General features: G+C 34.8%; 1 long non-coding RNA gene across 1 annotated transcript; it reads left to right on the top strand.

The window, feature by feature from the left end:
- Positions 1-59,786: 59,786 nt before the first annotated feature.
- On the top strand, positions 59,787-69,478 carry LOC118239665. The gene is made up of 2 exons (XR_004772419.1): positions 59,787-66,742; positions 68,113-69,478. It is a non-coding gene; the product is annotated as an uncharacterized LOC118239665 (long non-coding RNA).
- The last annotated feature ends 2,611 nt before the right edge of the window (positions 69,479-72,089 follow it).

Here is a 72,089-nt window from a genome sequence, read left to right as displayed (position 1 = left end):
TATTTCACTGTCTCTTGTTATGTCTCAGTTTTAATTACTGATTTTGTTAGTTTGTTTATTTCCTCTTTGCCTTTTAGTTTGGAAAATAGTTTGTCAATCTTGTTGACTTCTCAAGGAACCAATTCTTCATTCCATTTTTGTTGTTGTTGTTGTTATAATTCTCATTTATCCCATCCAAGTACTGGCCAGGCACAACCCTGCTTAGCTTCCAAGATCAGATGAGAATGGGCACATTCAGTGTGTTATGATCATAGACATCATTTTCATTTCTATTTTACTGATTTAACCTCTCAGTTTGATAATTTCCTGGCATCTACTCCTCTTGGGTGTGTTTGCTTCTTTTTGTTCTATAGCTCTCAGTTGTTTTGTTAAGTCACTAGTATCAGTGTACCTGGTTTATGTTGAGGTCTTTGATAATCTTGTACTTGAGTTTTGTGCAGGGTGACAGATATAGAGCTATTTTCATTTTATATGCCATCATCAAGTTAGACCAGCATCAGTACTTGAAGAGGCTTCTTTTTATTTATCGTATAATTTTGGCTTCATAGTTACAAAACAAATGTCCACAGGATTGTGGATTTGCTTCTGTGTCTTCAATTAAATGTTATTGGTCAACCTGTCTTTTTTTTTTTGACAGTACCATTCAGTTTTTATTTATGTAGATATTCTAATAGAGCTTGAAATCAGGGACAATGAAACCTCCAGAAGTTATTTTCTTATTCAGGATTGTTTTAGCTATCCTGGGTTTTCTGTTTTTCCAAGGACTTGAGTACTGTCCTTTCAAGGACTATAAAAAATTATGATTGCACTGAAAGATGCAAGATGTAAGATGTTTATTTTTCTCAACATAAAAATGGTTAAAGAAAATGTGATATTTTTGGATTTTCCTTAGGAAGAATTATATTATTTTCCCCCATGTCTTAGTGGTGAGGATATTATATTACAAGCTCAATATCCATGATAGCTATGGAAGGAATAGGTTATATTCTCCATTCTTGCCTGATCATGTACTTAACATGCAATTCTGAATTTAGATGCTATGAAAATATCTAGCAAAAACCTTAGTCAAGATGAGTATTTCAGTTTTAAAGGCAAAACATCAAGGATAAGTGTTCTACCTGAAAACAAGCCATTTGCTTGTGGGAGTTCTCTCTATACTAAATTTAGATCCCTGTTTTCGAAAACTGTTATTAGGCATATCTGAGAATCTCTCTTCCAACTTCCATGGATTGTAAATGTCTTTAAAATCATGTATGTTAGAATTGAGTTGCATTTTACATTGATTAGGAATGTCTCATAACCACCAGATGTGACTACCAATATTTTCTTATTCTCATTTGATACTTCCTTAGACAATGACCATAAATGTGAAATTCCTCACAACATAGTGTGTTTCATAATGCTACTGTGATTGAAAGTCTGGATTCCCTAACCCAGAGGCAAAATAGGTGAAATCTTCTGAACACTAAAGTTGACAGTATGTGCAATAGTGGGCCTAGATTTCCATCACTAATACATGACACTTAGCTATTCGCAAGTACACATTGAGTTTATGGTAAGTTTGATAAGAGACTGCTATATTTTATATCCTATAAAATTTATTTAACTGTTTTATAACTTAACTGTAAGGATGAAAGAAAACAGTTGAAATTATTTTCCCTCTAGAAAAACCACAGAGGAAAAAGCACATTCTTTATTTGCTGTGACTTTATCAGGAAAGCTCCAAGTATGCACATAAAATAAAATGTGCATTCCTATGCTATTAATTATGTTAAACAGTGTAAAATGAATGTTAAAGTTGAGGCTAAATCACTGCAAATACACTTTCTTAGTAAGCACACATCACACCTTTTCATTAATGCTGAGGTGCACAGTTATCAATCTATAAGAACAATGTGAGACATTGTAATGGAACAGACAGATTTATGGGATGAGCTCACTCTAAAAGGAACCATGTTTATGACTTTTCTTGAAAGATGGAGTGCTTCCCTTATTTACTCAGAGGGACCAAAACAATCGTTAAATGTTGCAAGACCAATATCACCAATGGGAAAAGAGGAGCTGTAGTAAAAATGCACTTTGCTGCATCAGGAGAAAGCCTTGTTTATACTGAAAAGATAGTACAAAAAGATAGTACAGAAAATGAAAACATAAGACTCAGGAGACTGAGGAATAGTACATCAGAAACCAAAACTATGTGACAAAGTGACATATACCTTTAATTATTCTTTGTTCACTAATAAATGTCTTGCATTTATTAAAACCAATTTAAATAAAATTGTTTTCAAGGTGGAATATGATAATAAATCACAGACATAAATATATGGTTACACATTTATGTCAAAATCTCAAATTTTAACAAGTGTACATCAAAATTACCCAAGACTAATTTAAGAATTTTTTTTTACTTTTGTATAGAATAAAACATTTGCATTCTTGAATAACATGCAATAATAACCCATGGAGATAAAGTTATAATTTCATAGATACTTCCAGTATGTGATGCAAGCAAGCTCTGACAGGATTTGGAGATAAACACGGCCAGCAGTACCCTACCTACAGAGCAGATAATTTATAAGGGGTAGAGGAGATAATTTAAATACATTTATAGCTGAATGTTTCTCAGATTTCCCTTTAATTAACATTCTGGGGAACATGTTCTTTAATTTAACCTTAAGTATGACTGTTTTCTATACCTACTAAAAATATCACCTCATAACAGCTGGCTTAGTTGAATATATATTTTGTGAGGACCTAGAAATAGAGAAGTTCGAATATGTTGCCTCTATTAGCAAAAATACTGAATTTTCTCATGTATATCTGCTACTATTAATTAGTTTAATTCCTGACCTAACCTTTTCTGTGCAACACAGATAATGAAATTGTGTTTCCTGGGAATGTGTTTTATGCAGTGTTTCACCATTTATCATAGGCCTGAAAAACAAAGTTGAAGCCAGCAGTTGGTTTATTAGTACTGAAAACAACCTTTTATTTTTTTAAAAAAAAAACTATGATATAAGTATTGCATTCAAACCAGAAATCATCTATTTATTATCACCAAAGACTGTATCTGTTTGTGTTCTTATAAGGGAATACTCATTGAAGTAAAATGGCTTTCAAAATTATAGCTTTTGTATGTCTTTATTTTATATACACATTAGGAGCATTTTGCCTCAATTATTGAAGTATCTCTTGACTCTAATTGCCAGCATGGCCCTTTCTCTAAATTCAAAGTCATGTAGTTATTGCTGTTTAGAAAAAATATTTTACGTGAACAATGCAGTGGTTTTATAACTGGGTATTCACACTGGCCATTTAAAATTTTTGGTAGGGGTGGTCATTTAATAACTGCAGTTACCTCCAGCAACTGGTGGAAGTAGAATCAGACACCCACAACTAATCACTGAACTGAACTGGAATCCAGTTGCAGAGAACAACTAGTGAAGAGCAAAGGGGTCCAGACTAGTCTGGGGAAACCCACAGAAACAGCTGACCTAAACATCGGGGAGCACTTGGTTCCCAGACTGATAGCTGGAATACCAGCATGGGACTGATCCAGAACCCAGGAACATAGCTTTCTGTGAGGAAACCTCAGAAATCTACGGGACCTCCTGTAGTAGTTCAGTACTTATCCCTAGCATAGGTGTGGAGTTTGGGAGCCCATTCCACATAGAGGAATATTCCCTGAGCCAAGACACAAAGGGGTGGGCCTGGGCCCTATCCCAAAGGATATGATAGACACTGATGACACCCTATGGAAGGCATCACCATCCAGGTGGAGCAGAAAGGATATGTGATAGGTAGGGTTTTAGTTGGGGGTGGGTGATAGGGGAGGAGGGGAGGGAGAGAGAACTGGGATTGTCATGTAAAACAATCTTGTTTCTAATTCAAATAAAAAAATCTGCAAAAAAATGCAGTTACCACAATAAATGAACAAATCATAAATAATGAAATTTACTCAAACAGAATATTAATATTTTTCTCTATTCTTATGCTTTTAGAACAGTCTCTATATCCATGTTCCCAAGAAATTGTGGTTTTTGAATATAAAATGTGAAAAGGCCCAAGAATTACTTAAAGTTTTTGATAGGAAAACTATTGCAGGAAAAGAGTTGAAAGAGAGTTGAGTCTAATGGGGTGAGTAAGGAAATTAAGATTGTATGTGCTTTTCTTCCTAGCTTTTGGCCCAAAGAGTTGTAAAAACTATGAATCCTTGACTTTTATGTTCACAATAATATGCATCAGGTGTCTGAAACTCCAAAAAATGTTTTATGTGTGTTCTGCTGTGTGAAGAGTATAATTTGTAATGTTTATGTTATTCATCTGTTTTTCTTTGTGGAGGGTTCTTCCTACTGACTCATCTTGAGCATGCCATGTAAATGTCATTCCACTGACTAACACACAATCATGGTATCTAATTTCTGATGGCAAAGAGTGAAGCCAAAACACATGACGTGGACATGTGACAAAATAGAGATGCAGTATCATGTTTGAAACAAAAATGTTTAGCCAGCTATGTTGTTCATTAAACATTAGAAGTATTTTCTCTGTGGCCTCTGTCTTTCCTGGTTCAAATGTCTGGAAAATATATATTAATGCCTTGAACATCTGGGCTGAAATCTTAAAAGTTTTTAGAGATCCTATTTTTTGTAACTTAGAAATCAATTCAACTGATCTTCAGTGCTATTATAAAGATTAAATAAGAAGATGTATGCAATGCTGACAAAGGGGCTAACTTATAAGGAGCCCAGGGAAATATTTATTTTTTGTCTTATTCATATTATTGAAGAGAGTTATTCCTTTTTCCCAGTCTCAGAATACACAATAAAATCAGAAAATTGTTTACAGATAGTTAAACATGAGTATCTTTGCTTTCACAGCATAATTTAAATCAATTTAATTATATTTTTACCTAAAAAAATGATAAATACTCTCCATGAAAAAAATATTGTGAAGATGCCAAACAAGCTAAGGGTTAATACCAATTACAATTAAACAAAAGACTAACTTGAATACCCTTATTTTTAAGTTGGCATCATGAGTGGACATTAATTATGTATTTGAATTATAAAAACATTTGTGTATGCTTTTTCTATAATTCTCAATTACAAAAAATCACAGGATGTTGTATAAATAGAACTGATTCACATAGGTATCCAGAATACAAAATTTAAAAAAACAGGCACGATCTTACTATGAAGAAAAAACATACTATAATATAAAGGTTAATCAGATTGCTTAGATTCTTAAAAGAAAACGCAACATGGAAATGAGTAAATGAACCTCACTTATCTTTCTTTCAACAGACAAAAGCTCTTCTTATTTCAATAATCACAAACAAGAAACTCATATTTAGTAATTTCTGTGATGTTCATTGTATGCATGTCTTATTTAATAAGGCATTTTTCTAGTGATTAGACTAAACAACTTGTTTAGTCTTATATCAGCATTGTTAATGAACTATTACTTTAGTCTAAATTGTTAGTATTACTATTTCTGTCCAAATTTGAAAGTAAAGTTTTAAATCACAAACACTCTCTGTCTTGTGTATATATTTGTGTGGGGGAGTATATTTTTCCAAATATATATGTGTGCAGCCATGAGGAAACCAGATCTCCTGTAATTAGAGTTACATGTTGTGATTCACCATATTGGTGCTGGGAAGCAAATATTTTCCTCTGTAAGAACAGCAAGTATACTCAACTTCTCAGCCATCTCTCTAACTCTAGGCAATTTCAACTATTATAAATTTTGGTTGTCAATTTTTAACACCTCATTATGTTTTAATATGAATATCCAATCTCCCACCAAATTTTTCTTAAACTATTTTTTCTAATTATTCCTTTTACTTTTTGAGATTGTAATGTTTGTACTGGTGGAAAAAATATATATGTAAGAATGTTCTGTACTTGTATGTGATACTAGAAAATTAGAGACATGTATAATAAAGTAACATTATAGGGCCAGCTCGTGACACTGGTGGTAGCTAATGAGTGTCAATGGTTGGCTTTGTTGCAGAAGATAATATTGCCAATAGGTCCTGGGTTCAGTTCCCAACATCCATACTGATAATCATCCCTTTTAAAGTCTCTCTCTCTCTCTCTCTCTCTCTCTGTGTGTGTGTGTGTGTGTGTGTGTGTGTGTGCACGCGTGTGTGTGTGTGTGTGTGTGTGTGTGTGTGTGTGTGTGTGTGTGTGTGCTGAATTTGTATTTTGGAACACTCATCTGTAAAATATTGACTCTTACAAATTTGTGGGGTTAAAAACTTTGATTTTTAGTTTTTTAATGATTGTTTCATAGTTGTGTATTTTAAAGATGTAAAAGTTACTAATTTTTGTGTCATATCAACAGATATCTTTATATCAAACAAGGTAGAAAGTCAAGTTTGAAAAGTAAAAATTAACACATGAAGGAATCAATACTTGAAACCAGTTACAAATGATAAGAGACCAAAATGTTGTGTTGATATTTTAGAGCCTTTAATTTGCTCAGAAAGATTCCTGGTTGTTGAAGGACACAGATCTTATCTTGTAAATATATATAAAGGGAGATTGTAGGCGCTAGCCTGACAGGTGTATGACTCCAATCCCTTGCCAGTTGCTCTCACATGCTGACACTAAGGACAGACAAGAAGAATCACACCCCTTTTCCCTCTGCAGGACTTTCTGAAGTCAGAGTAGGAGAGCTGCTAGCCTCAGGTAGGAAAACTCAGCCTTGGTTTCACTTCTGAGCCACCAAAATGACCCCGGCACACCTCCATACTTTCCTGGCTTCTCACCACATCCCTGTCTGACACGTTGATTTCCACAGACTGTTGTGTGTAGGTTACTTGCATGCTATTCATTGTCACAAGTGAGAGCATTTTAAAGTCTGTCTCAGGATTCAAATGCTGTCCTAGGTGGGGAATCTTGTGTCAGCTGGCAGAGGAGTGAAATAATTGACGATAGCATAGGGTAAACCACTGCTGTATGGCCTTGCTAAACCTTCCCTCTGTGTTATCTCTCATGATGAATTCCACTAGCAGACCTGGCCTGATCATTAAACCATGATCTGTGATGGTTTTTCTTTCTCTGATCTCCTGGTTACATGCTTCTGGCACACAACAAGGACACACCCACAGTGACAGAATTATTTTGCTTTATGAGGTACAGCCCACATCCTGCCCTACCTGTTGGACATGATAAAATTTACAATCCAAACTTTTGTAGCTTATCTCTTGTGGCAGATGGCAGTATGCAAACTAGTATATTGTCTATTCTTCTTAGTTAAGTGAATTATAATAACTGAGTTAAGACAAATATATTGCTTCTGGAGAATATTGCTGAGGACTTTCCAACATTATTTTAACAAAAGATCATCTCAGTCCCAGTGAAGAATGGTATAAAATAAAACACTACCAAAAATACAATAAGATTAGTTATAAAATGATGTTGTCTTTCATAAATGCATTAACATATTTAACCAAATTTACTTGTGTTACATTCATAAACTAATAAAATTGGTATGTCATTAAATTGTTACTATTCAAATATATTCTTAGTCTCATGTATCATCAACTGTCATTATAGTAAAAAAAAAATGTGACTTTTTTCCACTTTCTGGACATCACATTATTAAAAAGATTAGAAAGAGAGATACTTTTTCAAGGAAGATGAAAATCTTTTATATTGAAAACATTAACTTCCCATCACTGTAAATGCATTTAGAAATCAAAATATTCTTTGCAAAACATATCCATGACTGTCCCGACCTGCAGGATGTCAACCTGGGACAAGAGAGTCAGGAATAGGAAATGGGGACAAGAGATGCTGAAAGAATCACCACAAGACAGGATTCTGATCAAGTGGCAAACTTTAATTTTTTCTCAGGCTAGTTAATATAGTCAGCAGAGCAGGATATGGGGAGGGGTAGAATAGGTTGTTTGTGAGCCAGGTGTTAGTGTAGGCAGGATATTAGGAGGCCACAAAGAGGATATTTGGCAGGATAAAAGAGTTTATGAGTAAGAGGTCCAGGAAGGGGTTGCCTAGGTGACTGAGCCTGTGGGTGGAGGACTGGGTCAAGTTGTTTCTTTTCTTGAGCTTTGGTTCTAAGGAGCTGCTATGTAAAGATTAACTATGTGGCCTGCCAAGCATGGACTAGGATCTCATGCCAAGTCCTGAGATTTGGCTCCCAACACATGACTGATATTCTTGTCAACCTGTGTCACTTTCAGTTTCTTGTGTAAACAATTTATATTTCAATTATTATAGTTTTAACATATCTTTTAACCAAAATTCAGGAGATTTTCTTTTTAATTGATTTGAAGAGCTCCCTTGGAGATAAGCTAACATAAGTTCATATACTTTCGTGTTTGTTCATTGTTGAAACTTAAGTATTGCTCTTTTAAGTGGGAGATAATTTGTTAGAGGTTTATAGCAAACAATTTCTTGGTTATATTTCACTGACTGAGGTAACTCTATACTTTAAAAAGAGGAAATTTTAAAAGGTTATTCAAGTTACGAACTGTAGTGGAAACATTTGAAAGGGCCCCAAGTGCAATAGGGTGTGGCTGCACACACCAAAATCTTGTTCTTCTGTAACCTAACCTCCCTCTTCCATGCAGCAGCCTCCAAATAAATTCATAAATCATTTTAAATGTTCGTGTCTTTAATTGTCATGTGTGCACATGTGCACACATGAATGTCTGGACCTGTGTGTGTGTGTGTGTGTGTGTGTGTGTGTGTGTGTGTGTGTGTGTGAAGAGACAGCCATGGTGGTGAAGGGGTAATTTTTGAGAACCATTCTATCTTGTCACCATTTTCACCTCAGGGGAATCAGAACAAAACAAAACAAACAGACATGTTATCAGGCTCGGTGTAAATTCTTAACCTACTGAGCCACTTAATCAGATACTTAAATGACTTTAAAAAATCACAATAAATGAATATATGTGCAACAAATAATTAGAGGAACTGACAATTTTAAGAATTAGCTTTATTTATGCAAAGGTAAATATTTTCAAAGGCTAGTGGAAGAAGTATAATATACACCAAGAAGCATAAAATTTAAGACACAATATGAAAGGAAATTAGAAAGCAGGCATTTAAGATAAGCATTTCTGAATTTTAAATCTATGACTGACAGTGTATGTGTAGGTGAGTGAGGTTTCAACACTGTTTTACGATGTTATCTGCTGAAAGAGTCCAGGGCACACTGGCAGGTCTCAGTAGTAGGTCTGATGTACATTTAATTCTCAACAGTTAAATTTTTAAATTTTGCCAAAGTCAACAAAAGCAGAGGAATTACTCTGATGCAAAGCATTTTGCAATTGTTTAAAAGATCATTTGTGCAAAAATAAAAACTTGTAAAAATTTAAAATAGTAAAATTCTGAGATGTAAAACATGAAAGCATACTAAAATGAGAGAAAATGTAGTAAACACATTCTGACCCATCCTGTGTCTGATGCCAATTTCTAATCCAAAGGTCTTTGCTTACTTTTCTCAATGTTAACATTAATATACACGGAAAATGTGAAGACCTTGATATTTCACAGATTTTGACCTTTTTGAATATGCATCATGAATTTATTTCCACATATTGCCATTTACCTTCACTTGCCCACATGGTAAAACCTCTGTATTTACAGACCATTAAAAGTGCCCACCAGCGCTTCTTTTAAGTTGCATTTCCATCTTAATGTTTATGTATAAATGATGTCCCAACTCTAGCATACATTTTCTTTAGGGATCATATGGTAAAGTAGTTGTTAGTAACTATAGCTTGCAGCAGAAAGTAGACATTCATATTCATATTCACCAATATTCTGTCAAGAATGTGAACATTTGTTTTTTTGGTGGCTTTGATATTTAAGGAAGCAATGATATATATATATATATATATATATATATATATATATATATCTGTCATATATTGTATTAAATGAGAAAGTAGAAAGTGTTTGAAAAGGTCACAAAAGTTTCCTTATTTCTTAGCATAGCAAGTGAATAAATGTTATATGTAAAGTACAGTAAACTTAGGATACAAAATAAAGTTGTTTTTATTTATTATTATTATTATCATCATCATTTTTATCAATGTTATGATGACCCAGAAAGTTTTCCATTAAATTTATCTGTTGATCTAAGTAAAAAATTTAGCATAGGGCAAAATTTACAAAACAGGAAATTAATCTCTGGGTTATGAATGGATTTGGTTGGAGCAAGCAACTGAATAGTCTACAGACATCAACCTGAGAGATTCACAAATACTAGTGTATCCTGCACTAGCACATTTTTATAGTCCTATAAAATTTACCCTGCTGTCATTTTCATTTCTGCTAGCTGTTTGGTAAAATTGGAGCCGGTAAGTATAAAATCATACTTGCAATTTAATGTATATCTCAAATAATATTGATCATATGATTTGACCAAATGGCCTCCAAAGATACATGTTTGATGGAGACATTCCCAGATTAGCACTGTTTAAAGTTAGTGGAAATTTAATAGGTGGGACATAATGTGTGTCCTTCGGATTAATGGAAAAAGTACCTGCAAAGTGCATTGTGGGATCCAAGTCTATTTAGGAATCTCTCTCACGTTCTAGAAATAAAGTAAGCAGGTTTTTCACTGCTTTTGGGTCTTATGTTGATGCACTGCAATGTTACATGAACAAAAGACACTTAGCCAGTCACCCATCACCTGACACCTTTGAAATTACCAATCCAAATAAAGACTTTTCTTGATGAGCTTATCATCTTGTGAGCATTATGACAGAATGTTAACACAAAGCCACTATTAGTTTCACTCCATTTTTAATTAGGCAAATATGAAGTGGTTAAGTTACTGCAAAAGATATTGTCTTGATTTTTTGGCATCAAATATAATTTCATCACTCAACTGAAAGGAAGGAGAGAGGTGAATTAACAAAAGGAAGTAGTTTGTTCTATTAGATACTTTATTTCATTCTCTTAACAAAGCTATTTCCCATGATGGTTTTAGATACTTGGTTCACAATAAACCTGTGTCATTCTGTAATAACTTTCCAGAGTGTTAAATCACAAAGGTGTCTTGCCTCATAAAGTTGGTTTGTAAGGTGCCAAGTTCCTATAACTGCAAAGTCAATTGTTTCCACTATACTATAACATGAATTGCATTGAAGGTCAGCTACTCTGTCAGTTTTTTAATTTCAATGGAAATAATGTAGAAGGAATTTTTCTAATAATGTGCAGTATTTATTACTGTATTTATAATGCTTCTGTATAGTATTATGAAGTAGAGGTATTTTAAAATGTGAATTTGTGTCTGGAGAAATTTCTTAGCAGTTAAGGGTTTTCTGCTCTTCCAGAATACCGAAGTTCAGGTTCTAGCACCAACCTGATTTCTGACAACAGCTTGTAACTCTAGCCTGGTGGATCTCACACCCTCTTCTGGTCTATAAGAGAATTTGTGTGAAAAAAAAAAATATATATATATATATATATATATATATATATATATAGAGAGAGAGAGAGAGAGAGAGAGAGAGAGAGAGATGCACATACACAATAATATAGAAAAACCTTTAGAAATAATATTTTAATTCACTGAATACAAATAAAAGTGGTGACAATGATTCCAACAAATGAAATTTATATAACAATAAAATTTTCATACAGGTTGTAAAGTTAGTTCACTGCTATAATAAAACATTTATGGTGTTAGAAATCTTAATAAGAATCATTAATTTTCCATAGTTTTAAATAAGAATACTAGTTGATGGAATTAGTACTAAATTATCTGCCAAGTTACTGGAACTCAATAATTTGAAGAATCTAGAAAATAGAAATTATCCAGAAAGGACATTACTGTTGTTTTTAAATATCAGAGCAGTATATCTTTTATACAGGGAATGTTTCAACACAGCTTTTTTTTACTAGCCCTGACTCTTCAAGATTTATATTAATCACTACTACTATATTTATGCTGGTAATTTTCCCTTATTCTAACTTACATTAAACTTTTGTTTTATTAATTTTCCTCAATAATGTATAAAGATGTCTAGGGAGACACCCTAGCCCCGCCCAATAGTCCTGGGACAGGTACCAGGTGGACCTGGGACTCACCCATAAGGGTGTGGTGAAGGAAAGCCGGGGTGATGTAAGGGAGCTTCTTAAGGGCTGCACGTGGAGACCCTAGCCTTTCTTTTCTGGCCATGCTTGCTGGGTTCCTGTAACCTCGCTCTGGCCTGCGTTTTGCCCTGGTGCTTTCTTGAATAAAGAGACTTTACTATCACGGATTACAGTTCATCTTTTGGTGCACGCTCCAACCTTTATTCATCAAAGATGTATAGATTTAAATTAAAAAATCTAAATTCATATCATTAAATTTTAAGTACTTTACAATGAAAGGGTCTGCCTAAATGAGATTTGACTTTATATGTAAATGTATAAAGAAACAGATATATAAATGTATAACTGACAGAATGAGAGTGATAGGAATAAATTTAACCTAGCAATGTTTATTCTATGCCAACTTTGGTTTAGTGACAGAGCTAGTGGGTTAAATCTAGTCCTCACTATTCTGAAGCTAAAACTCTAAGCCAGAGGCAATTTTGAAATAAAACTTGTACCATTGCATGTTCATGTTCATACTATGAAGAAAATGCAATGAAAGTTCCTTCTTAAAAGATCTAATTGTTTCTTTTGTCCAGATATTTGTCACAATTAATAAAAAAAAAAAAACAATGTCTGCATACTGTAAATGGCTTCTTTTGAACAAAATGCATAAAACCTCTGGCCATTAAATTGGTAAATTGAGCCTTTTCTAAAAATGAATCTCCTTTTTTTCAAGACTGTATCTTTGTAGCTTTGGAGCCTATCCTGGAATTAGTTTTGTAGACCAGGCTTGCCTTGAACTCACAGAGAGCCACCTGCCTCCACCTCCTGAGTGTAGGGATTAAAGGCATCCACAACTGCCAGACTTCCAAAAATGAATGGTAATGATGCATGTTGTTAATCTTACACTGCCTTTTAGTGACTAGATTTGTGTTTATATTTTTTAAACACTTAACTTACAGAGCTGAAAGGAAGACTTGGAATATTTTGCAAGTGTTCAGGTTTTACCAGAGTTAGTAATAACATTCAGCTTACCTTTTCTCTATTTTCAGTACATTTACTCTATTACTTACATTTAAACTTAATATTTGACATATAAAGTCATTTTAAGGGAATTTCTGATTCAGTGGCAGTCCATTAAATTCACACTTTGATTATCTCCACTGTGGTACATATGCCAATGATATCTCCTTAGAGAGAAATTTCTTCAATAAAGTATATGTAAATGTGTAGATTTCCCTAAGAGTTTTAAGATTTCTCTTCTAAACATTATTCTTATTTTGCAGTTCTCATATTACTTATTTGTGTTTTTTTCTTAATTAGGTTAGCTAGTGAGATGTAGTTTGTTATTTTTGTGGATGCTGTCTTTTCTACTAGTAAATCAACATGTTTTATATTAAGTAACAATTATTGCTTTCTTTTTCTTTTGCTCTCTACTAGTAAATTAAAGTTTGGAAATGAATCATGTTTAATAATTTCTTACTTCTTATTCTTCTTCCTTTACAGCCTTATATATGCCGGTTTAGCCGATTTTATTTTAGCACTGTTGTGTAAATGTGTATTTGCTTATAAATGTGAATACCTTCTAAGTCTGTATGAGATAGGTAGTTCATGTGTTTCTTCTGCAAAGTGAAACCTGTGCTCTCTGCTATTTCACAGTTGACTTGTCCCTCTAATGCCTGGAAAAGAAAAAAAAAGATTTTATTGCAGTGAAATTAGACACTAAAAAAAATCTAGAAGGTAATTCAGTCAGAAGTAAAATTTTCTGTAAAAAAATTTAGGCCTCATGTGAATCTGAAAACTCTTGTGAAATGTTGCCATTTAGTACAACATAGTTTTTTGTTTTGTTTTGTTTGTAAACATACTTTATATCTCTGTAGTCTTGTTATAGTATGTGTAAAGAGTCACAGCCCAAATGTTAAAACCTTTTGGTGACGTGTTTTCCTTAAACTCCTATATGAACCACAGATTTTAACTTTGTTCTATTACAAAATTGATACCTAATGCTACTTCCATTGTCATCAAGTTATTATAAAATGACCAATTTGGAACACGGAAATTAAAATAGACTTTGAATGTTTTTCCTGACTTCACATTGCTAGTACTTAAATCATATTTGTGTTGTAAAGTAGCCAGAATGAAATTTACAAATACTAATCTGAGGATGTCCTAATGCTGGGTGATGTTTTGATTGTGTACTGACAAGTAAAGCTTTCTTGGAGTCAGAGTGTGAGTTAGCCACTAGCTGACCAAAATTAACCACTGAGGTTTGAAGGAGTGTAGACAGAGAGGAGACAGGAAGAAATAAGGCAGGGTGGGGGGAAGATCTCAGCCTGTTTTGGACAGGAGGAAAGGGAGATAAAGGAGGTGGCTGGTTGCTGCTCCTGGCTTCTTTGAGCTTTCTTGCCTCAATATCTGATTTCCAGTTTTTGATAAGGATTAATTAAATTAATGCTTCTTCATTCCAAAGCAATACGTCTTGGTGACTTATATGCATATCTTGGTAAGTCAGATGACTTGAAGATATGTCTTAAATTCTTTTATTAATTTTAATTTATTTTACATACCAACCACAGTTTCCCCTCTCTCCTCCCCTCCCTTTCTCTTACTCCGTCTCCTTTCTATTCTCCTGACATTCACTGCTCAGAAAAGTTAAGGCCTCCCATGAGAGTCAACAAAGCATGCATGGGTACAGGCCAAGAGTGCATCCTTTCATGTGGAATGGGCTCTTAAAGTCCCTTCTTACACCAGGGAAGAATTCTAATCCACTACCAGGGGCCCCCTAGAATGTGGAGGCCACCTAATTGACATCCATGTTCAGGGGTCTGGATCAGTCCTGTGCTGGTCTCCAAGACAGCAGTCTGGGGTCCATGTGTTTCCCCTTGTTCAGGCCAGCTGTTTCTGTGGGTTTCACCAACCTGGTACTGACCCCTTTAATCTTCATTCCTCCTTCTCTGCATCTAGGTTCCAAAGTTCAGTTCAGTGTATTGCTGTGGGTGTCTTCCTCTGCTTCCATCAGCCACTGGATGAGGGCTCTAGGATGGCATAAAAAATAGTCATCAGTCTCATTATAGGGGAAGGGCATTTAGATTATCCTCTCCATCATTTTCTAGATTTTCAGTTCATGTCATCCTTGTAGATTTCTGGAAATCTCCCTAGTGCCAGATCTCTCCTCAGACCTATAATGGCTCCCTCTGATATGGTATCTCTCATCCTGCTCTCCTCTGTTCTTCCCCCAACTCAACATTTCTGCTCCTCCTTTTCCTCCTCTCCCCTCCTCTTCTCCTCCTCTCATTCTGACAGCCCCCTCTCCCCTACCCTCATGCTCCCAATTAGCTCAGAAGTTCCTGCCCCTTCCCATTCTTTGGGGTCCATGCATTTTTCTCTTACAGTCTTTCTTGTTTCCTAGTTTCTTTGGTGCAGAGGAGTGTAGGCTGGTAATATTTTCTCTATGTCTAAAATCCATATATGAGTGAGTACATACCATGTTTGTCTTTTTGTGACTTGGTTACCTCACTCAGGATGGTTTCTTCTAGTTCCATCCATTTGCCTGTGAATTTCAAGATTCCATTGTTTTTTTCTGCTGAGTAGTCCTCCATTGTACAAATGTACCACATTTTCTCTATCCATTCTTCAGTTGAGGGGCATCTAGGTTGCTTCCAGGTTCTAACTATTACAAACAATGCTGCTATGAATGGTCCAGGATCATGTGGTGGACTTTGGGGAGCCACCATCAAGGGCCCTACCCTGCCTGGGGAGTGGAGGGTGGATGGAGTGGAGGGCAGGTGAGGGGTTGGGAGAAGATTGAGGGGAGGGGAGGGAGAGGTTGAAGTGATTTTCATGTGAAACAAGCTTGTTCCTAATTTGAACTAATAAAAATTATAAAAAAAGAAAGGTTGGGTTGGGGGAAGAATAGAGGAGAGCAGGATGAGAGATACCGTAATAGAGGGAGCCATTATAGGTCAGAGAACAGAACTGGCACTAGGGAGATTTCCAGAGATCTACAAGGATGACACCAACTGACAATCTAGGCAATAGTGGAGAGCACATGGACCCCAGACTGATGTCTGGGAGACCAGCACAGGACTGACCCAGACCCCTGAGCATGGATGTCAATGAGGAAGCCTCTGCATTCCATGGGGTCCCTGGTAGTGGATCAGTCTTCATCCATGGAGTAAGAAGGGACTTTGATAGCCATTCCCACATGGAGAGATGCTCTCTCAGCCTGGACACATGGGGGAGGGCCTATGACAGACTTTGAGAAGCCCTCATGGAAGACCTTACCCTCCTTAGGCAGGAGAGGGGTGAAGAGATAGAGGGCTGGTGGGGAGGGGAGGGAGAGGGAAAAGGGATTGACATGTGAAGCAAGCTTGTTTCTAATTTGAACTAATAAGAATAATAAAGGAAAAAAAAACAAAGCATGCATGCCACATCAAATTGAGGCAGGGCCAAGCATCCCATGCCCCACCCCCAGCATCAAGGCTGAACAATGCATATCACTCTAGAAAATAGGTTTCAAAACTGCAGCTCATGCACCAGGGACAGAACTTGGTCCCATTTCTAGGGGCCCCACAAAATAAAAAGCTACATAATTGTCACCCACATGCAGAAGGCTAGGTCAGTCCCATCCTGGCTCCCTTGCTATCTGTCCAGGTCCATAGTCCGTGAACTCCCATAAATTCAGGTCAGTTATCTCTGTGGCTTTCTCCATGGTGATCTTGATCCTCCTTGCTCATATAATCTGTCCTACCTGTCTTCAACCGGACTCCTTTCAACTATGTAAGTTAAAAAATTATAAACACAATTTTAGTCACTAAAAGACAGTGTAAGATTAACAACATACATCATTACTATTCAAGATTCATTTTTGGAAGTCAGGCAGTAGTGGATGCTTTTAAGTCCAGAGCTTGGCTGTGGATCTCTGCATCTACTTCCATCAGTTACTAAATGAATCTTGTATGATGACAATTAAGGTAGTCACCAACCTGATTATAGAAGACCATTTCACTCACACTCTCCATTATTATCAGAAATCTTAGCTGGGGTAATTCTTGTGGAATCTTAGAAGTTTCCTTGGTACCAGGTTTCTTCCTAACCCCACAATGGCTATACTAAGATATCGTTTTCATTACTCTCCTTCTTCAGGTAACATGAGGGATCAAAATGGTAAGTTGGGGATGTATCTTTAATTTATACCCCAAATATAAAGAGTTATGATATTACATTCCCTACCTCTCTCTCTTTTTTTTGAGACAGGGTTTCTTTGTGGCTTGGGAGGCTGTCCAGGAACTAGCTCTTGTAGATAAGGCTGCCTCTGCCTCCAGAGTGCCAGGATTAAAGGCATGTGCCACCAATGCCCTGCTCACTATCTATCTCTATTTTAAACTCATGCCACTTTATGCTTTCATTAATTTGGTGATTTTGTGAATTCCTTGCTTTCCGTGGATCTTGCATTTTGTATTCCTCTTAGTAACTAACATCAGCAGCTATTTCTTCTTTCTATAAATCAATAATTATTCTTGTTATTTTTGTTTTCTGGGAGAGGTATATTTTAGCTGTTCATCATGTAACAACTCTTTCAATAGTTAGATACATCCAAATTTATAATTAAATATTTAGAGATATTGCTAGACATCATTTAATATCCACATAGGCCCAGTGAAGGAATTAATCCTATTTGTTCGACAATGTGTATTGAGTATCCTTAGTGTAATTACCAATGATATTGTCATTCAAATTCAGACTGCTTAGAAATACTCTATCGTCATTTCTTATTTTATTTAGTTTACAGCGTCATACTAATCTGTCCTTCATAAACTATTGCTGGCAGCAATTACTATTAATGTGTTATTACTATGAAAGATGACTTAAAAAAATTTGTTTAAAGAATATGCTAAATTTGAGTATAATATAAACATAGAAGCAAAAATCATGTGACTCTCATTTTCTATTATATCTAGTGGTTTCTGTCTCTATTCTTGTAGTAAGTCATTTAATGGAACACAATTAGAAGTCCATTATATCTCATGACTATTCTTTTTGTGAATATTGTTATATTTGTAAAACTAGCAAGTCTGATGTTAGGGAGATGGCTCAGCGGGTAAGGTACTTCCCGCAACGTCTGATTGCCTGAGACCTCAGTGCAGCATCCAGGGCCACATGGTGCAAAATGATAATTGATTGTTTTTGTTAGTTTTATTTGTGAGATTGGATTTTAATACAGTATTTCATCCTTCCTTTTTGTCTATCTAAGCATTCCCATAGAATCCTCCCAACTTTTCTTCTAATTCATGGTTTCTTTTTTGTCAAGTTTTCTTGTACTCTTACAAATTGTCATCTAATTTCCACTTGGATGACTTGGTATATGCCACTTTCCTCTACTAAATAAATATCACTATTAATTTTTTTCTTGGTTTTTGGAGACAGAATTTCTCTGTGGCTTGGTAGGCTGTCCTGGAACTAGCGCTTGTTGACCAGACTGGTCTCAAACTCCTAGAGATCTGCCTGCCTCTGCCTCCCAAGTACTGGGGTGCTGGGATTAAAGCATGTGTCACCACCACCCGGCTTCACTATCAAATATTTAAAAAAAATAATATGTCTGAATTTCATCTTGTATTTCATGAAAAGTAAACTTAGAAAGCCATTATTTTAAAATAAATTTCTTAATTTTGTGTATTTGTGTGTGAATGCAATGTGAAAATTTCAGTGTCACTCTGTGTTTGCTCATATATCTATATATATCTATCTCTCTCTCTATATATGTATATCTTAAAAAGAAAAAATATACAAGAAATGTATATATTTATTTTTATTTTTACTGTTTTAACATACGTGTAGGCTGTACATGCAGACATGTCCATGTCCCATGTGCTTACCTGGTGCCTATGAAGACCAGAATGAGTCACCATGAATGTAATTGGAATTGAACATAGATCCTGTGGGAAAACAACCAATGTCCTTAAACACTAAGCCATCTCTTCAGGATCATTGTAGATTGTTGTATAAAAACACAAATATAAGTATATAGGGTAACATTGAATATTAAGATTATATATGAAATAAGTGGTAGAAGCTGTAACAAATTAGTTTTCAAGAGAAATACATTAACTCTGTTCTTGAGAGAATTAGCTTTCTTTGGTTATGCTAAAGAAGACTGTGCCCATTAATGAACAATATTCTCACCAACAATTCTATAGCAAATACCACAATGAGTTTCCTAGTGATGTACTCCCTAACCTTCTATACAGTCAGATGAAATAAAAAAGGATTAAAGATTAAGCATACTGTTGAACTAAGTGGTTGATGTAGTCACAGGTTACTGATACAAAACCACCACACAATTGAAACATCTTCTTTGAGAAATATAAAATATAAAATGAAGCCAAATTAGTTAATTTTATTCAAAATATGTCAGCACTACCAACATATACCTCCTATTATCAAAAGGAGTCTTAAGTATCAACTTTTATTAGTTATTTCTGTTTTTCAATTTTAATAGCTTCAATTTCCTTTATATACTATACTGGGTTGGATGTGGGGCATGCATTGACAAGTATTATCCTCAAGAGGTAAATATGGCAAATAAAAGATCATTATTATTACTATTATAGTTTTTCCTTAAGTAGTAGTAGTTGAAAATATTCCTTCATTACTATTTTAATATTATGTGTGCCCTACCATATGTCAATTATTCTCTGATAAACTGAAATTTAAAAATCTATTTCCTATGTGTTAAGCAAATACATATGCAAGGCCATTTAGAAGCCTACTATCTCCATACCCAAATAAAATGTGTAATTGGAGTGATAATTGACCATATGTACTCTAAAATAAGAATGAAATGTATTGTTAAAAGATTTCAGAAGAATTAAGAAGGGTGATGGGGTGAAGAGAGGGTTTTGAGTATGGTAACCCAAACTAAAATTCTACAAAAAGATGTTAAAACACACATAAGTTAATCACCTAAATAAACTTATAAGAATTGTTTGCACAATCTCTGCATGGATGTACCATATGATTCACAAAGAATGTTATTAAATGAACATCTTGGTGCAAGGTAAGTGATACTCATTACAATTTGTTGGTCAAGCAGATTTCAGAGGTCTCAAAATTTACATAGGCCATAGCTTCTGTAAATGGTTATCCTGTACAACAGAATGGTGAAACCCTGTAGCTGAAGACAGAACATACTTGGCTGCAGGCTATATGTTGCAGTTATTTTCTTGTCCCACAAAGTCCCACTATTTCAGCCCCAAATGAACACACAGAGGTTCTATATTAATTATAAATCTGTTGCATGATGACTAGGGTTTCTTATTGGCTAGCTGTTTCTTAATTATTAACCCATAACTGCTAATGAATATATTTTCACATGGCCTTATTTTACCAGAGAACACCTGGCACATCCTATCTTCTTTGTCTCCACATGGTGACTCTCTGTCTGCCTTTCCCAGGATTCTCCTCATCTCCTAGTCACACCTATCTTCCTGCCTCTATTAACTATAGACTAAATAGTGTTTTATTCATCAACCAATAAGAGAAACATATATATAGAAGGATATCCCCCATTAGTTATAGAGCAATGCAGTTCACTCTCACCGGGGATATTCTTCCTGCTCTGCAGCTTTCATTGTGCCCAACAGCACTGTGCAGGCCATTTTGGAAGAAAAGACATTAAGAGTTTTAAATAATACTGCTTTTGATGCTAGAATGTTAACCTGACAGGCAAGATGTGCCCACTTGGTCTATTATATAGTAACATAAGCTTTGTGACTGGATTTGTGAAGCCTTCTCCCAAGGAGGGAATCTCATTTATGATATTTCAGTACTAGAAAAAATACCATGGCTGTAGAAGTCATATGTCTCAGGATAGAACATACTATTGATATATTACTAAATTGTCATGCTGTCAAATTTCTTTGTCAGTATTAATGTTTATTCCCATATCCCTTTAATGCATTCAGCCTTTGCCAGGGAACTTTTTTTTTTTTCACTGTATATCTGTGAGTGCCAAGATGAACAAAAAGTCAAAGATCTCAGAATGAGATACTCAGTACTTAGATCTAAATGGGCCCTGTCACACCCATGAAATATCCCTAAAGAAGACTAGGAAAGAATGTAAGTTCTGCAGGATGGGGAATAGTGCTGAGAATGTTGACTTGTGAACCTAACCGTGATTGTCACATTTATTAACTCATTTCTCATTTGACTGTGGTTACCTACAGATATATATATATATATATATATATATATAGATAGATAGATATAGATATAGATATAGATATAGATATAGATATAGATATAGATATAGATATAGATATGAGACAGAGAGAGACTTCTATCTAGGAAAATGCTAGTATAGGTAGGGAAGGTGCTCTCCAGGCTCTATCATTTACTGTGGAGCTATTGGCAGTTGATAGTTGATAGCAGAGGAAGAATCAGACTTGAGAGTGGGGTCACTGTCAGGTTTCCTTTCCCACACTCCTGTAGCTGACCATACACCATGCACATATGGACAGCACCACCTAGACCTACAGATCATAAAAGTAAATGTAAATGTTGTTGGAGGACATATGTTGTTGGTAGAAAAGTGGATCAGAAGGACACAAGGAAATCCACTTTGAATGTAAGTGACATGAATTAATTTCACAAGAATAAAGGAAACCTTTGGCAAAATGTAAAATAAACATTAAGATGTGTTTTGTTTGCAATATTGACACTTTCTTTAAATATTGACCTAGGATTAATATAATTATTTAGCTATCATGATGATTAGAATGTTTATTAAATTGCAAGAACACTGTGGTCAATTAATCCAAAGCACTGTACATATATTTAAATTTTTGATTTCTCAAGAATTTTAAAAGAGCCTTATTGTACATACTCTTTGTTACATTCATAGACTCAGTTTCATACCTGCTAAAATTCTAATAACTTGAGAAACACCAACTAAAGAATTAATTTAATACACAATATTTGAGAATATCTAAACAATGAATAAATAAACTCAAAAGAGTAATTGGTATCAAGGGTTCAAGGGGAATGATCTCATGTACATCTACAATATGAGGCAGAGAAAGGACTTTGAAGGAATGCATATTATCATCCACTGTTCTTTATTGGTGAAGAATGTGGATCCCATAATTTGTCACCCTGAAGAAATGTTTATTAACTGTTCTTTATTGATGAGGAATGTTAATACTAGAATAATTATGTACTCTTCTAAAGTCAAATGTTTAAAATCCATCCTAATTTTATAGTTTACTTCCTAAAATTGAGCTGTTAAAATTTTGTGTTGCAATCATTGGATTTTAACAAAATATCCCATTACTGTACTATACAGGAAAGCCATTCCTAACAAGATTTGTTACATTTTGTAGAATACTGGACTAGAACTTACTAGAGTGTGTTAGAGGTTTTTTAAGGTCAATATTATGTATTACTTCACTAAAATTGTTTATGAAAAGCATTAGGAAGAAAGAAACTTAGCTAAAGCTAATTTTAGCTTCTCTCCATCATTTTAAATTTCTGTTTCTTTTTGGAAGAGCTTGTCACCAGAAGGCTTTCCTGATATTTTGTACAAGTGACAAATAGCATTTCTCAATGTGTTTGCAAACAAGGACAAACAATAAAGACAACTTCCTGAAATCCTAAAGCCAATGAAGAAGAAAAATTACTTCAACAGCATATGGTAGAAATAGATATTTTTTTAGCAGAAGGAAGAAAATGAATGATTGACAACATATTCAATTTATGAACATATGCATGGGAAATGTGTGATAGCTTGGTAATTAAATTGTAAACAATAGCACATTCCCAAGTGGAAAGCAGCACAGAATGCTATCAACAGCTTGGTGGAAACATCCAGTTTGAAAAATCATTGAGAATGAGATAAAATAGGTATGAATAAATTACCATCTTCCCAAACACTGGATAATATGCAAAATAAAAGAATAATATGATAAGACAATTACTGATATTTTTAATTGTCACTTGGTTAGCTGTTCTCTACATAATATAAATAAAGGAAAACAAAACAGGGGTATCTATTTTCTACTAATCTAAATATGCAGAATATTTTCATGGATAGAAAATTAACTTAATTATCAGGATTACAAGATAGAAAGCTCATTGTGGCACAAAACTAGTTTTGATTATATGTTTTGTAATTTCCTACCAGAGGAGATTCAAAGCAAGTGACCCAAACCTCTCAGAACTCCTTCTATAATTTCTTATATTATTGCAAATATATGAACAAAGTGAGGGTGAGAAGTTAAAATAACTTAATAATGTCACCATGGAATACTAATACCTATTAATTGTTGAATACATCCCTTCTTGACTGTAAATATACCAAAAAGCTAAAGTGAAGTTTCATGTGACATGATCTGCAGAAATAAACATCAGCTATGTAGCTTGTTGTTCTGAAGCGCTATGCATCTACAGCAAAAGTTATATTTCTAACAAAAGAGTCCTTCAAACTTAACTACATAAGAGGTATTTTTTTTACAACATTCACATGTATTTACCTGTGGACTGGAAGATTCAAATAAAATATTGAAAATAATTTATATCAAAACTTTATCTTTTTGCCCATTAGTGTGTTACTCTAACCGAAATTGTTCTTTTAAGATTAAATAAAATTTTTATGTAATGACAGGCAAAACAGTGCTATATGAATTGATTTGGTACCCTTTGATGTTTTGATATATATGCTCAGACACTGTATGATGTTAAAAATAACTTACACACCCATCTCCTAAAATATTTATCATTTCCTTGTGGTGGAAAATTTTAAAATTCTCTTATTTTACTTTGTAGCGATGTAATATATTATTTCTTCCATAACCACTTGCTGTGCAAATTTCTCTCTGTCTCTGTCTCTGTCTCTGTCTCTGTCTCTCTCTCTCTCTCTTTCTTTCTCTCTCTCTCGTGTGTGTGTGTGTGTGTGTGTGTGTGTGTGTGTGTGTGTGTGTGTTTGTGTGTGTGTGTTTGTGTGTGTGTGTGTCTGTGTGTGTGTGTGTGTGTATATATATTTGTATTAGGTTTGTGGTCATGCACACTCCTTGGCATATATGTGGGAGTTAGACTATAACTTTTTGGAATGGTTCTCCCTTTTTATCATTATGTGTATTTCAGGAATCTAACTCAAGTAATCAAGCTTGGGAGAAAAATGCTTTTACCATTTTGAGTCTTCTTGCCAGCACCAAATGATTACTGCACTATTATAAATTATATCTACATAGCTTCTATTCATTATCTCCCTTCCTCCTTCCCCTTCCCTCTCTCACTTGTTTTCTGTGAACATAGATTATTTCAATTTGCTAGCTATTCTGAATAGCAGTACTGTATGTGCAATGGTGCAAATGTGCCTTGATGTGCCAATTCTATTGGATTTGAATACATATCAACAGTGTTGTGAATAGATCATATGAGAGGTTTTAACATTTTTTGGGCATAATAATTGAACCAAACAGTAAATTCCATTGCTATATATAATGAAATTTGATCATCTTCACCAGGCATTACTCTCATTTATCTCTTCTCTCCTGTCCCGCCACCTGTTTTTCTCCCTTATCCCTAATAATCTGGCTTCTACTTTCATGTCTTTTATCGGATAAGAAAATAGAATGCAATTAATGAGTGATGCAACAACTTCAGTTCCAGTTTGGTGTCTGAAGTACTTTGCTTTAAAATTGTCCTCTCCAATTCTATCCATTTCCTTGGAATAGCATAATTCTCTTTTTTTTAGTGTTAGAAGAATACTCTTTCTAGTTGTGTGTGTGTGTGTGTGTGAGAGAGAGAGAGAGAGAGAGAGAGAGAGAGAGAGAGAGAGAGAGAGAGAGCGTGTTAGTGCATTTGCCTCACTCATTGATTAATAAGGAAGGCAATTCATTATGTTAATTATGAATATTATTATGCTGATATCTCTACCATATAATGACTTTGAGCTCTCCTGCTATACACCTGTACACTTAAGAATGAGACAGGTTGTCGCATGGATTTGTTGTACTATTTTTTTCCTGGGAAGATTGTTGAATTGCTGGACCTCCTGTGTTCTCACCAAGAGTTTATATCCCCCTACATCAGCATTTTATTTCTTCTAATTGAAAAATTTAATATTTTCTGTTCAAAATAATTATTGATATGAAACATATTTTTATTAGTATGCTGTTTCTTGCTTTCTATGTTTTTTCAAGGTAGTTCCCTGACTTTATCCCTCTATTTAAGCCTTCCTTTGTGCTTAATTTTTTTCAAGTAGTGTGTTTTGATTCCTCAGTTATAATTTTATGTACCATATAGAATTTTGGTTGTGATTACCATGGGGACAGCAAGAAGTCTTTTGATCTTAATAATCTACTATGGATAGTGTTTAATGTGTATAGCAAAAATATGAGAAGACCATGTAAAGGATAAAAATACTAATAAGTATTTACTATTTCCATGTCATTCTGTCTCATTTATTAAAACTTACAACTTTCTATGTTGCCTACCTTATAAGATATCACAATAGTTTTACTATGTTTGAGTTGTCGCTAAGTCTTTATTATCTACCTTGGCAGATGATTAAATTCCATTAAGTTTTTGCCTGATATCATCTCTCATTTCAGTTGGAAGATCTCTCTTTGACATTTCTTGATGGAACAGCTGAGTAGTGACAAATTGTGGTGCATTTGTCTTTATAGATTTTTTTCATGATGTTTTCATCTGAAATAGAAATTAGAATCTATATAAAACTTCTTACAAATTAAATAAAATTATGATAAGAGCATCTTAGGAAAATTTATAAATGTCACCATGGCTATGACACAAACTCTGAACACAGACCAATTATCAAAGAATTTACATGCAGCTGTCCTTCATGAATAAAAAGCAACTGTATTTTTAAGTAGTACATACACCTGGGCTACACTTTTTTATGTATATATTTATTTTTTATTAGCTCAACTTAGTAGCAAGCTTGTTTCATATGTCAATCCCTTCTCCCTCTCCCTCTCGCTTCTCTCCTCTCCCAACTCCCCACCAGTGCCCTACCCCATTCCCTCTCTGCTCCCCAGGGAGGGTAGGGCCGGCCATAGCACCCAGAATGCTCCCGATCTCATCTGATCTTTTATATGTCTTTAATGTCAAGATAAAATTGTTTATTAAAGTATCCTGTTGACAGTTTTAGTTCTTCCAATGCTGTAAAAATCAATCCCTGCTACATGGATATTCAAGCTTCTGCAAGAGCCTAATTAGCAAAATATTAAAGCACTGTTATGTGCATTTCCCCTTGACGTGGAATATGATTTTAAGGTGTGTTACTCCTCCTACTGCTTTTGTTTACAAAGAAAACTCATGTTCCATTTGTTTAACTACATAAAATGAACCTGTGGTCAGGAGGATGAGCTAGTAACTAGCTGACTGGAAGTGGTATGGAGAAACTAGGTATAGGGAATGTTCTTAAGTGGAAGTGAGGCTGAAGGAGGGTTTCCTGGTTTTTTTCTGTGACATGAGCAAGGAGAGAAGGTTACCTACTTGCCATTCTTCTGCCGAGCTAGCAGAATTTCACCCCAACCTTTGAATCCTGAGTTGTATAGAGGGGCAGAGATCTAGATAAAGTTTTCCTTGGTGGCTTTGAAAGAGGCAGTCCATGATGGAGTAGAATTCTGTCAGGTTCTGGCCCTTGCCTCTGAACCGCAGATGGCAGCAGGGAGGAGTTGCAGTTGCTGATAAGGACAGCAGTTGTTTAAGGGGCAGTCACTAATTTGTATGAAAAACAACCCCCTATCCCAAGATTCTGCTACTAATTTCAGCTTCTCACACTTTGATTGCAGACTGTCTTATGGTAAGCCTAGCTGAGTAAAGTCTCACTAGAGACTTCTGCATTTTGTGTAGCTGGAAATTCTTCCATCCATAGTGTTGATTGGAGAGCCTTTCTTTTAGTACAACATTTCCAGTCTTTATCACTTAAAGTATAAATATTTCCTCTTTACTGTTGGTGTAATGTTTCCATCAGATATTCATATTCATTTCCTAAAATACTTCTTTTCCTCTTAACTGTGTTTTCAAATAGTCTTGTCTTTGATCTCAGCATTAATTTTCTTAATATTTGGTTTAATTTTCTTTTGATGCTTTCTCGTGTGTGTGTGTGTGTGTGTGTGTGTGTGTGTGTGTGTGTGTGTGTGTGTGTGTGTGTGTGTCTGTGTGTGTCTGTGTGTGTGTGTGTGTGAAGGGGGTTGCCTGCAGGCATGTAAACTTGCATGTGTTGTGTGCCATGGGGACAAGTAGAAGGCTCAGATACCAAGGAACTGGAATTACAGATGATTGTGAGCCACAAGATAGAGATTGGGAAAGAAACCCAGATACTCTTGAAGAGTAGCCAGTTCTTTTGTAATTGCTGAATGATCTTTCTAGACATCCATCATGTTTCTAATTTCCCTGATTTCATTCTCATCCCATAAATGTCTGTTTGACTTTACAGTATTCTTCAATTGCTCTCTTAAGATTCCTTTTCAGAATAGTTAATTGTTTCTCACCATATTCCTGAAGGTTGTCAAATTTCCTTGAAAGAAGTATATAAAATTATCTACCAAAAAATTTGCAGATGCCAAGGGGCAATTGGTCATTTTCAAGCATGATTTTTGGTATTACATGAGTTCCTAGAACTCTGAAAGTTCTTCAAGTTTGTTGATGCATAAAATCACCTCAGCTTTAAAGGAAAACTTTCTATTTATACTCACCTTTATTCTCCCCAGTCTTCCAGGATATTCCCAGAAGTTTATGTTTCTGTGTAGAACTTTGCTCAAGTCATAGATAGCACTCTAATTTGAGGCTTACTCCAAGTCCACAGTTGGTGTGTTTTTAGTATGCTCTCATGTTTTATTATGCTAGATGACAATTCAAACTTGGATTCTTTCCAATTCTTCACCTGTGGAATTATTGACAGTAAACTGGATTAGTGCCTCGAAGGAGAATTTGTATCCCAAAGTTTCCACTCAAGGGAAAAGTTTTGGTTTTTCTATTTTGGTGAAATAGTCTCAGATGGATTGTCTATAGATACTGGTGTATGATCAGGGGCCTTGGGCTTCGTGTGTTACTGGACATATTACTGGAAATCCTCTACCAGCACTCCAACATAAAATCATGTAGCATATATCCCCTCTTCTTAGCTTTTTGTGTTTGATTACTAGATTTATGTGGTACTATTTGGATGTTTAGACAAGAATGGCTCAGATTCCTTATGTCCATAAATGTTGCAAACTGGGATCATATCTGAAGTCCCCAGGCCACAGAAAACAATGCAACATTGGGTCAGCATCAATGTCCCTGGCATGATGGTCCTTGGTGATAAATATGAGCTGTCACTTCATTAAATCACTGTGATGCTGATTATATAAGCAATCAAACCCGGTGAAACTGAAAAGACTATTTTAGGTAGATTATCTGGTATTGAAAGTCTGTACCTAGAAAATGGCCTAGAAATAGGTCACTTTTGACCCTTCTCAATGTGTTTAGTTATTATTTTTCTCCCTGCTATTCTTCTGTGGCAGTATTCCTTTACCAAAAGCTGGGAGGGTGTTCATGGAGGTACTCTTCACTATCCAGATGATGGTCTGCTGGGGGGAACCTGTGTTTCAAACTGGTTTTCAAACTGTATATTCAAACAAGCTACAGGAGCCTATGCAGCATTAGAGGTAAGTTCAACACACATTACAGTTTGTGGTGATGCAGGGAAAATTAGGCTAGATCTCAACAGGGCATAGGCCATGAATAAAGCATGTGGAAGTTGGTGCTCATGAAGGCATAGGTCTATGCATAGTGAAATGAAAGAAACAGAAGGTCTATTGGTGAGTAAGGGCCCAGCAACAGGGGATTCTGGTCTCTCTGCTCCTTAGGCTCACTGACCATAGTCATACACACTCCTAGGTTATTCTGCCTACAGGGATATTGTGTTTGCTTGCCCTATTGAGCAAGGCTTGTTGGAGACATGGTGGACTCAGTAATTTGGTGGTTTGTCTAAAGTTCAAAATGAAATAGTTGCACATAGGACTTTGCACAGCACTAGGTTTCACAGGGCAGACCTGGGGTAAGCTTATATTTTCATTCTTTCTCCAAATTTGTGGCATCTTGTTCCCATGTCAGCTGCTTACTGTCAAAAAGAGGATTATATGAAATTAATCTCTTCTCCCTGTCTTTTTTCAATGTGAATTTCTTATGATTAAAGTAAGGTAAACAATAATCTTTCCTCTGCCTTCCTTAATTATTGTAAAGCTGATTTGGTACAAAATTCCAGCTCAAAATTGTATCTCCGAGAGAAAAGCCTGTGAGCAACACATTCAGCCATTTTGCCAGTGAACCTTTTAAAATTTTACTTTATGTGTTGGCCTCCGTGTTAGTTACTTTTCTATTGGCAAACAGACATAGAAACTTATAGGAAATATTTAATTGTGCTTATGGTCTGAGGCTTAGATTTCATGACATTGGGGCAAAGGCATAGTGGGAGGAAGAATTGAGAAAGCCCATCTTGATAGACAAGCAAGAGGCAGAAAAGAAATGCTCAGAATGGCAAGAATCTTTTTAAACCTCAAAGGCTGTGCCAGTCACACATGTCCTGCAACAAGGACACACCTTTTAATATTTTCCAAACAGCTTCACCAACCCAGGACCAAGTATTCAAGCATATGATATTGTGTTGGCCCTTCTCATTCAAGCCATCAAAAAGCATTTCCCTTAAGACATTAATTCAGGATGATTTCTAGATTTCTTTTAGAAGTCAGTATTGTATAATTGTTTTGCTTTGCTGGTTATTTAAATTTTTTTTAGAATTTCATAAATCACTACTGTGTTTCTATTATTGCTACTGCACTGTCTTATCCAACTCTTCCAATATCCTTCAATGGCCTATAAAATCATGACTTTTTGTAATTATTGTTTTGTGTCTGTGCCTCTAAATACATTCTTCTCAGTCAATTTATTATTGTTCATGCAGTTCTTTGCGTGCAAAATATTTTAGGTTTTTATATATTTACTAGACTTAATAAGTAGATCAACTTTAAAACTTTTATACCAAGATTAAGTCTGAACACAAAATAATTTTCAGATCATGTTCTTCTCTCTATTTTACAGAAACCACAGTAGTGAGACCAAAGTGAATGAATCTTATATGTGAAAATAATCTTTTTTCTTTTTTGTTTTTTTAGGACATGTTTTCTCTGTGTAGCTTTGGAGCCTATCCTGGCACTTGCTCTGTACACCAGGCTGGCCTCGAACTCACAGAGATCCATCTGCCTCTGCCTCCCGAGTGCTGGGATTAAAGGCGTGGGCCACCAATGCCTGGATGAAAATAATCTTTTAATTTAAAAGCCATCACTATGTTCCTCCAAATTCAGACTCCTATTTTGGAGTTCATAAATAAATCTGTTATATTTATCAAATATATTAATGAAACACTTATCATGTCTGTGTAATAAATACATATATTAATAAATATTCACAATGACTAGTATGAAGAAATGAATAAGTACATATATGTAGCATTATTTAAGCTTATAGTAGTATATTAAAGAAAATACAAATATGGGAAGTCATTTTTATGGTCTGCATGCTTGCTAAGATTTATAAAGCATTATTTCTAATATGTAGAGGTTTTGTCTAGCTTTGGCTCAAATGATATTTAAAGTAAAGCTTATAATGGAGTCTCTTTCAAATATACTAGGTCAAATCATTCCCTTTAAGAAGGAACTCATTAAATACTCAGATATTTATTTTCTAAAACCATAATACAGTTTTCTTTCTCTCATCTACATTGAATTTCATTGTGTGCTCATGTAAAACCCCGTCCATCATAATCTGAACAGCTACCCCTTTACTCTTCCTTCAGAAAAACTATGCTCTTGTTTACAGATTTTTTTTCTTATTTTCTCAACTTGCATATATTTTTTGTGACATGAAAATCCCTGAGGTTAAAATCCCATTTAAAGTTCACATTTGAGTTTATAATGATTCTGCATGCACGCTGCTTCAGATTTAATCAGAATGTGAAACAGAAGGAATACATAACCTTTTGCATCTAAAACAGATTACACAGTATTTGTAATTAATAAGCATCACTCTGAGTAAATGGCATAGTGCAAGACACTTTTATAGCATCATTAATATCAATGGTAAATGTCAGGGTAACTAAATGTCAAAGCTCTTTCTTTACCTTACTGGCACTGTTTGTACAAAGTACTGGGACACCTGTGAATTGATAATAAAGTTGTCCTGGGATTAGGGAACTGATTCCCAGGCAAAGTATGAAGGAGTCGATCATCATCTTGACCTACTCCAGGGTTTTGGTAATCATAGTGAAGAGATTTCCTGAATGAATCCACAGTGGCAAGAAAGATATGGTTAAGAGTTGTGCATTCATCAACTCAATTCTGTATGTTATTCCACTCCATTTCTATAACTAATATTTGGTTTATGGGATGCATTTTATTTTCTTTGGACATTATCTTATGTGGGCTATTTCTGCCATCATTTGAAAATATGTCTAAAGAAGAAAGTGCTACATTAGTGGTCTCCTTTCCTGTTTTGAAAATTGTTCTGCCCCTTGCAATTGACTGGGCCCTGGTTTTGATGTGCTTTCAACACAGCAGTTAGTCCCTAATATCACAGGAAATTTTTACAAGTTCTCTCTCCATTAATCCTTTCCTTCCCTACCTTTATTCTTTTCTCTCTTTCCCATCTCACTGTCTTTGTATGCTTTCTTTTTGGTTTCATACCTTAAATAAATAATATATGTGGAACTGGTGGAAGCATGATGAAGAGATTGTTAAGAGCCAGATGATTCTGAGAACTTCTGAATATTAATGTCTTGTGGACAAGTAGGTATGTGGTGCATTTCAACAGTCTTCATAGACTGCTAAGGATGTATAAAAAATCAGTACAATCAGCTTTCCAACATGGAGTGTGGAGGGGTTTACCAGTATCCACTACTATTGAGAGGTTACAAGCAGATGCTATGAGAGGGAGATTCAGTTTTAATCACTATTTTCACACTTGTGGTTTGCCATGCCCTGTAGAAGAGATCTATACCCATGTATGCATGGACATTTATAATTCCCATGAAACTATCAAGATCTCAATGAATAATTTAAAGAAACATACACTTTTTCAAACAATAGTCTTTTTAAATCATACATTTGCCAGACGGTGGTGGTGTTTCATGACTTTAATCCCAGAAGTTGGGAGGCAGGTAGATCTCTCTGAGTTCAAGTGGGTTCCAGAGTGGGTTCCAGGACAGGCTCCAAAGTACAGAGAAACCCAAGTCATACATCAGTACATTAAATACTTAGAGTTGAAGTGATAAAATGGACAATATGGACAATTCAAATTACATAAGCAGATATTACTTTCTTCAAGCAATAAATTATAATCAAAGAATAGCAAATGCTAAATTCTAATATAGTGCCAATTTATATGTACCAGGGTTATTCTCTTTGTCCAAAATAATTACTAGTAATGTCATTTAATATATTTTTATGATTTATGTATTTGCTTTATAAAAGTTATTATGAATTATTACAGAATAACATGCATCATAGACAATCCAATTATGTTTACTATTTAATATTCAATACAATGTAACTCTAATCTCCCTTATCTAGTTTATAAATATCAATTTATATAATGTTTAGTTGTGTAAAAATTTTTAATGGAATTTCAAGAAGAATTAATTCAGAACCCACCATGTTATCTATGATGAAAATCACATTAAAAATTTCTGTTTGCTTGAACATTAGAAAAACACTTAATTTTTAAGGATTTTGATATTATGTATATATTTGTTTCTTACTACATTTGTTCAGATAAATTCCAAGGTGTGTGTTAATGAAACAATACTAGCTAACAATCTTATGCAATTTCTATGACTCTTGAAAATTAGGAAAATTTACTTTTATGTCATTTGCAAATAATAAGCTTTTATTTATACTTTTATTCACAGAAATGTTACATGATATATTAATGTTTCATATATATATGATATATATGTATATATAGATATCATATATATATTAATTTTTTTTTGGTTTTTCCAGACAGGGTTTCTCTGTGTAGCTGCAGAGCCTATCCTGGCACTCCCTTTGTAGACCATGCTGGCCTCGAACTCACAGAGATTCACCTGCCTCTGCTTCTCGAGTGCTAGGATTAAAGGCATGCACCATTAAAGCCTGGTGTTTCTCTTTTTATTTTTAAGGGTTACGGATTTAATGTCTTAGTTCTTTCCATGGAAACAGATCATCTCTTAAATCAGACATATAGAAAAATCTCTAATCTGTTTCCAGAGTCTGTTTTGGTTTTTAGCACAGTCATTTGTGTCTCTGCCATGAACTTAGAGAAAAAAATCTGTCCTTCTACACTGTTCCTCTGTCCTCTCTTTTACAGGGAGACTTAATCACAGTAGCACATAAAGAAACCTCACGTTCACTTTCCCATGTTTCGGGAATTGCTTTGATTTCCTGAACTGGCAGGAGAGGAGAATGCTGGCAAGATGATACTGAATCAGACTCTAACCAGTCAGCCTAGGTCATTAACTTGTGTGAGAAACAACAGCTCTACATTTTGCTTGAAAATGTAGTCAATCCTTTTAACATACTAGCACCAACCCCTTTCATAATTTATCCTCTTTCCATCATCATCACCTTAGTATTGCATAAATATGCTAAGAACTTCAAATTCTCATGTTACCCATTTCAGTTTTGGATTTAGAGAGTTTTAATCAAAACCAGTATAATAACTTCAAGAGACAATACCTCTATGTTCTGCAGTGACTCCTTTTAATACAGTCCTCATCACTACAGCTTATAATTCTTTTTATATATTCAGAATTCAATTTAATAGAGTTCTAAGGCTTAAAATGTCTTCTACTCTTTTTGTGATTTTGAGATTTGATTTCCTTATTTATTTATTGTCATCTGAAGATGGACGCATATGAAATTGTAAATACATTAATGTTTTAGATAAGGTGATTTATATATTTTTACTCTGACATATAAACTTAAAATGGAAAGAGTTACAAGGGGTACAATAATAAACAAACTTGAAAAAATGTGTTAATCTGTTTGGCAACACATCAAATTACATCTCAACTACTATGTCAAGATGTTAATGCTTTGGCACTTGTGGTTCTTTAATTTGTTACAATGACCAAAACATTTTTGTTGGGTGTTCTGATTCCCTATAATGTAACTGGCAATAGAGTCCAGAATATTTTACTCATATCTATTATACCATTGACCTTCCATCTTGCCAGGAAAACATTAGACTACTTTCTCCCAGTATATTCTCTGATGGAGAAAAAATGTGATGCCCTTCCCATAAGAAAAAATACAAATATATAATAGTAATTCAGACATGAATAAATTCCTCAATAAATGTATCTGTCCCAGGAAATTTTAGAAATTCTACCTAAACATGTAATCTAGCACAATCATCTTCCTTCATATTATCCAATTTCTTCATGAGTATTTTCTCTACAGTGGTCAATTTGGCCATCACATCTCAACTCTACTAATGGTACCCCATTCAAATGAGTTCTATTTATATTCTGTATTACGTACTTTATTAGATTTCTGTGAAATAGAGTTCACAATAAACATGGAATTGATGAGAGGCTTGAGCAAAATAATTGTAAAACTGGGAATGAAAAATAGAATGCTGCATAAAGAAATACCTGCCTTTTTGATTGCCTAAGGAATGTACACACAGAATCTCACAGTTGCTGACAATGGTTATGCTATAAAAATACTCAGGAAAGAAATAAAGAAAAATCCTTCATATATCCTTCAAGGATATGTTCTATCAACTCAAAATGATAAGGGTTTTCATCTAACAGTAATGAAATTAAAAAAATCTTGTAAAGGTAAAAGATCATTTAAGCTGATTAAAGAGAAGCCACTTTCAACAGGGACACAGAGATCCATTTTCAGATTCATCAATTAAAGGAAAAATATAAAAACAGAAACCAATGGGAAATTTACTATAATGTATTATAGTCACAAAGAGAAAAAATTGGGGAAGGATAGATATAGAAGTTTCAGGGATTAGGGAGATGAAAATAAAATAAATAGATTATACATTTAAATGAGCACAATATCCTAAAATGCAAATGGGAACATTTGAAACATGACAGAACCTGGTATACAAGTCTTTCTATTCTACAGATTTTACTAATGGAAGGTATATTGCCATCCTCCTAGTGTGAAGTGGGCCTTGTGCATGAAAACCAGACTCTGTCCTTTGCAGCCAGCCAAGGAGGCAGGATTTAACTGCTATGTTTGGTTTACCTGGCTAATCAACTAAGAGAATTCTATGTAGCCTGGAATCCAGGACAAGATCAGTGTGGTGAGGAATAAGTCTTTATGTGCCAATTTATGCTTTGGTATTATTAGGTTTGGAGCAAGGATTAAATAAGGCAACCTCCATTTCTGCTGGTTTTAGTTTTTGTTAGCATTGAGTCAGAAAGGAAGAACTGGTTTTAAATACTGTGTTGTTTTCTCTTGAGCTATGTGTTCTACTTGAAACCCCTTTCATTTGTTCTTCTTATCTTTACAGTTAGTTAGGAGAGTTTATGGTCTTTATGACTCATGAAATTGCCAAGGTCTGTTTGTTTTAATGTAGTGATAAAAATGAGTTCCGAGAGGCTCAGATATTGTCTTTGGAATCTGACTAGTAATTTTTGTTTAAACCTATTGAATATCAGAGTTTGTTTTAGTTATGGTTTCTTTTGCTTCTACAAAACACCAAAACCATCAAGAAAGTTGGTGAAAAAGTATATATTCACCTTACAATTCTTGCTGTTCACCAATAGAAGGAAGTCAGGACAGAAACACAAATAGAGCAGCATCCTGGAGGCAGGAGCTGATGCAGAGGCCACAGAGAGGTAGTGCTTACTGGCTTACTTCCCCTGGCATAATCAGCCTGCTTTCTTATAAAATTCATGACCACCAGGCCAAGATCAGAAACACACACGATGGGCTGGGACCTCCGCCATTGATCACTAATTGAGAAAAAGACTTACAGCTGGATTTCATGGAGGCATTTCCTAAAATGAGCCTCCTTCCTCTCTGAGTTTGTGTCAATTTGACGCACAAAGCCAGCCTGTACAGAGAGCATCATGGATCGAGCCACTTTTGTCAGAGAAGATTCCATACTGATTTTCATGCATTTAAAATGGAGGAAGGAAATATATATGTGTATATATACATTCTGCCTTCTCATTTCCTTCTTCCTTACTAGACACCTCATCAGCATGTATTCTCAGAGAACCCAAGGGAGTTCATGTTTATAGAATGTATGCCTTTCATTACAACAGATTTAAGCTCCATCTTCTAGCACATTGCTTGTTACTTAGACATTTAGAGTATACTAACAGGATGGAAATTCAACTAGGAAACTACAGTGCATAGGGAACAGCAAAGATTGTTTGCTGTTATCACAGCCTGGTTAGACTGCTATCTCCCTTTTTAAATCATATAAACACAAGGTAAATTTCTTAAGCTGACTGTCAGTTTTTCTATATTAAAAAGAACTATACACTTACCTTTCATAAAACTGTGATGATTAATTACGATCAAATACATAATTCACATAGGTAATTCAAAAGAATATTTGGTCATAGTTTGATCTGATAAGAGTTGGGTAACACTTTATTTACTTATTTTTTGAAATTTTTATATATGAGTAGTCTATTTACATCAATTTTGCCCATCATATTCCCCTCCATGTCTCCTTTGTTCCACCTGCCTCCTTCTCAAAGATATGAAAATAATTCTTTAATTGTTAATTTTTATTTAATGTTTGTATTAGAATTATTCTGACAATTGTAGACCTGAATATAATCCACTCTGGTTACTCTCTCCGTTTACCTTGTCTTCTCTTCCTCCTACACCTGTCAATGCATTCTTCCTCCCTACCTATTTCACTCTCCCACTTATTTTTTGTTGTTGTTGTATGACCCACTTAGCCTACTGTGCCACTATTGAAACTATCCATTGGAGTCTTGGGGGTTACTCATAATTAACATATCTGAAGACGATGACACACTCTTTACCTTGATTTGGTCTATAATAGTTCAACAGCTGGGAATGGGTCCACTGTGTTTATCCTCCATTTTAGACTAGTTATTATTGTGCCCATTCTTTTACAGATTCAGTGTAGTCATTTATAGTTAATGGGGGGTCCTGACTGTGTGTTACTCAGATCTCATTTTTAAAAAATAATCTTGTTTTTCTAAGCATCAGCAATGAATACAAACACATTGTTGTGAACATGGTGTTGAATAAAAGTCACAGTTGAATGTTTAGCCTTGAAAAAGACACTTATACCATCTTCTCCACAATTAAAGACAAAATAGTCACAAGGGCATAGATATATTGCAAGACCCAGAATATAGGGAAAAACATGGAGTGTTATTTTTATGTAATCTTAATACCTATGAAATTTAATCATGTATCTACTTATATTAAGGTAAGAAGAGTGAATTTTAATAAGAAGAAATATCTAATATTTTCTCCAATTAAGTAACTTACCACTGATACTAAAGCTCCTTGAGTTGGGATGAATATGCATGTATGCCCAATGTGGAAACCTCATTCATACTTAATTAATATTAAAAGAGTGTAGTAAATATTATGGATTTATATAGCACTATAAATATGCCTATTCTTTAATGCTACAGTAACTAACATAAATTGTTCAGTTTGACTCCTTTTCTGCAAAAGAAATATGTAGCCACATATAATTTCACATGTATAATTACTACTCATATAAAATTGGGTGATTCATGAGACAGAATATAAATCGTCTACATTATTTCAGTCTATGCACATATCTTTCTCATGCTACTATTCATGAATATTAGGAGAAGGAAGATACCCATATTTAACTAGAAGACTGAATATCTACTTGGCTACTTCACCAGTAGATAAAAACATACCTTTAAAGGAACTGAATAATTTTTGGAAATACTATTTTTGACTGCTTCACAATACTAAAGATAAATCATGTCTACATGTTTATTAAGTTCCACTCTGGGAAATGAGTTATTACTTAAGATTTATTAATGAATATTAGTCTTTCCCAGCATGAACTATATATATATATATATATATATATATATATATATATATATATATATTTGTGTATATGTGAGTACCCTGTGCATGTTGCCCATGGAGGCCCAAACCAGGACACAGGACACTGAATTCCCAGTTGTGATCTGTCATGTGTGTGCTGGGAATTGAATCTATGGCATCTGTAAGAGCAGAAAATACCCTTACTACAGGGACATCAGCCCCCAAGTACTCTGAACCACTGACCTATCAACAGCCAACATGAGTGTTTTTTTTTAATTGGAAAAATAAATAGGCTCTCAAATTCAAATCAATTATGTATGTATTTCATAATTGCTTCAGTATTTGCTGTCTTCCATAAAGGCCTATAAATATTGTAATTGTTTTAGGAATAAAGTGCTTTCTTCAACTCACAACAGAACTGATGTTCTGAATATATCACTTCCTTTATCCTTTTAAAATTAGTGATTTCATTGAGTTAACTGTATATAGGTTATATATTTAATTCAATATTAATGTGAAGATTAAAGGTCTACACGGAACTCAGAAATATTATGTCCACGCATAATAGCATATAGTTAAATGTATTGGCATCATATAAAAATGTAAATAAATTACTTAAGCATACAACATTATGTATGTGTGAATGGTTTTCAGGTACTGAATATATAGTTCCACAGAGGGCAGTACTTAAGAAAAGAAACAAGATTGACCACATTTCTCTAATGAACAGTTTACTACCTTAGGCTGGAGTGATGTCTACACTGTTAAGAGCTCTTGAAGAGGATCATAGTTAAGTTCTTAATATCCATTTTCTATTTCTAACACCCATGACTAAAGGGTCACAAACTCTATTCTAGGGTATCTTACTACCTCTTTTGATTTTCATGTGTTCCTGCATGTATGTTGTATACATAAAACCAACACAAGCATACATACACAAATGTACACATGTCAATAACAACAATAAAAAAAGATCTTAAAATGAAAAGGGGTGAAGAGATGGCAAAGCAGTTATGAGCACTGGGTATTGTTCCAGACTACACAAGTTTGATTCTCACCATTCACATGTTGTATCACAAACACAAACACACACATAAAAAAGTAAATAATGTGTTATTTTAAAAAAAAAAGATACTTTGGAGGTTTTAGTTGCATATATTTTATGTTTACTATCATTTCTGAGTTCTTGGTTACTGATGTGAGAAGTGTATTCTGGCTTCTCTCCTGTGTCTAGAAAGAAATACTATGTCACACTCACATATATATATATATATATATATATATATATATATATATATATTTATATATATATTTACACAGAAACATATACACATGTACTATTACTAATCATTTACATCTTATTATGTATTTAAATAGATATAATTTAAATAGTGTATACTCCTCTAGATCAGATATACTCGCCACTCTGTTAATTGACAATGAAAATGACATTTGAATTCTTGTTTCAAACTCTATTAGATGTAAATTCTACCTGAATTGTTGGATTTTAAGATACATTCTTCATTAGAAGGGTATTTCTAGCAATACTAGCCCACTGGTAAAGTTTAATAGTTCATAAATTAGAAATTGTCACTGCTTTGAACCCAATCAATTATTTTTATTGCATTATAAATTGGCTTGTTGGTTTAGGTCATTAAACATTTACACACTTAACTTTCTCACCGCTAAAATCTATGACTCTTTGGCAGTACCTCAGCAGACTGTATAGTACTTAATATTTTGTCCTCATAAATTGGAATATAATTCAGTAATATAAATTACTTATCTAAAATTGATCTCACTCTGGAAGCTTACAAATTAGTCACCTCGTTTAAATGAGTTACTGCCTGATATGTCAGAAAAATCTATTCATTTTCATGGACTAATTGCATCAATCAGTTGCATCTGATAATTTTTAAAGGATGCTGGCCATGAATCATAAATATATGAAGAATAAAATTACATCAATCATCATGACCAATTGTGTGAGCTAATGTGCCAGAGTACTGTCAGTGCTGCTTTGCTTAATGTGTAATAAATATTCTGTTGTAAGTTTGCCAATTTACAGTTAACTTTTAAGGCTTTTAAGTTTCACAACTAGTGGTGCCTTTAAAATAATATTTGGACATAGTTTTGTCTTTTTAAACTTTTTTTTCAAAACAGACCAGTGGTTTTTATTGGAAAAAAATTTTAGTTGGAAATGAAAGAAAATTGAAACAGGTTTTGAAAGAGGAATATATCTTTGTCAGCTTCCATTTGAACACATCATTTTAGTTCTCTGAATTTTGTTTTCAGTGAATATTGGTAGTCTTGCTTTTTACGTTAGTACATATGCATTTTTCTAACATTCATTTTTATACAAAGTCTCACCAGAAAGAATGTTGAAAAATTGGGAGTTGCCTTCAACGACCCCTTTTTATGAAAGATAGTGTTATTTATCTTTCAATTTTCCATGATATTCTTGATTTTAATAATGGACACTTTTCTACTCCCCATATTTATTCCTTCTTTTTTTATTCATAAATTCATTTTATTGCTCAAGAATGACAGTCGAAGCTTCATTTTTGGAAGGATAGTTTTAGTTGATCATAGTTTATACTACTGGGTCTAGATGAGTACTGGAATATCCTTTTAATCAGAAAATATCCCATAAATATATATACCTTTCCTCAGCCTGTTGTAACATGCAGACAACAGAAAAACATGTCCAAACTTTTAAAGTCAATTATTATCTATCATTTTTCATTTTGTGACCTTTATTGCACTGGTTTTCTATAGAATAAAAATGTGACCAGTTCCACCATAAAACAGAAATGCAGTATCTTCTCATCATTCAAAAAGGTGTCATTATTAAGTTTCAAAAATATTCATAAAAGGTTACATATATCTGACAGAGCTGTATAGTAAAAAGAATTATTACGCCTTTCTGGGAAAGCCAATCTTGCTATTCCAATGCCATGATTTCCTAATCAAATATAAACATTTTTATGCTGATGAGAAAAAACTGCATGGATCCAACATTAGTAAATAAATTGGCTGACTATGAAGAGGTCTACTACTTTAATTCATTCTCTTTTAAATAATAAAAAGTGATAATTTTGGGAGACTGTTTCCCATTTCATTTACTTTGGTCTCTTACCTGTTATTAAATATTATATTTAATTTTTTTCTTATTATATTCTACTCTATAGGCCTGTGACATGTATTTTACTCATTCTTGATTTAACTCATGGTATTTCATTTGACTTCATTCAACTTTGTTCCTTTATTACATCATTTAGCCATGATGTATACTACAAAATTAATAGAATCCAAATTAAATTGATACACTTCAGACTTTCATTGTTAAATCCTGACATGTATTTATTGGCTTGCTCCACATTTTCTTGCATGTTTTTATTAGAATGTACAATTTTGCCTGCACTTCACCTCCATTCGTTATGAATATCTTCTCTTTAGTGCAGTTGAAAGGAAACTAATCCTCTAGAATACCTAGACATGTTCCTTTGGGAAATATATCAGACATTGTGGATTTCCTGCTCTGATAATTTTTTCAAATTAGAGATTTAATATAATAGCTTTTAAATATCAAAGATAATTGCAAAGGTATTGTTAACTTATTTTTCCTAACTGATATTATGCAGTGCTATAGCATGTAAGGCATTTCTCTAATTTATTCATCAAGTAAAAATATTTTAATTTCATTGCATTTAAATTTTCCTTGATCCCATTTGTCTCTAGTCAAGTTAAAATTAGTTTCTTTACAATAGCTTTTGTGTGACCATATAGGAAAACATCCAGGTGTTTCCTCCATCCATTCTTTTTGATGTGTTAATCTCTATGAGGAATTGCTATCTACCATATTATTTTTAATCCATGAATTTTTATTCGATTTCAAACAATTTGCTGATACTTCTAAATGTTCACTCGGATTCTACAACATTTTCCTTTCTTTACATTACACTGAACTTTCTCTTAACGTATATCTGGTTTTAAACTTCTTGGTTCTGTGTTCCTGAGAAAAGCACAATAGATAATTTATTTGCCCCCATATATTACCTGCTTTAATTTGCTTTCTATTAGTGTCAAAATGCTGAATAAAATGACTATGTGGAAAAAATGAGGGGTATATGGTTTATTCTTCCTGATCACTGTCCGTTATTGAAGGAAATCAGGGCAGCAACTCAAGGAAGAAAAATGGATAAAGGAGGAATTGGATTGCTCCCCATGGCTTTCAAAGTCTGCATTCTTACACCATGACTACCAAGCCTGGTTTGGTACCACCGTTTGTGGCCTGAGTCCTGCAACATCTATTGTTAATCAAGTAAATACACTATAAACTTGTTTACAGAAAATCTGAATAAGTTATCTTTTTCATTGATGTTCCTTCTTATTTGATGATTTTAGCTGTGTTGACAAAAACCTAGCATATTATCTTCATCCGGTAATATTCTTATGATATATGTAAATATTGAATTTGTTGAACTGAATGAATGTACAAATTGCATAAGTGGAGTAATAGACTTTAATAATAAATAGCCAATTTGTATTTACTTTTAAAACATGTTTTGATTTGTTATCAATGGACACACTAAATCATCAATCCACTCACTATATACTGTAAAACCTTGAGGAGAATCACAAAGGAAATGACAAAACTATTGATGTGCCTTAAAATTCTGCAAAAGTGGACTAATAAAAGTTTTATTATTATGTCAATTACTTCCAAACCATGAGCATTGTTTTCTTGAACTGGTTTATGTGTGCTCTAAGAATTATAACACAAACTGACACTAATTAGCCCTAAATGGCAGAAAAAGAAAGCATTATGAAAGGACAACATGTTTACACTGAAAACGGCTCACAAGTGCAATGCAAGACACAAAATTCATTTAATGTGGAATTTATTATCATTTCTGCTTTAGACATATGTGGGAATTTTCTGTAAGACTGTTTGTCTATGGGGGATTTCTTGCTCCATAGCATGCTCCATATACACATATTACCTCAGCTTATTTTGTGCACTGACTTGACAGGGAACCTGAATTTTTAATAGGACCCTGTAGTGTGCTTCAATTAACTAGCAGCTAATAGTAGGGCTGCTCACATAAAGACTATACTTTGAACAAAGCAAACACGTAAAAGACTACTTGGTTTAAAATCCTGTGCAAAACAAAACAAAAATAAGCAAGCACACAGAATACAAATGCAACAGTAACAAAATACCCCCAAATTATCACTAAATATAAAATAAATTGTGACAGTGTTTGTTGAGATAGCATGAAAATAGTATAACTCCTCTTCTGAGGATGGTGAGACCTTTTCCTAATTTAGAAAAAAATGAATACTATATTTCACAGAATGATTCTTAGTCATTCTTAAAGGCTACAATTTAGTTGGCAGACTGTTAAAATAAAGCACTATATTTTCTTAAAGTAATAGGGACTGGTTTAGTTAGCATCATATTAGCTATATACTCACATGAAAATTTTTAATCTGTAATTTTTATTTAAAACTTTAATACATAAAAATTTTAAACCATTTAAAGGATGAAAAGCAGTGTCTCCAACATAGAAATTATTTCTGCCTTTAGCTGTTAATTTATGATTGTTCCCCTAGTTTTCCAACACAAAATAGCAATTTGCCTACATTTCATCATCTTCTACTTACTGTTATAAAACATGACGAATATATTTTCACCCCTACTTTTTATTTAGTTGGTTTCACAATACATAAATGAATACCATGTTAAAATTCACCCAGTTATTAAAAGTTTTGCATATAATATATATTTCTTGAAGTTACAGAAATTTTCTAGAAGCATAGGATATATTTATTAATTTGTGGTTTGGCAGCATGGGCATTTATTATTTTTTAAATTAAATTTTATTGAAATTAAATGAAAAACAATCTTATTTTCCCACTCCATCCTGTCCTCCCAGTCCTCCCACTAGACCCCACACTCTCCATCCACTCTTCACAGGAGGTTGAGGCATCCTATGGGAGACCATTAAAGCTTGCCACATCCCAATTAGCTCAAGAGATCCTGTCCCCTTCCCCTTCTCCAGGGGACCATGCATTCTTCTCATTTTGTTTCCTCCTGGTAGTGTAGACTAGTGATCCTTTACTCTATTTCTAAAAATAAAAAATGAGTGAGTACATACCATGTTTATCTTTTTGTGACTGGGTTATCTCACTCAGGATGATGTCTTCTAGTTCCATCCTTTTACCTGAAAATTTCAAGATTCCATTATTTTTATCCACTTAGTAGTACTCCACTGTGTAAATGTACCACATTTTCTCTATCCATTCTTCAGCTGAGGGGCATCTGGGTTGATTCCAGGTTCTGGCTATTACAAACAACACAGCTTTGAACATAGTTGCACAGATGCCCTTGTTGTATGAATGTGCATTCTTTGGGTGTATGCCCAAGAAAGGAATTGCTGGATCTTGTGATAGACTGATACCCATTTTCCTGAGAAACCACAATTCTGATTTCCAAAGTGGTCTTACAAGTTTGCATTCCCACCATCAATGGAGGAGTGTCCCTTTTTCTCCAAATCCTCTCCTGCATAGACTGTCATTGCCATTTTTTTATTTTAGCCATTCTGGCCAGTCTAAGATGGTATCTTAGAGTTGTTTTGAGGTACATTTCCCTGATGGCTAAGGATGCTGAGCACTTTCTTAAGTGTCTTTCAGCCATTGTAGATTCCTCTGTTGAGAATTCTCTATTTAATTCTGCACTCTGCTTTTTAATTTCATTGTTTGAGAGGGAGCTGGGAGAAAGAGAGGGGGAGAAGAGCAGAGGAGGAAATGGGGGAACAGGAAGGTTGAATTGGCAGAAGAATAGAGGAAAGTGGGATGAGAGATACCATAAGAGAGGGAGCAATTATAGGTACAAGGAGAGATCTGGCACTAGGGAGAATTCCAGAGATCCACAAGGATGACACCAACTGGCTATCTAAGCAATATTGGAGAGTCTACCCTAAATGCCCTCCCCCTACAATGAGACTGATGCCTACCTTATATGCTGTCCTAGAGCCTTCATTCAGTGGCTGATGGAAGAAGAGTCAGACACCCACAGATATACATTGAACTGAAATCTGGAACCCAGTTGCAGAGAGGGAGAGTGATGAGCAAAGAAATCAAGACCAGGCTGGTGAAACCCACAGAAGCAGCTGACCTGAACAAGGGAGAGTTCATGGACCCCAGACTGATGTCTCTGAGGCCAGTATGGGACTGATCGAGACCCATGAATGTGGATGTCAGTGAGAAGGCCTCGGCACTCTTTGGGGCCTCCTCAATATTTATCCCTGGATTAATAAGGGGCTTTGGGAGCTCATCCCATGTCAAAGGATGCTCTCTCAGCCTGGACACATGGAGGAGGGCCTAGGCCCTGACCAGGATGATATGACAGATATTAGAGTTCCCCCTTGGAGGGCCTTACTCTCTTTGGGAAGCAGAGAGAGGGTGGGTGGGGTTTGGTTGGGGTGGGGGTAGGAGAGGAGGGAGAGGGAGTAGGGATTGACATATGAAGCAGGCTTGTTTCTAATTTGAACTAATAAAAAATAATTTCTTGAAAAAATTTTTAAAAAACTCTGTCACATTATTTGGGGCAGGACCAAGTCCTTCCCCCCAATATCTAGGATGAGAGTGTATCCCTCTGTATGGAATGGGCTACCAAATCCTTTTCTGTGCTAAAGATAAATGCTGTTCTACTGTCAGAGGACCCATAGATTGCCCAAGCTTCTCAGCTGACACCTAGGTTCAAAAGGCCTTGTTTGGTCCTATGCTGGTTCCCTACCTGTCAGACTGGGGTCCATGAACTCCCACTTGCTCAGGTCAGCTGTTTCTGTGGGTTTCCCCAGCATTGTCTTGACCCCTTTGCTTAACACTATTCCCTCTCTACAACTGGATGCCAGCAGTAAGGCTCAGTCAGCACTTAGCTGTGGATATGTGCTTCTGCCTCCATCAGCTACTGGATGAAGTCTCTATGATGGCATATAAGATAGTCATCAATCTCAGAATAGGGGAAGAGCATTTAAGGTAGCACCTCTCCAGTATTGCTTAGATTCTTAGTTGGGGTCATCTTTCCTTTAGTACCAGATTTCTCATTGAGTCCATAATGGCTCCGTCTATTAAGGTATCCATTTCCTTCTATGTTCTTCTCCCAAGTTGACCCTCCTGATTGTAAGCAATACGAATTCAGTTACCTTAGAATTCCTGTAGAGTTAGAGCTCTTGTAGTTATGTGAAAGAATTTTGATTGATTCAAGGATGCAGATACTGTTGCTAGATGTCTTACTGAAGGAAAGTTGTGGGCAATAATTCTTATTAAAATATTCATGCGCGGAATGCTTCAGAGATCTGTGCTGGGTACTGTATTGGGTTGCTATACATTGAGATGCACATACGTAAGATGTAAGCCCATTTTTCTAATGAAAATGGAACTAGGCATTCAGGGAAGGAACTGCAGTTGAGAGTTCTTATACCTGCTGGAAGATACAAAATCCATTATTTTTCAAAAGGAGTGACACTGAGTATATGTATCAACGACTTCAAGGCAAGCCTCATGCTCACGAGTAGGTGACCAACATATAATGGACTCCACAGTTTCTTTTTGTGCCTTTGTTTTGTTACAGTTTGCAGAGTTTTTTTTGTCTGTGTTGTTTGTTTTTTTTCTCTCTTTTGTGGTATAATTTTACCTTGTTTTCTTGATTTGATATTATATTGGGATATTGTTTGTTTCTTGTGAAAGCAATAATTGGGTAGACAGGGACAAGGTGAGGATCTGGAAGACTTTGTAGAGGGGAAGAATATTTTTACATGTAAAAATCATTGTAAATAATACAAATATATTAAAAACCCCTTTAAATATGTAAAATATTAAATTCCAAATATAGACATTTTATCTTCATCATACAGCTTTTATTTTGTTACAGTCTCATAGATCTTGGATTAAAAAGTAGTATTCATCAAATGAATTTTCTTATTTAAATGTATATTTGTCATGTGTTAGACTCACAATAGGCAACAAGTTTATATTTTCATGTTTTGAAAACATTTTTCTATCTTGAAACCAAGTGTTTCTATGTTGTAGTTGCTATAATAAGGTGAAAATAGCATATCTTCAATATATTAAATAAATATATTAAGATGAAAAATGTATTTTGCAACTTTATTTTACAGTAAAATAATATAACAGTTTCAACCACACAGGAAGAGGCCTGGCCATGGGCTGAGAGAGACCACCTGTGAGAGGTGAGGGCTTGAAAGTTTCACATCTAACCACAGCACACACTGGGAATTTGAGTGGCACAGGACCCAGGACCAGACCCCCAATATGAAGGGAGATGGATTAGAATGTGGGCATATTCTCCAGGAACCACTGACCTGTGACCTCTAGACCCAAGGAGGCCTGTTCATTCCAGGCATCCTGCTGACCTTGTTCACCCAGGGATCACAGCAGTTATAGGGGGAAGGCATAATGAAACTTTGGAGGCAAAGGTGAGATTCAGGGTGAGAAAGAGAGGACTCATCCAAGCAGAAGGTAGGGTCCTGGGAAATGTATAATTTAAGGATACCACTAATAATAATAAAATAATAATAATAATAATAATAATAATAATAATAATAGCATTATTTTGTAAAGCAAAATCAATATGTACATTCTGAAATCATTTTCTCTGTAAATGGTACAATTTCATTTCGCCCTTAAAGGGATGCTTAAAGGAGAAGATAATATTAATATTAAAAACAGCTATGAAGACTGAAAAAAAAGAGTTCTTAATTTTATTCTGATTAGCATGCAGGTGCTTTTTTGTAGTCTGTACTGCACTTGTTTCTATATGATTTAATTTTCTCTATAAATTTATTTTTAATTATATGTGAATGTGCGGATATGAACACATATGAGTATAGGTGCCTTCTTAGTCTTAGCACTATAGCTAGGAGTAGTTGTGACCTGCCCAATGTGGGTGTTGGGTTCTAAGCTAGGTCATTTCTAGTACCCACTTTTAAATGCTGAGCCATCTCTCTGAAACTATTGTCTTTTTTAATTTAGGTATTCCTTCCATTATATAGTCATGACAACCAAAAAAGAATATTAAATATCAGACACATATCTTATTCAACATCTAGAATGTGGTTTATATGTGTGCTGGCTAGTCTTATGTCACGTTGGTACACAAACTAAAGTTATTTGACAGAAGGAAACCTTATTTGAGAAGATCCACCATAAGAGTCAGCTATCCATGATGAGATCACTCCATATTTTTTTTTTCTGTTGCATTTTATTGGTGATTTGCAAAGTCAGAGGGTGGGTACGAAGGGATAGAAAATGAATGGGACTGAGATGAATGATGTTAACGACACTCAATAAATAAAAAGAAAGTTAAAAATAATGCTCAGCTATAAGGCATTTTTCTCTCTTAGTAATTGTTGTAGGAGGGCCCAGTTCATTGTGGGTAGTTCCATCCTGGGATGGTGGTCCTGAGTTCTATAACAGAGTAGGTCGAGTAAGCTACTGGGACTAAGGCAGTAGGCAGCACCACTTCATGACCTCTTCATCAACTCCTGGATCCAAGACCCTGCCCTGCTTGATTTCCTGTCCTGACTTCCTTAGATTATATTCAATGATATGGAAGTGTAAACTGAAATAAACCCTTTCATCTCCAACTTGCCTTTTGGTCATGGGTGTTTTAGGACAGCATTGGATATCCTAAATAAGGTGATTTGGTAGCACTGTAGTGGAGTATTGCAATGACACACCTGCCCTTGTTTTAGGGAGGATTGTGGAAAGACTTATGAACTCTGGGCAAGAAATGAAATTGAGTATTTTGAGCTCAGTTGGTTCTATTATTGGAGCTTGGAAGATAAGAATATTGCTGCACACGTTTTCATTCCCACGGCAGTAGTGAAGTGTTCCCCTGACTCCACATCCTCTCCAGTATAAGGTTTCCTTGGTATTTTGGGTCTTAGCCATTCTGGCTAGTGTAAGATGGTATCTCAGAGTTCTTGCCTGATTATTAAGAATGTTGAGCACTTCCATAAATGTCTATTTTCCATTTGAGATACTTGTGGTAAGAATTCTCTGTTTAGAGCTGTAACTCACATTTCAACTGGGATATTTTGTTTTTTGATGTCTAGTTACTTGAGTTCTTCATAGATTTTGGAGATCAGCATCCTGTGAGATGTGTGCTTGGAAAGGATCTTTTTTTATTCTGTAGGCTGCCATTGTTTTTGTTTTTTTTTTGTTGTTGTTTTTTTTTTTTTTTTTTGACAGTGTCCTTTGCCTTAAATTCTTTTCAGTCTCAGGAGGTCCTGTGATTGGTTGTTGCTTTCAGTTTCTGGGCTACTGGTGTTATATTTAGGAACTGATATCCTGTGCCAGTGCCTTCAGTGCTACTTCCCACTTTCTTTTCTATCACGTTCAATACCCCATGACACCACTGTTGGGCATATACCTAAAGGATGCTCAATAATACCACAAGGATATGTGCTCAACTATGATCTTAGAAACATTATTCGTAATAGCCAGAAACTGAAAACAAACTACATGTGCCTCACCTGAAAGAATGGATAAGGAAAATGTGGTACCTTTACACAATTGAGTACTACTCAGATGTAAAAAATGATGACCTCACAAAATTTGTAGGCAAATATGTAGAAGTAGAAAAAAATCATTCTGAGTGAGGTAACCCAGACTCAGAAAGACAAAAATGTTATCTATTCACTCATAAGTGAGTATTAGATATAAAGCAAAGAATAACCAGACTACAGTCTACAGTTCCAGAGAAGTTAGGCCTCAAGGGGGAACCTAGGAGAGCCACATGGATCACTCTGGGAAGGAAATTAGATGATATCTACTGGGTAAACTGGGAATAAGGAGAGGTAAAGGAAATGAGGGTCATGAGAACATGAGAGAATGGAATGGTTGATCGAGAGAGGGATGCAGTGGAAGAGAAATGAAAGAGATATCTTAATAGAGAGAGCCACTATGAGGTTAGGGAGAAGCCTGGTACTAGGGTAATACCCAATAATCATCAATGATTACCCCAGCTAAGACTCCTAGCAATAGTGTACAGGATGCCTGAAGTAGCCTACACCTGTAATCAGATTGGTGAATACCCCAACTATCATTATCCCCAGCAATTGATGGAACCAGATACAGAGATCCACAACCTAGAACCAGTCCAAGCACCTGGAATCCAGTAGAAGAGAGAGAGAATGGAATATACAAGCAAGGGAGGTGAAAATCATAATGGAGAGAACTACAGAGAGAGCTGAACTAACCTCATGGAAACTGATGAGCTCTGGAAAAGCACCTGTGGAAATTCCAGGAGTCTGACCTAGGCCCTCTGTATGTGAGAGACAGTTGTGAAGTTTGAACTATCTGAGGCCCCCCTGGCAGTATACCATGAGATAAACCTGGTAAATGAGCTCCCTGTTGGAGCCCATTCTTTATAGTGGAATGCATACACAGCCTTAGTGCATGGGAGAAGTGGTTGGCCCAGTACCGTCCTATGTGTCACACTTTGTTGACTCCTAATAGGAGCCCTTGTCTGTCAAGAGAAGGAGACCAAAGGTTGCCCTGTCCCGCGGGGCTCCGGTAATTCGTGAGCCTGCAAATAATGGGCGAGAAAGAAGGAGTGGGACCAAGCATATTCCATTGTCAAGGCCAATTTTATTGAAACCAAGGAGCTTTTTAAAGATAAAGGAGGAGAAGAGAAAAAGGAGGTGGGGGGAGGGATGAGTTAATTGTTCTCAGGCAGGTATCCTGAATCTCCTGTGTTTATCTCAAGCACTAACTAAGGAAATGGGGGAGGGGATAGGTGTTAGTTGCTTCTCAGGCAGATATCCTGAATCTCCTGTGATAAGGGAGTGGGATGCCAGATTTGCTGGCTGCTATTTAGGCATGGGGTCGCCAAGGCTGCCTTCTGACAAAAGGTGGGGTCAGGGAGGGAGGCAAAGGGAGTGGGTAGCAGGGGTGGGAGGGAGAACTTGGTTGGAATGTAAAATGAAGTTTAAGAATAATAAGTAAAATTGGAAACACACACACACACACACACACACACACACACACACACACACACGTACGCACACACAAAAAGAATGTTGCAACTGTGAAGGAGATGGCCGTCTGGCTTGTGAAGTTTTGGAAGGAAGTTTAAGAATACATCTATCATCACTGCTATTTTGAATTAAGATTCTATCATTCTGGTCAGGTGCGGCTGAAGAGTCATTCATGATTAACAAGAGACTAGCACTATTGAAGTGAATTATTTTTTTGCTACTGAGGCAGGTAATGCTGGTTAGCTGGAGGTGGAGGTGAGAAATTAATGGTGGTTAAGAAGAGATGAGGTGATGTTCATTAAGGGATCTGGTGTACCAATTTGTTCAAGGGTACCTCCCACTCTCTCTTCTAAGAGGTTCAGTGTGGCTGGATTTATATTGAGGTCTATGATACATTTGGACTTAAGTTTTGTGCATGGTGATAGATGAGGATCTATCTGCAGTCTTCTACATGTCTGCCTCCTGTTATGCCAGCACCATTTGTGGAAGATGCTTTCTTGATTTCCACTTTATCATTTTAGGTTATTTGTCAAAAATAAGGTGTTGATAGGCATTTGTATTAATATCAAGGCTTGACATTCGATTCCCTTGGTCTACTTGTCTGTTTTTTGTGCCAATGCCAAGTTGTTTTCATTACTATAGCTCTATAGTAGAGCTTAAAGCCCATGATGGTGATTGCTCTGGAAGTTCCTTTATTGTACAGGGTTGTTTTTGGCTATCCTGGGGTTTTTGTTTTTCCATATGAAGTTCAATATTGTTCTTTCAAGGTCTGTGAAGAATTGTGCTGGGATTTTGATGGGAATTGAATTGAATCTGTAGATTGCTTTTGATAAGATTGCCATTTTTACTATGTTGATACTACCTATCCAAGAGCTTGGGAGATCTTTCCATTTTCTTGTATCTTCTTTATTTTATTTTTTTAAAGACTGGAAGTTCTTGTCATAAAGGTCTTTCACATGTTTGGTTAGAGTTACTCCCAGGATATTTCATGTTGTTTGTGGCTATTGTAAAGGGTGATGCTTCTCTTATTTCTTTCTCAGCCCATTTATCATCTGTATATAGTAGGGCTACTGAATTTTTAATTAGTCATGTGTCCTGCCTGCTACTTTGCTGAATATCCCAGCACTTCCTATAATACTCTTTTAATCCTAGCACTTGGGCAGTGGAGACAGGACTGATATGACTACATGGAGAAAGCAATATAAGGAGGAGGAGACAGGAACTCAGAGCATTTTGCCTCTGAGCATTCATGGAGATAGGATCAGCCATTTCTTATGAAGTAGAGGTAAAATCTAGTAGCTGGATGCTTTGCATTTATGATCTTCAGCTTGAATCAATATCAGCCTCTGGGTCTTTTATTGTTATTGTTACACACCTGCTTGAAAGGAAAATATATAATGGAAGTATATTCCCTAATGTCTTTAGGCAATTGGAAGCCTGTGTTGTCTCCCACTATGCTAACAACTGTTCTTTTCACAAGCTGACATAAAATAATAAAATATCTTATATTCAAAGAAGAAAAGGAGAAGCAAATTTCATTTGAAGGCAAAAGAAATTTTATTGCATGTTTTCTTCCCGATAAGGAGGGGAGAGAGAAAGCTGTAGCCTCTTATTATTCAATTGGAATAATTAATGATTTTTATAGTATTAAAATATGTCCTTATAAGAATATGTTTTATTATTTCCATGTTGAGACTATACAAATATGAATTCACAAAAACATTGATCTACTTTTAGAAATTGAATACCAGCAGTTTCTATTCCAATAAAGGATGTAGTTTTTCACCATAATTTCTTTGCTGTTCTGTATGTCGTGTTTGACTTCATTTCTGGTTCCTATGTCCTGTGCTTCCTTCAATAATAGTCTAGGCTCAATGCAGGTGAGCCTCCCTGATATTTAAAGAGGAAGCATTTGAGCACATGAATTTTGCATTCAGAATTGCCTTTTCCAGCTTGAGATTCCTAATCCCAATACCTTTAAGCATTAAAATATTTATTTAGAAAATCATAACAATTCTATTAAAGGTATGTCATCTCGTTTCCTCATAGAAAACTATATCTGATACAAAAAGTACATATTATTGAAATATTTAAACATGGACATATAATTCTAAACATTAACACATGTTCTTTTTGTTTAAAATTATAAATTTATATATAAAATATATATTGTATATAAAATATGTTAAATTTAAAATTATATATCTGTAGGCAAGTAATCATTTCGAATAATCAATACACTCAAAATGAGGAGTGATTTTTATTTTTGCCAGAATTTGATTATACATATATTGTCCCATAATTTTACTAGTAACCTGTATTATTTTGCAAATAAAGCAATTTAGTATTATTTGATGTGTAAAAATATTTAAATATGAAATCAGAATAAGAATGTCAAGTCACATGAGGGCTGACAGATGTATTAAAAATGGATATAGAGCTACATTTTAGTAGGTATTTTGATATCATAACCATTTAGCAAAATAATGCTAGCATATTCTCCCTTAGGAGACTTGTTGAACAGATTTTCAGTATAAGATATGAGTTATGTCCTCAGAAGTAGACCTTAAATCCACTCAAAATCTGAACGGTTTCCTGCAATGTCCATAAGACTATTTCAGCAATGGTCATGTCAGGCAAAGCTGAGCAGTACAGAAACATCACAGTTCATAACTGGAAAAAGACAGTGATTAACTTCTCCACTGTAGCATAGATAGCACTTTCTAGCACCATGAAACCTATACAGTAGGGAAACCACTTCAATGTTGTTTCTAATTTGCCTCCTATATATTCTCTTACAAACTTGTTTGCTGTCTTTAGCAGCAGAACTTTGCCATCAGGTTCTAGTGCTTGTACAACTTAAGAATAATTGAAGGTTTTATTATCTAATAAACAACATTATATCACACAAATCTTCCTTATTTAAAATATTTTATAAAATACAAGAAAGATGATTGGTACTGTGATGCATATCTTCAAGACTATGGATATTACCTATATTGTAGACTCTAAAATAATTTCCTTTGGCGTCTTTGGTTCAATTTAGTAGCAGTTTAAGAAACAAATTTCCAGGTTTTCCATGATTCTGGTCCATGCTAACTAATGGGACACAAGTGCCACCCAGAAAATATCATTAAGGTGGTCCAAATCAAACATATAAATGGACTTAAAATTGTAATATTTTTGGAATTAATCTGCACACTTATTAAGTTTTATCTCCATATATGAGGACATATGTGACAATATACAAAAATTTAATGCATCTTATAGCTTATGTAAGAAGTTTTCCAGCCTGTCTTCCAGTCAACAATTATAAATGCAGTAAAAAATAATTACCCCTAACTTTTCTACATCTTCCTACTCTGAATTATGGTTTGTCTTTTCCAAGAAATAATGATGTAAAGATATTAATGATCACAAATTAATTACCTGGGTACATTATTAAGTGTAAAATAGGTTAGAGTGTGTTTGGTTGTGATTCAGACCAGTGAAGCCAGAACAGTCTGTATGCATGTTAGAGTGTGAGCATACCATTTTCCTTGTTACTATAGGTACTGAATCTGTCAGTAAAACTTCTTACTATTCTTACGGTGGTAGCACACATCTTTAATCCCAGGACTTGGGAGGCAGAGGCAGGCATATCTCCGTGAGTTCAAGGCCAGCCTGGTAAACAGAGCAAGTGCCAGAATAGGCTCCAAAGCCACAGAGAAACCCGTTTTCGAAAAACCAAAATGATAGAATAGTGGCAATGTTATGAGGGGCTTTTGACAGCTAAACATTTTAATAAATGCTTAGAAAATATGTTCAATAAATGACTTTTTCATTTTTTGTTTTTCCGAAGTCATAATTCCTTCATCTTTTGAATTCTTATTAGTAGAAATTGGCTGTACTGAGAATAACTTTTATGACATCAATAGATATGTAAAATGTACATTAATCATATCTGCTCCTTCTCTTTACTAGTTTTCATAAGTCTGGTTAAGACCAGCACAATTTCCTTATTGTATCAAGTAATTGCTTCATCTGTAATTAGAAGTTTAAATCCATTTTCATAAAAATTGTAGTTATACATTCAGATTCTCAAATTAATATAAACATACCCTCAATTATCTTCTTCCAAATACGCTGTGTTTCCTCAAATGCCTTTACACCATCCAATTATATTTGTCAGTGGACAGAATTTTGTTTGATCTGCTTTGCTTTTCCTTGGCTGTATCAAGGTCCTGCAAACTGTACACATCATTAGTTTTTGTTTGTGTAAGGCTTCAGATGCAACATGCACATATTTGTGACAGAACACCTCATCCCATCTCTGCAAGGTCCTCATCCCCTTCTTAAGCAAAAACATTTCTTAGATATTTTAATTATATCATTCTCTTAGTTATAATCAAAAATGGTGGCCAACTCCTAGTATACCTATTTATTTGTATCTCAGAAATTAGGTTTCTTTGTTTGCTTATCAGCATAACTCAAACTGTCTTTTATACCACTGTTTACATTTTAGTAACTCAGAAACTTTAATTTAACATGGAAATATTTGTCTGTAAAGTTCTATTTTCACCAATAAAAACTGTCATTAAAATTCTGTGTCAGCTACTAAAAGTACTTAAATGCATCTAATTATTCTACAATTTTATGAAGTAATCATTTTATACACATGTTGAATTAGTTTGTAAACTGTTGTTCTTTTCTTTAAATGCAACTCTTTTTAATGTGCTAAAAGAATGTAATGGTGAATCTTTATAATTTTGACAGAATTGAAGTCATCAAGAAAACACCTCCTAGAATATTTTTTTGTATATATTTCTAGAGAGGATTATCTTAGGGAGGAAGACAGTAGTTAGTGGGTTCCACACTATTCCCAGGACAGGAGTCCTAGACAGAATCAAAAGGTTAAATTAAAATGGAAAGCATGAGTTGATCTGATGTATTCATCTCTCCCTGCTTCCAAACTATGGATGCAATGTGTCAGTCACCCCACGTTACAATGGCCAAATCTTAAACAGTTCTTACCACCATGTATTCCCCACCATGGTAGACTACACTCTAAAACTTTAAGAGCAAATAAATCCTTCCTTAAGTAGTTTTTGTCTATTAACAAATATTGAAATTTGACTAAAAGAAGTAGGAATGATGCTGAGATTAAGTCAATTATGCTGCTCATAGGGTTGAGGGACTGTGCTGAAATTAAGACAACCATGATGTCTGTAGGGTTTAGGAACAGTGCTGAGATTAACTCAAACATGTTGTTTTGAACAGCTTAAGAATAGTTCTTTCATTAAGTCAACCATGTTTTCTGGGCCTTTGCTAATTCTTTCATAAAGAATGTTGAAGTGTAGGCTAGAAAAGTTCTAGAATGCTATAAATAGTATTTGGCCATTATCATGGTCACTGGATAGAACCGAAAATCAAGAGAAACAGAAAGACTAGCATTTGAATTGGAAGTTCTTTTTACTATTATTTTAATTTAGAAACAATCTTATTTTATGTATCAATCCCAGGTCCCTCTCCCTCCCATCCTTCCATGGCCCCCACAATCCCCCATCGCAGCCCCTTCCCCCATCTACTCTGTAGATGGGTGAGGCCTTCCATGGTGGATCATCAAAGTCTGTCACATTTTGGGGAGGGCATAGGCCCTACTCCATGTGTTTGGGCTGAGAGAGTATCCCTCTATGGGGAATAGGCTCCCAAAGTCCACTAGAGATAAATACTGTTCCTCTACCAGAGGCTCCATAGACAGCCCAAGCCTCCTAACTTACATCCATAACTTACATCCATATTCAGAAGGCTTACTTTGATTCAGTGATGGTTTTCCAGCTTTATGACTGGGATCTCTGTGCTCTCACTTTGTCAAGTCAGCTGTTTTTGTGGGTTTCTCCAGCAGGGTCTTGACCTCTTTGCTCCTCCCTCCTCCCTCTGTACATCTGAGTTCAGCTCAGTGCTTAGCTGTGGGTGTCTTCTTTGACTTCCATCAGTTACTGGATGAAGGCTCTAGTATGGCATTTAAGGTAGTCACTAATCTCATTATAGAAAGAGAGCAATTAAGGTAGCCTCTTCACTTTTGCTTGGATTCTTAGTTGTGGTCATTCTTTTTTTTTTTTTTTTTTTTTTGGTTTTTCGAGACAGGGTTTCTCTGTGGCTTTGGAGGCTGTCTTGGATCTAGCTCTTGTAGATCAAGCTGGTCTTGATCTCACAGAGATCTGCCGGCCTCTGCCTCCCGAGTGCTGGGATTAAAGGCGTGCGTCACCAACGCCAGACTAGTTGTGGTCATTCTTGTGGATCCCTAGTGCCAGATTTCTCTTTAAACCTACTTGGGTGGGAGGGAGCAGAAATGTTCAGACTGCATATTATTCTGACTATGGTATGTTCATTGATTCTTATCCAGGTGTTCACTGTGACAAGAGTAGTAACCGAGACAGAAAGAGAAGAAATATACCTAATTTGTCTCAGGAGCGAGTTCAAAGTTATAGACAAGAGGGTTGCAAAGAAGATATCAGTAATTCATTAAATATTAGCACAAATAATGTGAATCTAAAATATTCAATGAAATAATGGAAAATGTGTGTGAAAGAAGAGTCCTCACCCAACAAAGACTCCAATTTGTAAACCTACGACCTCACTTGACACAAGTAAGTCTATCCTGGAAATGCAACAGAAGGCATTCTGTTCAAAACGAAATCCCCTAGGTTCAGATACTAAGGTGCACAGAGGACACTACAGAACTGACAGAATGAGACAGAGTTCATCTCCAGCTGGCAGTATACAGTGCACCATTTAAGAGAATGATTTTCAAGTTTGTGAAATGTAAAATTTTTAAAATCACGAAGACTTCTATCAAGGTTCTAGGAATTTACAGAGGACACATAATGCATTCCAAGGTCTGATATCTTTCAGGGACCCAAAGAAATCATTTAATGAAGTACTGTGAAGTTGCAAAATAAATTACAGAGAAGTTTCTACAATGCAGGTGATGTCCGGATTAGAGACGATTGTCATGTAGGAATAGTATGCACGTGTTTTCTAATAAAAACTATTTTATTAGAAAATAGTTTTCCTTCAGGGATATATTAAATCTGGACTCACTTTTTCAGTATTCTTTTGCATTTATTAAAGGAAATATAATTAATACAAATAAATTATATTAAAATGTAGGACCTTGATGTATTGAACTGCATCTTCTAGAATGTAATACACTTGTAGTTTAAAAAATATATTACAAGTAGACAGCAGTTGTATGGCTTCATCTGTTTGGGGGTTCCCTGGCAGTGGGAGCAGGATCTGGCCCTGAATCATGCTTATTATAGAGCATTCTCTCAGGTGGGATACCTTTCTCAAACTTGATACAGGGGGTAAGGCCTTGATCCTGCCTCAACTTAACAAGCCTGGCTTTGTTGACTCTCTATGAGAGGCCTTACTTTTCTGAAGGTGTGAATGGGGGATGGGTTGGCAGGAAGTGCTAGGGGAGCAGGAGGAAGGCAGTTGGTAAGAAAAGAAAAATAAATAAATGTAAATGTATTACTGCAGATGGGAAAGTGTAGGATGGCGAGCTGCTGGTGTAGAAGAGCTGTATGTTGCAAGTGACAGACCTGAAGAGGTGAGACTGCACAACTCGTTGGAGTCCAGAGGAGCAGCAGATGCTAGGCTTTGAGTTAGAGGACTCAACGTTTACCCCATTGACTTGGTTTTGCTTTGATCTGAATGCTTTTTGAGGTGCCCTCATTCTTCACCTTTGGAGGAATATCACTCTGTGCTATCATGTGCTACATACATTGTTTTTATTTTATAGGATGGAACTGTTACAAAACTTATGACTTTTGAAAGATATCCTAGACTGTAAAAGAGATTTTAACATTTTAATATTATGTTTTTTACATTAAAAAAGTGAGATCAAAGTGTGGAAGTTTATCATTTAAAAATCATTGTGATTTTATGTCAATTGGAAAAGAAATATAGGGTGAGCATTAGCTTACTTTTGAAACTGCATTAACATATAGAATCTGGGGAAGAGAGCTTCATTGGAGTGTTATCTCTGCTGCCTAACCTGTGGCAGTATGTGGGTAGAGGAGTAGTCCTAAGTTACTTCTTGTAGAGAGATGCTGGCAGTGTGATTGGAACCATTTTCTAATCAGCAGTAGTCCTGAACTTTATAAGAGTGGAGAAACGGAGCTAAGAACATGTGCGCATGCATGCATTCAAGTAGCTATGCTCCTGACTATAGATGGAACATCAATAGCTGCTGAAGTTCCTGCCTTGACTTTCCCACAATAACGAAAGGTAACCTAGAAGTGCTGGCTGAAACAAACCGTCTTCCCTAAGTTGCATCTGTCAGGTTCTTTCATCTCAATGACAGGAATAAAACTATAACGGCATGTTACAGTGTTCAAAATTAACAGTATGAGAAATTGGTGCCATTAATTGTTTCTCTTCCTCTTTTTTTCTAATAGAATGAAAAATTACAATGGATTCTTCATGATCTAATAAGGCAAAGAAAATATTGGGGAATATCTTTTTCATTTCAAGATGATGTCAATTTACTTGAATTTACTGTATTGCTAATGTAGAGTAAAAATATATGAAGAAAAGACATTACCTATATAAGCCAACTTCTTTTCTGTATCAGCATGTAGATTTGGATATAATGTTACTCATCTAATAATAAGGCTCATTGGGTAAAGCAGCTGTTGTTGAGTCTGATGTTTTGAGTTCTATCCCCAAAAGCTAAATAGGGAGAAATGAGAACCAACTTCTACAAGTTGTCATCTGAATTTCACATTGTATTTTGGCAGGTATGCACACACACACACAAGGAAATAAAATATAGTTTCATTTTCCTTTAGTTTCCATTTCCTTTCCTTTACATTTTCTTTTTCTTTAGATTTCACCTTACTGGTAATGAACATTTCTGATAATCACTGTATCACAAACTAGCTATAATCTAGAATCAATCTAGAGATCAGTATTATTTCTGTTCCTTATTATCATATCTATACTACACAAAACACTCTGAACAAATAAAATACATTACTGAAACTAGTGAGCATGGTAATCCAGGAATTTTAATACATTTATATAACTGATACAACAGAATTTATATCCAAAATTTGTAAGACCTATTATATTGATTTCTACTTTTAAAATACCATTTAACTTTTCAATGTGAATGATCTCCTTCAAAAGAAATCTAAACAATATCTAAGAAATGGACATTTGTAATTCTAATCACTTCCCTTTAATGTGATATATGAAGCATAAATGAAAAGAAGACTATTGTACTACCATGAGTAACCTTGAACTATCATTCTTAATAATGAATTATTCTTAGAGTAATGATAAGATCAAAATAATACAGTGTCCTTTGCAATGATACATATGATCAGGCTAATTATACTATATTTGTTCTAATTAGAAAATAAATTATACTATGACAGGAATTAAAATATTAAAGAACAAAAGAACATTAAAGTCTTGCTAGAAAAAAATGCCCTCAGAGGAAGGAATGAATTATTAGATTATGATATTTTGACAACATTTGCCTGCATTCAATTTTATCTGATTTATGATGATCACCAAACAGACCTGTACTACTTAATAAAGCCAATTAAGAATATAAGTATGGTTTGAATAAGTGTCTGAAAGAAAGATGCAACATTTCAGAAAATGGTCAATTTAAAAGTAACTCAAGTAAATTCCTTTACTTTATTTGCCACTTCACAGGATCAGAAGTGGCCAAATATATAATTAGTGATTAAAAGGACAACTGCCCACTTAAACATGAAGAATAAGGAAGTAAGTATCAAGTTTGTTAAAACATGCTCTGAATTGAACTGGGTATGAAAATGAACTTATGCAGGCTACACGTCTACCCTGAACTAATTACCAATGTCATTTCCATAATTATGCACCATATTCATTTCATAGAGTAACACTCAAGATGGAAATAGCATAATTTAGCATCTCGCTTCAATAAACTGTAGAGTTGAAAATATGCATGAATAATTTTAGGGTATATGACTTCTTGGATGAGTAGTGTGACAAATTATCTGGGAAGTAAACATTAGTAATAGGAAATCAGTTATTTTAAACAACCTTGAACTCATGATTTTACCTAAGCCTTTATTTAAACTCAAACCACATAAATATGATGAATAAAAATACTTCTATTTTTAAATCTGTGATTATATAGATAAAGCATTGGTTTAATTTTACCCTATAAAGGAGATATGGATTTAATGTAAACATTATTGACTTATTTCAGGAAGAATGATGCTTGTTGATAGAGCAAATCTTTTAGAAAAATGTTTTAGGTATTAAAAGTGAATTCACATGAAGTAGAAAAAGGTATTTTATTGAACATAGATTTTTTTCTCACATTACATATCCTGATTATGGTTTCCTTAACTTTTATATTCCTTTTTGTGACTCTCATTAGAACACAGGCAGAATTCTAGGGAAAATAACACAATAAAATATAATAATAATATAATAAAATACTAACACATGAGGACTGGACAAAACAAAATAACAGAATATAAACAGCTCAAACTAATTAGCAAGATTCAGAGACCCATTAATTTGCATACAAAAGGAGTCTATAAAAACACTAAACTGGAAGACATAATAGGGGGTACAGTACACACCCATGAAGACCTAGAGTGTCCTGCCTTAGTCTCTGTAACTTCACAAGAGGTTTGATCATGCTGACTTAGAGAGCCTTGTTTTCTTGATGTCTTCTATCCCCTATTCCTCTTATATTCTTCATTTCTCCTATTCCTTAGGGTTCCTTGATCCCAGAGGAAAGGCCTTTGATGGAGATATCCCACTGAGGGTTGAGTTTTCCAAAGTTCTCACTCTGCATATTCTCTAGCTGTGGGTCTACGCATTTGTTTTCATATGTTGCAGGAAAAAGCTTCTCTAATGATGGCTCAGAAATGCACTGAAATCTCAGTATACCAGAATGTCCTATGGCATCAACCTTAAGTCAAATAAGAAGTTGGTTGTTTGTTTCTACTAGCTTTGTGCCACCTAGCATAACTTGCACAGGGGGTGCCACTGAAAATCAAAAGTTTTGTCTACGTCTTGGTGTTTACATTTTATTTTTAGTAGTTTACAGAGTATCTTCCTTTACCAAAGATGATAGAATGTAAAGGTGAAGTCTTTACCTATCCATCAGCTTAATTTTCAACAAATAATGAATTGTATATTTGTTGCCTTCACAAATGGAACCATGGCATCACTTTGTTGAGAGCCACTAATAGTCAGAAATGAACTGGCTTGTTTGGAATCTCAAGAGGTCACTTTGGCCAATAACTCAGGTAGATGTAATCCAATCCTTGTACAATCAACTTCAATCAGTGAAAGAGATGGCCAGTTGTGGCTCCCTCTCCCCTTTATTTGGGTATTTCAGATGGAATATATATATATATATATATATATATATATATATATATATGTATTAGGAAGCTTCTACTGTGTTGTTTCCATAATATCACTCAAATGGCCCTGTTAGTTGTCTCAACCCTTATTTTCTCCTTTATCTCCATTTTGTCTTCTGTTCCCCACTTGACCCTTCCATTTCCACCCCACAATCCATTTATAACTATTTACTATATTTCCCATTCCTAACAAGATCTGCCCTGTCCCTCAAGTCCCTTAATCTATACCTAACAAATATGGTTCTGGAAAATGTAGCATGATTATCATTGACTTAAGAGCTAGTACCCACATATCAGAGAATATATACAATATTTGTCTTTCTGGATATAGGATTCCTCACACTTTTTTCTTGGTTCCAACTACTAATCTGTAAATTTCATGATTTCGTTTTTGTTTAAACATTGGAATAATGTACCATAATTTCTTTATCCATTTTTCTATTAAGGGATACATAGGCTATTTTTAATTTCAAGTTATTATGAGTACAACAGCAAGGAACATGTTTGAGTCAGTATCTCTATTTTAGAACGAAGTGTCTTTTAGGTGTATGCCCAAAAGTGGTGTGGCTTGTTCTTGAGGTAGATAAATTCCCATCTTCCTGAGAACTGCTACACTTATTTTCCTAGTGACCAAAGTTTGCCCTCAAACCAACAATGGACAAGTGTGCTTCTTTTTCCACATTCTCCCCGTCATGATCTCTCACTTGTTTTAGTAATCTTAGTCACATTGATTGGCATGAGAAAAAAAAATCAAAATAGTTTTGACTTGCATTTCCCCCAATGACAAAGAATGTTGAACATTTAAGTGTTTCTCAGCCATTTGAGAAACCAGTTCACTTTTGAGAGCTCTCCTTTTAGATCACATTTTTATTCAGTTATTTGATTCCATGATTCTTAGGTTTTTTTTATGACTTTCTGTATTTTAGATGATAACCATCTGTCAGATATATTGTTGCTAAAAACCTTTTCCTATTCTGAAGGTTGGCACATTTTTAAACATTTTAAACTCATGTTATTTCAACTTTTAATAATACTTTTGTCATGTTTTGTTGGTATCTCTTTGAAGCCTGTTATTTTGTAATGAGAGAAAGAAAGGGAGTGGCTGAAGATATGAGGGGTGATGGGGAAGTACTAGGAGGAGTACTTTGGCCTACAGAAACTTTTCAATTCATTAAGGTTCCATTTGTTAATTGTTGATCTTACAGCCTCCACTATCAGTGTACTGTTCAAAATGTCATTTCCTGTGAATATGTTCCAGGCTATTACTCAGTTTCTGTCCTACCATGTTCAGTACATCTGTTTTATGTTATGGTCTTTGATCCTCTTGGATTTGTGTTTTGTTCAGGGTGATGAATACGGATCCACTTGCATCTTCTACATGCAGCCATCCAGTTTGCCATGTGTCATTTGTTGAAGATGGGTTTTTTGTATCTATTTATGGCTTGTTTATAAAAAAAATTAGGTGTCTGTAAGTAAGGATTTATATCTGGGTCTTCAGTTGAAGGCCAATGATCTATTTATCAGTTTTTGAAACAAAACCCATCCTGTTTCTTATTTCTATACATATATACTATAAACTGAAGCCATGTTTTGTGACATCTGCAACAATGCCTTTATTATTCAGTATAGTTTCAGCAACATTTTTCTATTGTTAGTTTTTTCATGTGAAGGAAAATCAGAAATACTACCACCAGTTAAATAGCTATGACATTTAATAATTTTACTTAATGGTATAACTACTAAATGCTGACCATCAGTCCAGAGCAAGTCACACTCTTTGGAGTGGTAGAGAGAGTAACATCAACTATACTGAATAGGGAAAAAATAAGAAATCTCACAATTGAATAAATGAGAAGTGAACATAAAGAGAGTAGGGTTGGGTATAAATGTTATCAAGATGAATTGTTTGAAACCTTTTAAGATATCATTTCTTTCACTTAAATTATTTTCTCATACATTATGTCTTGCCTACACTTTCTCGTCTCTCTACTCCTCCTAGTACTTCCCCACCACCCCTCATATCTGCAGCCACTCCCGTTCTTTCTCTCATTACAAAATAACAGGCTTCAAAGAGATACCAACAAAACATGACAAAAGTATTATTAAAAGTTGAAATAACATGAGTTTAAAATGTGGCAAAAATCAATGGGAAAGTAACCTTGTGAATTTATAAGGAAACAAATATATAAAACCCCTTTTCCCATGACTTTAGCTATTGTGACATCTCCAGTGTTAAGCTCTCAAGAAATGGAATCTGCTAAATCAGTTAAAGTCTTTATCTTAACTAAGACTAACATCCTGAGATGTTAGTAATACAGGCACTGTGTGCTTCAGCAGTCCACTCAATTCTTTAATTCCATGTAGAGGGGATTGTTTGATTTTAAGGAGCATTGGAATTCTGAAATGGAATCCTACCCAAGAGAAGAAAGACCTGTTTCATTCATTTTGAATAACTTTTCTTGTCAAATACACATGAATAATATACATGCGATTCTAATGTGTAAAATAATTTCATATCTCATTTTAACTAAGTTAAACTTTGTGAATTAACCAAGACAATATCAATAAAAGTATTGGATCCATGGATACATAAATTATGGTGACATCACTCCCTGTGTAGGTAGGAGAAGAGCATTCTTCATCACACAAATTATTTCACCAACTCTATAGAATTTTAAAGTACATTATAAAAGAAGTAAGATTTGGAATATTAGGAAATTTGGAATATGCAAGATAAAGAAAACCAAGAATGATAAGGAAAGCAGAGTCCTGATTTTTTTCTACAATTTTGATTTTTACTATGAAAAATTTAGAAAATACCAAATTATCAAAACAAGTTCAAACAATTATATTATGTGCTATGTACAGAGAGTGTGTGAGAGAGAGAGAGAGAGAGAGAGAGAGAGAGAGAGAGAGAGAGACAGAAAGACAGACAGACAGACACAGACAAAGACACAGACACAGGCACAGAGACACAAGCACACAGAGAGAGGAGGGAGGAGAAGTCAAGACTGCAAAATCAAGGAACTAGTTATATCACATGCACTGTAAAAATCAGAGAAAATAAAAAATACATGTTCTATCTTACTTGTTTTTCTTGTGTTTCTCTTGGTTTCTCCATTCTCATAGGATTCAAGACCTGACTTTACTCTCTCCCCACCCACTTAGGGAATATTGCTATTCATGCTATTCTGAGTATTCCAAAATCAATAAACTCAATTAAGACAATCACCCATAGAAGCAACAAGAGGAAATTTCAGGTAGACAATCCTTCAACATTAATTTAATCCCAGAACATTCTAGCTTGTATGAAGATAATTATTAAAGTTAGAAATCACATCAAACACCTTTCTTATCATTTTAATATATGTCTAATCCTACTATTCTGCTAAAGAACATGTCAATAATATGTCCTTATGATATATTGCTATACCTATAGATCCGTGCATCACTCAAAACTCATCAGTGAAATTTCTTTCTGTAGACAGGAAATCACACAGAAACACATATCTGGGTAGATAATGTGTAGAGAATGAGGAACTTTGAAATAGTCAATCATAAATGGGATGTTTTTACACAAACCCTCCACTCAAGGACCAGGGATCGATGTAGAAAAGATTCAAAAAGATTTAAGAGCCAGAATTTGTGTATGACTCTAAGGAAACATCATCCAAATACAATAAGACTGATAGACATGAATTCTCAGAGACAAGGCAGTATGCACAAGACCTGCACAGGTTCAGACTATACAAAATTCTACCATTGAATAAGGAAAGTAGACACAAATTCCCATCACTCACCAAGGAAATATTGGTAGTTGATACTGATGGTAAGGAGGGAGGTAGTTTTTTTTTTTCCTATGTACTATTACTGAACATATCAACCACAATCCAAGGTAGGCTCCATAACCAATCATAGCCAACACAAAAAAGGAATCCATCTTTTCTTTTGTTTTTATTAGCTTTGTTTGCTTGTTTGTCTTTGACTTTCATCTTTATTTTTTGTTTCTTTTTGGACAGAGGAAGAGAGAAAGACAGAAGGAAGGAAAGAAGAAAGGAAGAGAAGTAAGAGAAGGGAAAGCAAAGTTGGGTGATTAGGCATATAGGTAGGATCTAGGAGGAATTTTTGGAGGGAAAACTTATGTAGCTAAGATGCATTAAGATATAGTACCAATTATTAACCCATAGTTGTGTTATTAGTTTAAACCATAACTAATCAAACTTGACTTTGCCCACCTTGCTTTAGTTTTCTTTCATATAATACATCCTATCCACAATTTCTCTCCCTCCTGTCCTCTCATTCCCTCCAACTTACTATCTGTCCCTGATCCTCTCTTCCTCTGTTTCCCTTCAGAAAATAGGATGCCTCCCAGAGATGCTTACCAAAATCGCACTATAAGATAAAATAAGGCTACACCTAGCCATGTTTCTAGGAAACTGTATCTTAAATATTTTTTACTTTGGTGGATGTAAATCCCACTCACAATGTATAGCAGAGTTTAAGATACAGTGAATAAAATACTTGGCAATTTAATGACGGAACATTGCTAAGAAATCTTTGCAAAAAAGATAAAGATATTTTTATATTTTTTTCAAAACTGGAATGTTCAGAAAGGGAAGGTCCTGAACCTCATAGTATAAACAACTTACAGAACTCAGGAAGTATCTGAAACTGACCAAATACACCAGATGCCTTAAGCATAGGTAAGCATTAATGATACTGAGAGATGGTCAGATAAGACACAATGCTTAGTTGAAACTCCGAGTAACTGTAATCTAGAAGAAACAGAGACTAGCCAAGTGATCAAGAAAAAGTAGAGGCTGGTGGTACTACCTGGAATAGACTCAGATATTTGAGCCATGTAAAAGAGGTGGTCTCCAATAAGATCATCTGTCTGTAAAATGTGCAGTGTGCAGGTTTCCAGCTTTTGTATGCTATCACCCATGCAGTACTGAGCTTTTGTGATGAATCTTTCTTTGAGCTATTTCTGCTCCTGTAAGTATCTCCTCATCCTTATTCATATAAGAAACCCCAATATAATTCCTTGGTTCACCAAGTTGGACATTGGAGTTATTCTTATTTTGGTCTATCGTAGGTAATCCAATCTTGGATTAGTAGACATTTTCTCATGTCTCCCCAGAAGTAGTGCCATACAAGTCATGGAAAATATTTTTAAATTAGTTAAATATAAGTAATCAGTAAATATGAATGATGTATTACATAACATACTTAATTATATTTTCAGTGTAAAATGTTTCTAATGTTTGTATTTTTACAAGCATTTGTATATATCAACAGCTATTTTATTTATTACCTTACTCAGGTTAATATGTGTGATTATGCTGAATATTACTTGTTCTATAATATATGTTGAAAAGTATTCACCTTATTTGTATGTATTTCTAATATAAAATATTTTTCTTCTCATTTAAAGGTAAGCAAGAATAAAAATTATTTTTATTTATTATTGTTTCTTTGAGAGAATCCTGAAGCTGGCCCTGATCTCATTCAGTCTAAGCTACCCTTGAACTCAAAATCTTCTTACAAATGTCTCTAGATATTTTGGATTAAATTTGTGTGATACTACTCCCAACACCAAAAATGACTTTAATTGATGGAGTGGTACTTCAGTGGTAGGGATTTTGCCAACATGTAAAAATCCCAAAGTTTGATATTTAGCACTATAAAGTAAGTAGAAATAAATATATTTGTGTCTAATAAAGTTATTTTAATGCTGTTACCATAGCCATATTCTAATGGTTTCTTATAGCATAGTAATCATAATAACCTTAAAAAACTCATCAATGCTATATATATATAGCATTGATACTTTCAAGAATAATTCATATAATCTGTTAATTAGCAACATTTTGCAACTACAATGTATTACATGCTTTATTATACCTACAATTTATAACATCTGTTTTAGGGCTATTATTGCCAGTGTTGGAGATATATTAATAGACAGTAAGAAATAAAATGTATTAAACTTCCTAAATAAATTATGTGCTAAATTCTTGTACAAGAACTCTTGAAGGTGTACTCCATTCCAAAGAAAGTATATAAAGACAACTACTTTTGCAACATAGGTGTGTAAATCAACTCAGTTATTTGTTAAGAAAGAAAAATAACTTTATCCTCTAAAATCTTACACTTTTTCTTGTTTTATTTGTATAGAGTAATGTGATTACTGCATTTATTTTATTTTGCTTCAATTTTCATATAACCACAAAAATATCATTAGTTCAATATAAATGAAAAATCATCTTGTAGTCTGGGAGGAGACTATACAAAACACCATAAAATGGATAGCTGATTAGAAAAGAAAAACAAAACCCACTGCTTTGCTTCACACAGTTTTAGGAGTACAAGTGCAAATATTAGCAGATTTGGAGACAGGTGGGTACCTCATTTCTTCCTTATAGACACTGCCTCTGGCTCTATCTCTACATGGGGAAGGGGCAAGCATTTTCTCTAAAGCCACTCAAATAAAGTCATTCCTACTCCAGAGAGCTCAGTTCTCAGGAAGTAGTCATTTATCAAAGCCTCTTGCTCTCAATGTAGTATTTTTGGAATAAGAATATCTGCCTAGAAATTTTATGGAAATTAAGAAAACAACAGAGGAAGTTTCATAGTGAGTACTTCCCTGCTCAAGTGGCATAATAGTCCATTATAATAGATTGCACATGACATGTATGTAATGAATATAAAAAAACACATGTATCAGTTAAATTCTGTACAAAGATATGCACAATTTTTCTCTTTTCAAATCATATTAAAAACTTCTGTAACATCTTCAACTGGACTAATGTTGAGTGATAATATTTGCAATGTTTATCTTATCATTGATATTTTCTAATAGTTAAAAAATTTAAATTATTATGTATTAGTAGGAGTTAAAACAACAACAAAATACTACGTGATTAACTTAAACAACAGGAACCAGTGCTGCTTTTCCGTTTTTCTTCGGCTGTATAAAAATGCTATTTGAATTTTAAACTATAAAAGTTAAAATGCATCTTTCTTGTTCAAACCTACTACCCAGATAGTATTAATTCAATACTTTCAAAATTCTAAGTTATTATATGTCTCAAACTTCATTTCATCTTATTATTATCCTCAAGAACATCTACGCAAAAATCATCCATTTTGGGAGGAAGAGCCAGACAATTTTATAAGAAAACTGGATTATGTGGAAGGAGATGACAAATACTTAGCTGGTTATCTGTTATCTGTTGATCCAGGGTTAAGGAGAATATTAAACTGAATCAGAGGCTACAATCTGAGTCACGAAGGCAATGAGATAACTGGCTTTCTTCAAGAGAAAATTCCTTTATCTATAATTACTTACTACATTTAACTTTCCTAAAGTTTTCCAGCATGAGTCTCTTAATTTTATAAATGACTACATTTTACCTGACTTCAATTTGTTAGAGCTCCCTCTGATAATTCCTTTGAAACAGTTCTTGTCTTTTCTCTTCGGACTCTACACTTCTTCGAAAGTTTTCCTGAGAACTACCATAGTAAATTTACTACCATAGTAAAGCATGTTCACCACCTTATCTAGACTCAGTTATCATGGATGAGAAGACAGAAAAATGTAAAAGCCAAAAGATAGTGTGAAGACTGCAAAATGCTATCTTTTGTTCATGATACTGTCACAAGGAAAGCTGTGAACTGATTCCCTGCACTATGCATGCACAAGATTCAACATGTCAATAGTCACAGATGGGGAAGGGGGTCATAGGTAATTACCCCTTTCTGTGGAACTATTGGATACAGATATATTCTGGAAGAGGTAGGATCAATACCTTAAAATGCACACTCATTGGTGAACACATAACACTCCAGAAGATATTTCAAAAGCTGTGGTCACGTAGACAGTCCTGGATGATCCAAGAGGTTTACCCTTTACATGGGTAAAGGAATGTAGAGAAGAGGTTGACAGCAGTCAGAGGGAGAAAACAATTAGGGGTCGTGAGTCCAGTCTAGGCAAATTGCAAAATACACATGTCTGTAATTTTCAAAGATCAGATTTAATTGGCAAAATATTTATGTGAAATCTGTTTGATTAATGTGAAAGTGAATTTGGATAATGTATTAACTACTTTTATCATAACTGTGGAAAAATAGCTCACAAAAGCAACTAAAAAGAAGAGTAGATTTGTTTAACTCTGGTGGAGGTAAATCCATGGTTGCCTCACCCATATGCCCTAACAATAAAACACTATGGGAGAAATTGATATAGGAGTGGAGTTATTCTTGGTAGGAAAGAAGTTATTTTTGGAGAACAGGATTCAGAGAAAGGGAGAAAAATATAACAGGTAGGGTAAGATACAGTCCTCAAGGGCACATGGTCAGTGTTCAGTGATGTCATTTATCTTCTTAAGTGCTTCTTCTCACCTTTTCTCACTGCTCAATAATGGAATCATGTGAATCCATGAAGGCAATTACTCCATTCCCTGGTACAGAACCATTGTGTCCAAATTCCCTAGAGGTGCCGTTACAGATAAACCCAGAAATCTGTGTGACTAATCTTATAAAGTAATCTTACTACAGTGAGGTTGGATATCAAAACTGATTACCACAGCTAAAATATAGCTATCCCCACGCTTTATGTTATCAAAATTTTCAGAAGCAATAGCTACACAATAGATATGGAAAATGTTTTCTTATAATTGGAAAACAGCTTCCTAAATATTTTAATTAACATAATATCAAATATGATTATACATTTTGTCAGATCACTAGTTATTATATTAAGTGAAGATATGTATATGTATAAAACACAAAGTAAACAATGTTATATAAATATTGTCAATCTATAATCTAAATTAGATGTAAGATAAGCATTTAAATATGGCAGTGATGCTACATACATTTAAGCCCAGTACTTGTGAGACAAAGGCAGGCAAATATCTGATTTTGAGGCCTGTCTGGTATACAGAGTGAGTTCCAGGCAAGCCAGAGCTATACAGAAAAACCCCAACTTGAAAAAAAAATTGATATGGGATACCTTTCTGTATGTTGTGAAAATGGGTTGTGCTCAATGGTTGGCAAATAAAGCCTTTTTGTCCAATGGCAAAGCAGGATAGAGCCAGGTAGGAAATCTAAGAAGAGATACAGGAGAAGAGCTGAGTCTGGAAGATGCCAGCAGCTGCCCAAGGAGCAAACAAGCCAGAGCACCACCAGTAAGCATGACAATGTGGAGATACACAGATTAAAAGAAATTGGTTAATTTATATGTAAGAACTACCTAGTAATAATCCTGAGCCTTCAGCCAAATATTGATAATTAAGTCTCTGAGTGATTATTTATAAATGACTGCTGGATCAGGCAGGACAGAACAGCCTCTAATTTTTAAAACACAAAAAGATATACATTTGTACCAAAAGAATGCTGTGTGGATTT

The sequence above is a fragment of the Cricetulus griseus genome (genome assembly GCF_003668045.3).
Source record: "Cricetulus griseus strain 17A/GY chromosome 1 unlocalized genomic scaffold, alternate assembly CriGri-PICRH-1.0 chr1_1, whole genome shotgun sequence".
Taxonomy (NCBI): domain Eukaryota; kingdom Metazoa; phylum Chordata; class Mammalia; order Rodentia; family Cricetidae; genus Cricetulus; species Cricetulus griseus.
Note: the sequence above shows the minus strand (reverse complement) of the source record. Positions and strands in the feature narration are given on the sequence as shown.